Raw genomic sequence first — 51,803 nt, forward strand, 5'->3', positions numbered from 1 at the left:
ACAGGCGCCACCTGTCTGCGCCGGTGTGCGTATACTCATAGAAAACAATGTGTTTGATTTTTTAGAACGGCGCTGAGCTGCGCATCCAGTGTGCGGCAAATAGCCGTGTAATAAGCGGGATAATGTGCAGGCAGCCGGTTGTTATCGTGAAATAAGCCCCTCTGTAAATACAATTCATTTGACATTTAATTTTTTGGTGAGCTGTCCCTTCAAAAGCACAAGTTTGTTTCAATACCTTTAAAGTTCCTTCTATTGTGTTCAAACTGAATCAGATCTACAACACAAAAGATCCCTTATCAACCACAACATCAGCAATCTGACACGGACAGAGACGTCGGATGTGCTTTAACAAGAGGGAATAACTCGATCCTCTTAACGCTCTGTCATAAAATCTCACCGGTGATGCTTTGTAAGCAGCGTCACTTAGAAAACCCTTTTTGTTCGGGTAAGCCAATACAGCGCCTTTTGTTTATCTCAAGATTTAAATGCACGATCAAGTACACAAAGAAATGTAAAACTCTGCCCTAAAATAAATCCAGGATCTCAAGAGATTGCCTTGTTAAGTTAGAAACAAGGCCAGACGCGACGTGACAAGTAAGATGTCACGGCTTGTTTGTCACCTGACAGGAATTGTGTCTCAGTGTCTGTAGAGACTTCGTCTCATGCATCGACTCCTCTGAGAACGCGGCCTTTCGGATGACTCGGATCACAGTTGGGAAAGATCAGAGAGGGAAAGAAAACAATCGGAGAGAATGCTGTGAAGGCACATTCAAATCCCCCAGCCGTGTGGAAATGTTTTTTCAAAAGCTTCTGTCCTTTCCATCTGATAGTCAAATGAGGCGGAGGAAAGCAAAGCAGCCCCTCCCAGACCCCTCTTTCTACCCAGGGATTAGCCAAAGATCACAAAGTAGGTCAAGAAGACACGCTCGAAGAGCACAAGGAAGGCTGGATCACAAACCACCTCTCTACGACAGGCCGAAACATGCCTATCCGCTAGATTTCGATGCACACACAAACACAAGCGCACAGCTGTGGCAACCTAGATTTCAAATTTGAGGAGACACTGAAATGACAGCCAAACTGTTTGATGGCCCTGTATGTAGATTAAATACAAAAGATGTACAGTCTTATAGTCACCGATCACAGGAGAGCATTCAAACTTATTTATTCATGAAACAATGAGCTCAAATCACCCCTCACTTTTAATTAACGCTGAATGTCATTTCAGAAACTGCATTTCTGTGATGTAAATGCACCAGGGACTCAAAAGATTTCAAAATATGGGTTGAAATCATCGCCCACATCTTTCTGACGCATAGCTGAAAGAGGCTAACAGATGCTCAGGTGCACTTTGAACCCCAGAAAATGCTGTAACTGAAATGATCTGTCACTGAGCACTCCGAAAGCTTTCTGTTTGACGTAAAATCCTGCGAGGACTATTTTTAGAAGTACGTCTGGAGTCAGCCTAATCATTTATGAATGTGTCTTTATCTAGGTCATGACTTTGGCTGCTGTGTAATAATCACCTGTTATTTAACGTGAGTTTAAAGGACAACACCACCGTTTTTTTATATTTTACTATGTTCTTACCTGAACTCAGACATATTAATACATACCTCTCTTTTCTCAATGCGTGCATTAAATCTTTGTACAGGGCGTCGTGAATGTGTTAGCATTTAGCTTAGCCCCATTCATTCCTTAGGATCCAAACAGGGATAAATTTAGAAGCCACCAAACACTTCCATGTTTTTCCTATTTAAAGAGTAGTTACACGAGTAATTATGGTGGCACAAAATAAAACGTGGCGAAAACATGGAAGTGTTTGGTGGCTTCTGAATTCATCCCTGTTTGGATCCTAAAGAATGAATGGGGCTAGGCTAAATGCTAACACATTCACGACGCGCTGTACAAAGATTAAGTGCACCCATTGAAAAAAGATAGGTATGAATTAATTCATCTAAATTGAGGTAAGAACATGGTAAAATATTGAAAAACAGTGGTGTTTTCCTTTAAGTCCTGTCAGGTTCTTTGCTACCCTCTTGCTTGTCTCTTTTCTTCAACAACCACTAGATACACAGAGGTTAATGCATAGATGGGGTGGGAGGGTAGAGGTTAATGTCCTTTGACACAATGGTCTACAACCCTTGAGACAGTCGGGCGTCTGAGTTCAAATGCCCTGAGCCCCTGGTGGACCTGTGGACCCGGGGAACAAACCTCTTTCAGAGGTGTAAAAAACAGGTGGAAACAGAATTCAGATTATGATACAGGCAGAATTTTTTTTTTTTATTATCCCAGACTGACACTGGGGCAGTACCCTTTATAAAGGTCCTAATACCGTATGTACCATCTGCAGGTTGGTACAAATATGTACTTCTGAGGTACTAATATGAACCCAGTGACAGCTAGGGACCATTTAGTGAGCATTTTTCTGACAGTGTACAAAACTTTATCAGTCATTTGTATTTAGTTTTATAAAACATCTTTTGTGTTGATTGCATTAACGTGAGTTAATATTGAAATCTCTGATTTTGTTGTCTAGGGAAATTTGAGGATTTGGAAAAGTTTTTAGAAAAAAAAAGATATTTTTCTTACCTTGGGGTTATAGACTCCAGCATTTTTTTCTTTTTCTAAATAACAACAATATTTTCGATTTCAGTTCGGGAAAATTTTTTTTGAAACTATAAAAATGTGAAATTATTTTAGTAAATTATTTTATACTGAAGTGAATGCATCTCCAAAACTTGCCAAAATGTCACTTCAATGATTGTGTTGCTTTTAAGTTGGTTATCAACAGGTTAAACTGCAGTCGTTGCTGCTGATATTAATTTGAATGGCCGTTGTTTAAATTTTCCAAGTATGAGAATCTTAATGGCCAATGTACAGCATGACTGACAAAAACATACAAATGTACTTTTTTGTTTTAAGGTCAAAGGTTGAAGTTCTATGAACCGCGGTTCTGTGAAAAGCTTTAGGGCACGGGTCAGACAGCTCGAGATGGGGAAGGAATGAAGGGCGGATATTGTATCTCTATTCATGTGGCATTTAATGTCAAAGTTCAAAGATGAAAGGTCTGCTAAGTTTAAAGGTCGACTTAGCACGGAGAGATTGCGTTGATCCGGTGTGTGTCTTTAGGATCCAGGATGTAGGATACTGCATTTGATCAAATATGCACAACAATCTTTTTAATGCAGATGCTTTAACCCAAAGTTAGCTACATTTTATTATTATGAATGTGTGGTTCATCCTGGGCTTGAACCCACAACCTTGGATAGTAGGTAATGGCAGAAGAGGCAATAGTATAGACAGTGAGTTACAAATGCTCAGTGCATTTAATGACTTTGTAATCTTATGACAGCCAACAGACACCACACTGACAGCCCTGCAGGTCTCTGTGGAACAAAGAGCTGACGTAAATCATGAGACATTAGTAAAATCATGACAGAAGCAAATCATGTCTGAGGAAATTTAGAGCACAATGGCTGACACCATCTATTTGAAATAGTATAGGCCATTTGCATTTGCAAATATGCATTTGGCAGACGCTTTTACCTAAAGCGACCTACAGCAAATTTTGGCTATACATTATATCAGTATGTGTGTGTGTCCTGGGATCAAACCCATGACACTGTTGACGCAGTGCCCTGAGGTTCAGGAATTTAAAAAATAATCGTCTTTTGTCGTTTTTCAAATCTATAAAAAGCTTATGCCATTACGCACGAGTGCCACACTGTAAAGAAAAAAGTTCTGCCTTAAAACATTTTTTTAATCAACAAGTCATTCAACTATTATTTATCTTGACTAGAGATGAGTTGTTATAACTTACAAAATAAATATGCCAACTTCATTTTAGAAATTGTAGCAACTCATCTCTAGTCAAGATAAATAATAGTACGTTTAAATTACTTGTAATGTAGCAAAGTTATATTTTTTGTTTGTATTATATGTTGTTTGAAATTTTTTTAAAGTTTTTTTTGTGTAAGTTGTTTTTAGGTGCTTTTAAAGGCACTAACAAATAAAAATGTGTTGTTATTATTGTTAATGATATACTAATAATATTACTTTATTAATAATAATAATTAACAATTATTATTCATATAATGTCTTATAGGCACACAAATATGCAACAATATGTTTTTATTATTATTAAGAATAGCAATAATACTTTCTTAATAATAATAATAATTATTATTATTGTTTTTATTATTACTTTCTATATGCATACAAATATGCAACAATATTTACATTATCATTTGTTTCACTGTGCAAAAGGTCAAATGAGTTATGCTCTAAATGTTTATCTGTTTTGCTTATAAAACTGTGTCTTGTTTTCTCAAATAGCTTCAGATAACTCCAGATCATGTCGTGAGAGGTGAGCTGACGCACGTCTCCATGTGCGCGCACACGCACGCAAGGCAGAACGTCTCCTGTAGCTTTAAGCTGCGCGCACTCGAGAGCGAGAGAGGAGGAGTGTGAACATTGCGGAGTTCTCGGGGATTCCGAGAATACACAGTTTGGACTCAGACCCGACCGCTGGTGCTGGAGATCCCGATGAGTGTTTGGACTCTACATCCAGCCGGCTCGATACAAAGCGCACGTTTGCGCCCAGGAAACACCAGCGTTTCCAGAACGCAGTCGCGCGGATAGCGGAACCAGGTACGTGTTTCGAGCCGACGTAATAGCGGTTCAGTTCAGCTTCAGCATCTGGAGAGATTTCGGGTGCGTGACACCACGACACGTTTATATTTTGCTTGTTTTTAGTGAGCATGCGGAAACATTAAAACGCATAAAAAGGCCACGCACACACGGCGCGTTTGTAGCGGCGGTTTAGCGAAAGTTGAACTGTCTTTGGCTTAACGCAACAGTGAAAATGTTCGCCTGAATATTGACACAGACACACTATTGAAACATATAAGCTCCGACGACAAGCAAGTACGCGCTCTGCGTTCCCGCGGTGGTCGCGCTGTCAGTTAGTTTCCATTTTGTTTCCCGTTACAGTGCGATGTTGCCGCTTCATATCTCACTCCTGGTTTATTATTTATAGACGTGCTGGGTTATTTCTGTTTGCATTTTACCCAAAACACATCTACATTGTGTGTATCGTAATGTAATGAAATGTAAAAAAAAAGTATTTTCTTGTTTGTGCAATAATTATGATTTTATATTACGGGAACATAAGGCAGTGGACCTCAACCTTTTTGACTTTAAGACCCTCATTATTTGAAGCCCCCATTTACATTTTCTACTAGAAGGATATAACTAGAAATATATGTTATATGAATAACAAAGTACTAAGAAATATCTTTATTTCTGGTTGTTTTACATTGATATTCACTGATCTGTGTTGACTTTTTTGGGAAGGCTTGGTGTGTTGCTTGAATATAATGTTCGTATTTTATATCATCTTGGGTAACATTAATGTTCATCTGTAACCTTTTGGCAGTCAAAAGCTTTCTATATTTTCTCATTCTGCGTCCAAACTCAAATTATCTTTTGCATATTTATTCCTATACCTGTCTTACATCTGATTCTTTCATTCTGTTTGTTCAACTGAGAGCTCTTAGGATTCATACACACTCATATCACCAAGCCATTACCTGTTAGGTGAGCGTGTGATCAAGCCTTTTCTATTCATGTAGATGCAAAGTGAGGTCATTGACACATATTTTGGACTTTGCATTGTTTATGGTTTTCGTGAAGTTTCTCTGTGGCTTCAGTCAATAAAAATGAGACTGAGGGTTAAAGTTTAAAGGTTGAGAGGCAGAGGCCATAGTCTGGGGTCGATGTTGGTTCAGGTGCTCTCTAAAGTTTTTGTGGTGGAGGAAAAATGAAAGGATTACAAAAAGGGAAAGTGCATCAGTGTGTTAAGAGATCATTGCATGGTAGATTGCGGATGCTTCATATTAGTTGTGTTTATATAAGTCAGCATTTGTTGATATCTCTGTGGATGGAGAACAGAATGTAGGGTAAGTTAGTTAATGAATTCCAGTGCTGATCACTTACTAAGGAGAATTCACACATAATTTTGTCTTGCTAACAGAATTAGTTTTTCAATCTAGTCGTGAATCTGACACAGGGAGGGACACGTATTGAATCACATATAACTTTAATCTTTTTCTTATAACTGTTTTGTCCTTCAGATCAATAGTCCAGACGAAAATTAGAGAAGCATTTTGAGAAACATGAATTGATAAGCAAAAGCAGGTTGAAAGCATTATGTGATCGCATCTTGAGAGTGCCGAGTAATGTTATTACTATAGAAATAAATATTACCACACATTGACCTCATTTCTATTGTGGATGTCAGTAAAATAAACTCAGAGTGAGCTGGCGGTCACTTAAAAATATTTTCCTCTTGAATTTTAACCTCAACACTATTAGCGAGGTCTGTGTTTGCTTAAGGGCTATGAAGTGGTTAAAAGCGTGTCATGTTTAATGTATATCAATAGGTGTTTTAAAAGGTGCATAAATACACGGGAATGTTAAAAGGTTTTTAGGAGACACTTGGTGTGGATCGAAGCACATGGTTTTAGGTCACACAACATAGATTTGCATGGTGTAACATGTCGTAAATCCATAGAAGCCACGGGCACTTTAGGCTCATTAACAAGTCAGTTGACAGCCCAGGGACACGGCATGCTTGGTTTTGTGCGGAGAATAGGTTTTTTGTACATATTGTTGATAATAAATGGCCTGAAGTTAAAAATACAGGGCTCCAGACTGCCCCCAAATGGTGGCATTTTGCCCCTAAAATTTGAGAGTGTGCCACTGAATTTTACATCAGGTCGCACATGTGCAACCAGTAAATTTGAGCTTTTTTTCCAAAAGTGCACAATAAAATGTGACACTGAATTTGAAACACCACATTGTTATTTCTGCATCTATCATCAATATATATTTATTAGTAATACAGTGGAAATTAGTAGAAATGTGAATATTTGGTTAGCATGTTGATTGACGGTGTGTGTCCCTACATTTTTTGGTTGCGCCCCTAAAATTTTCAGTTGGGGGCCACTGTGCTCCCAGTGAAAAAAGTTAGTCTGGAGCCCTGAAATATACAAAATAAGAATTAAACAGCCAATCTGTAGTCTGTAGAGTTTGAACTTCAGGATTCAGACCGGGAAATGAAATAAGGCATATACAGATCCCTCCAACCTTGTACCAATGGCATAGATTACATATATAGCAAAGGATTGATTTTTTTATGATTGATGTACTGTTACCAATGTTGTAGTTTGTTGAATTTGTGGTGAAGGTGAACTCTGGTAAATCATACTTCACGTAAAAAATAGATAGGCTGTGTATTGAACACTTAGCTGTGAAGATATTTCACCAAGGGTCATTTGTAAAAGAGTTCAGTCCTCCAAAATGGACATTTGCTGATACTGAGAAACATGATCTCGGCTACTAAACCACACACACAGGTTAATTTAATATACTTTCTTGAGGGCTAACCTAAAAATGCCAGAAGTATTTTTGTATCAGCCACTTGAGGTGAGTTTTTCCCGGAGGTCAAGGAATCCCGGCAACCGGGTTAAAAGGGATTTTACTACTTCTGGGGTCCGTTATTAATTGTATCTTATTTTAGGCAGATTTATACTTAAACTACGCTTCTCAATCAGTGTATCTGGAGTTGTATGGGTTAGTCGCTCGCCTCTTGAAGCCGAGAGATGAATATGCATAATTCTCAGGCCAAGGCCACAGCAGGCCAAGCTGTCCTTCACACCATCTTAGTGGCCTGTCCTTTTAGAAACCTTCAAAGGACAATGACCCTGCAGCAATACGCTGAGACATACAGAATGATCTGCAGTCAACGCATCAGTACGACATTTACAGAGCAAGCGACAGGAATATTCCCAGCTTCATTATGTCTTGTGTCTAAAAGCTTTCCCTTTATATTTAACATTTACAAGTTGTCAGTTCACTATAGTTAATCCTACTGTATGCTGTAGTATACTACAGTTTTATTATCGTAAACACTCGTGCTGAGTATCGATTCGGATGTTCCAGATCGATTCGATCTCAAATTCACAAACTATCGATTCCGATTCTCTGTTCGGTTTTCGGTTCCGATTCTCGGGCCGATTTTTATACTCGATTCTCGATTCAACTCAGTGAATATAGATTTAATACAAATACTATATTTATAAAAAAGAACAGTGAACATAAGTTTACAAGGTTAGATTAACTAGTTAGATTAACATTGATCTTACGTTCAATGTTCACTGTAATAAATATGGAAAAAAATCGATTTGTGGCCTTTGAGAATTGATTTTGAATCTACAACGTAAAAAAAACGATTAATCAAATTTTTTATTTTTTTTGCCAAGCCCTAGTAAACATTAAAGTTTACTATACAGTATTTACATTACTATAATATTGCAATTTTTACTTATTTTACAAAAATTGATTCTTAGTTAAACTTAGTTTATTTAAAATCTTAAATTGTTGTTTTGTCGCTAAAGTGGCATCATAAAAACTTCCGGGAACATTTACATCTTATATTAGTGAATTCGGGTGAGTTGGAATATAAACTTGTATATCGTGATGGCGATATAATATATGCTGCGATACACTGCACTACTGTAAAGCGAGGCAATATATTTGGATATTTCCCATTTTAGGAATATAATAGGATATCATTTTTGAAAAGCTGTCATTGAGAACATTATTTTAATAAATGTATACACAGAATTACAAAAACAAAATGTTAATCAGCGAGATTGTTAGATGTAAGTCTTTTGTACACTTTAAATGCTGGGTTGTTTTAACCCATGGTTGGGTCACATATGAATAAACCCAACCCTTGGATTAATATATAAACCTAGAATATGTGATCACCACCTATGCTGATTCTGCTTTGTCTCACTTCATGAAGAGGTTAAGGGTCAAGTTCAGCAAAGCATATTTATGTTGTCTTACTGTATGTTGTCGGATGCAGAAACCCCTGACAAGTAATGAAGTCCTGTTAGTTTTGGAGTGCCTCAGACCACTGAATCACTTAAGACTTGCAGGGTTAAAATGAGTGGAGCTGTTGCCTGGCAACAAGGGACACCTCAGCATCCACTAGATGCGTTGCCATCTACCCCTCACTTACAGCCAGCGGTAAAATGTTGCCCCTGATCTCGAAACACTGTTTGATGTCTGGTGGAGCAAGGCATGCTGGGATATTTTGTGTTAGATTTGCTGTTTGGTACTCATGGCATAGCATTTACATAAGAGGACTTTAGTTGAACCTTCTCCTTATGAGAAACAGTTTCACTTCAGTCATGGGTTGATTTTTGTTCAGTGTGTGACCTGATCTCCTTCACTAGTTTGGGAGATGTCCTTCAACAAACCTTTTCGTGTCCTCCTACTTCAGGCTTATGGAGGCAGCACCTGCTTTGCTGGCATTAATGCTACGCTTTGACTTTGAGTGACCCGAAAGCTTTTAAGTAACTCTCTTAAACAAGATTTGGTCATGTGACACCGCGTGAAGGGCTTATGTGTCACCCTTGACTAAAGATGTGAGGGAGCTTTAATCATTCACATTATCAATTAACAGTTTCACAGCTATGTAATATAAATATTGATTTCATAATTGATTTTATGTACCACAGAAATGAAGAATGACGGTTGAAAGGACGCCCGGATTCTTTCGGGTCTAGTGGGAAGAAATTATTGTTAGACATAACTTAGTTTTTATAGCTTGCCTTGAATGTTATATTTTTTCAGCCGTTGGTGGTATATCTTGCTATTTATATATGGATTTTGTTAAAAATAAAAGCTAAAAATGTGGTTAATTAAGTTTTTTATATGGAAATCATATTATCATGATATTTGCATTGTTCAGCCTTTATATAAGCTCACTAAGAAATTAATTGTTTCTTAAATTTATACCTATATCTGTCACTTAAAAAGGTCCTAATATGTACCTTCAATATAAAATTTTTAGGTGCAAAGGTGTACCTTTTGAAAGGATACTGCCCCAGTGATGGCTATGGACCATTTTGACCATTTTTTGGTGCTACTTGACAGAAACAAAAAGTAAAATAAGTTTGCAAGTATCTTTTGATAAAAGCATCTGCTAATTGTAAACTTTTCATTGAGTTGGTAAAAAGTAGTATGTTTATGTCTGCAATGAATTGGTACAACGCTGACCTGTGGTAGATCTTTACATGTACGTGGTGCTCCACTTGTGTAAGCGTGTTTTTATACATCTGATTCGGTCACGGGGGCCCAGACGGATCAGATCTTTTATCTAAGCCACCTGTCTCTCCATTCAGGGCTGCCCTCAGCGGTTATATTAAGGTCTGGCTTGCCCTAAATACACCTAAATAAGTTTAATAAGGTCAATGATCGGTTGTTGCCCTACAGATGTATTTATATATTTATAGAGGTGAATGTAATTATACTATGGGCCTGTTGAATGCTTTATTCTGATTGGTTGAGAAATGTTCCATGGGTATTGATAAATTTTCAATAACCGCACACATAACCTTTAAAATGTCTTAAAAATAGGCACCAGAGCAATATTTTTGGTAACTGTGGTATAAGCGGAATAATTGACTCCGGTCCTTTGAATTATTCGAAAATAATGCACACTCGCGTCGTGCCGCATTACCACCTTTGGTGTGCAATATTTTCTTATAATTCAACGGCTCGTCATCAATTATTCCTTACTTATTACACGGCTCTCTGGAATGCTTGATTCTGATTGGTGAGTTGAGACATTTGCAGGTTCGTTCTTTTCAAATAATAACCGCTCCAAAGTAATAACGCATAGCCGGTACTACTTGTACGATTTAAATCGCTCCGCGCCAATAAAGATTACTGTTTGGCGCCATCTTGTGACAAACACTGGACAACCACAACATTTTGACATTAATTTTAACATGTACGGAAAAAACAAAACATTTAAACAGTGGATAGAAGAACGAACAACGACAAGACACAGAGAGCTTACTGAGACTGAACCTCCGCTCCGCTTCGCGTCGGGTCCTGATCACACTGTCGATGGACACATATCTGTACCTAAATGGTTTAAATTGGTTTATGACAATCTCATGTTAAAGGCACACTCCACTTCTTTTGAAAATATATATGCTTATTTTCCAGCTTGACTAGAGTTAAACATTTGATTCTTACAGTTTTGGAATCCATTCAGCTGATCTCCGGGACTGACGCTAGCACTTTTAGCATAGCTTAGCATAATCCATTGAATCCGATTAGACCATTAGCATCGCACAAAAAAATAACCAAAGAGTTTCAATATTTTTCCTATTTAAAACTTGACTCTTCTGTAGTTACATCGTGTACTAAGACCGACAGAAAATTAAAAGTTGCAAATTTCTAGGCAGATATGGTCAGGACTATAGCCTACTCTCATTCTGGCGTAATAATCAATGACTTTGCTGATGTAACATGGCTGCACAGGCGTAGTGATATTACGCACTGCCCGAAAATAGTCCCCTGCTATTGAAAGTAACCAAGGGGACTATTTTCGGGCAGTGCGTAATATCTTGACCTATCCAATCTACCAATCTTGGCTACCTATATTATTGCATCCTTTATATCTTTGTAGTCTTTATTTTGATCAGATTTATAGAATCCAGCTGTACCGCTTTTCCGAAAACAGCCGAGCAAGCACGCAACACACACATCATTGCGTTATCCCTAGGTAACTTTTGATCAACTATAAGCAGTTTTCCCAAAGGGCCATTTGAAACTGACAAAACTCAGAGCATCCGCGAGTAAATTAGCCCTGAGAGACTTTTGTTGTTGGTGATGTGAGAGGATCAGCTTGTCCTCACGTATGTCTATTTGTGTTGTTTGACAATATGTTCTCACTTTACAGTAATCGTACAGGAGAGAGAGAGAGAGAGAGAGAGAGAGAGAGAGAGAGAGAGAAATCAGCTAGCAACATTGTTGGCAAAACACAAGCATGCTTAAAATCCTCTGTCTGTAGAAATGCAATGATTGAATATAATGATTACTAGGGCTGTGTATCGCCAACAATTCCCCGATAAGATACGTATCCCGATACAAGGGTCCCATTACGATGCGCATCACGATACAACACTATTTTGAATTACATTTTTGTTCAGAATTTAGTAACATTATTATTATTATTTGTTTATTGTACATTGAATAAGCAGTGTTGTAACAGTTGTGTTTTTGCCATTCATTTATTAGCTATTAGAAATATTTAAAATCCCAGAGTTAGTACTTAACTTATGTTTTTTTAAAAGCAGTTTTACAAAGATGGTGCCTTACTCTTGTCTCTCATTATTCTACATCTATGAATATATCTATAAACATGCAGTCAGACTTAATACTATTTAATAGAAATCAGATTATTAATGTGACAGTTATAGTTTGAAGTATCTCTTTTCTAGATGTACACTTTTCACATGCAAATCTTTGTCGTGTTTCTTCTCAAATGCGTTAGTACTGTTTTATAAGAGCATGGCTAATAAAGCCCTTTGCAGTAGTATAGGCTAAGATATCTGCGTTTTCATACTGAACTCATTGACTTTAATGCGCGCGCGAGAGAGAGAGCGCGAGTACACGGCTCACTATGCAGACACGTGCGCCAGCGAGACAGACACGCAAAGTGAAAGTATACCCCGCCACCTTTAACTCTACGTACTCCGCGGGACACATGCGTCCTTTCCATATGGATCACGGATCAACAGCAATTTGTCACGTTACTTTCAAAAGTACATCCGAATCGATACGGAAGGTGCTGTATCGATGCGCGCATCGTCAGGCGCCCATGACGATGTATCGTCGTATCGATATTTTGAACACAGCACTAATGATTACAGCTCTTAATCTATATACAGTAGATGTGTTTCTTTAGCTCAACTGTAGCAATATTTACCCAAAAGTTGTGGGTTCAATTCCAAGGGGAAATGAATGCACTGTTAGTTGCTTTGTATAAAAGCATCTGTCAAAATGTCAAAAAAAGAGAAATGTCCTCAGGATGTATATTTAAAAGTAAGTACTGAATTGTATGTGTAATGTGATATTCAGGAGGGCACAGTTGTGACACGAGTGATGTTTAATTGAGTCGTGTGCTGTGTGCATCCCTGGCATCTGATAAGACCTGTTTGTCTTTAATATAAGGGAAATGTGCATTCAATGTTGAAAGTTAAGGTCTCTCTCTCTGTCCCTCTCTCTCTTTTCTGAGCTGACCGATCAAACTCTGCAGCAATCTTCACACACTATCTCCAGAAAAAAAACAGAAAGACAAAAGTGGGCCACTGTGACCTATTTTTCCTCACAGTTCAGGAAGGTTGTGGTGTTTCTGTCAGATGGGGTGCCTGAGCTGTTGCCAGACGCAGCCATACAGAAGTGGGTCAACCGAAAGGTCTGTCTCTCGTTAACGGATTGTAGAATTGGTAGAAAAAGTAGCAGATGAAGCACAGATTGCACGGCCAGAGCTATTTGTACAGGTCTGGGATCTCTCAGGACCTTTATATTCTTCTTTCACACCGCTGGGACGTAAGCTCAAAAAACAGTAACCGTACAGTAGGAGCAATGGTCCCATTCACACTGCAGCTTAATGTGGAGTCAATCCTAATAGTTCAATTATTTATAAAAAATAATAAGCATATTCTACAACCAAACTCAATTTGCAATAAGAAAAGTCACAGATTAGATCTCTTTAATATCTCAGTAATTTCTCCTAGACATCAATAAGATTAAACGTCTCTTGTATCTCAGATGTTTTTTTGAGTTTCAGAAAAGATCCCATCAATGTCACAAACTGAGCTCAAGTTTGGCATTAAAAGTCAATATTATTGAATATTTTAATATAATTCCAATACATGTCATTCAAGAGTGTATGTGGCCATTAGGTACGTTTACATGCAACCAAATAATCCATTTGTAATCGTATTGATGGCTCAATCGTATTGAAAAGCCATCTTGTAAACACCTTAATCAATACGATTGGGGTCGATCGGATGCAAATTTCGATCATATTGAAGGGGGTGGTGTAGTCTGTGAAGCGATCAGCAGGAGAAAAGTATGCATGTTAACGCGAGAATCGTAGTATTTTCTCAATCGGATGCAAAAATACATTGTGCACATGCGCAGAAGAATTGTGCTTCAGTTCATGTCTTATATTTACCTCTTATTTACGTCTCCCATAATTCTTGTCACTAGGGGTGTAACAATTAACCGTGCAAATGCGCGTTTTCTCAATGAAAGAATTACGGTGAAATCCAGGCACATCCGAACGCCAGGTGGCGCTCCCATGCAGATACTCCCTTTGTGCCACAGAAGAAGTAGAGTTACGAATGCTATTCCACGAAATGTCTACAGGAATATTTATATCACTGTTCTTAAAATTGTTTCAGGTATTTTCATGATAATAAAGAATATTTTAAATTATTTTGTTTAACGAGTGTTGCTTTTTTAAATGCACGTTATAAACGACTCCGACTCGTTATGATTTTAGATTGATAAGGACTTCCTACTGACCATATGCCGTAGTACACGCACAAGCTGTGCATAAAACAAAGAATCGTAGCCTTGCGATTCAGAATCGATTTCAGATTGCATTCTTAATGGGACACACGGTTGAATCGTTACATCCCTACTCGTCACAGAAACATGCAATAGCAAGGCAATGGTACCACGCATTATGGGGTCACGCGCTGTACGTTCTGAAGCATTTATGTGTACTTTCATAATATTAGGCTACATAAAGCAATAAAATAGCGTCGTGCCTTTTGAAAATTGTGTTTTTATTGCCTATATATGAATATATATATATATATATATATATATGAACTCAGCTTTGTACATTTATCCAGAGATAAAGCGGGAACTCAATGAGAGATGCTGTGTGCTGGGAGGCGTTGCCAAGTCCTCTGCTTTTTTTTGTTTAGATTTGGCTACTGTTTAAACTGTCTCCGCGGGTTTGTTTTTTTTCTTGCGGGTTAAAGATGAAAGGATTTCGTTTATTAGTTATTGATATTTGGCTGTGAATAGTCTAGGGATGGGCACGAGTACTCGATTGCTCGAGTATTCTAACGTAGCATTGATGATCGATCATGTGGGTTTATTTATTTATTATAGATATGGCGGCATTTGGATGGCTGGTTAGCATTACACGCGCATCTGATAGTAAAGACTGGGTCTGGATATGCGTGTTTGACGTCGTGTCGAGCTACGCAGATCGGCGTATGACATCAGTTACGTTACCATGCGTGATTCAAAAACAATCGGCGCGGCAGCAACCCGCCGATCCGCGCAATGCGCGGCAGCCCACCGATCCCGTGAAGCAACCCGCCGATCCGCGCAATACACGGCAGCCGCCAATCCCGTGAAGCCGGCCACACCTCACATCACTGAGGCACTATGGTTTAAAAGGATGCTGTGATTTTTTGGAAATACAGTCAGTCAGGTGCAAAATTTACAGTGCCGTCAAAAGTTGAATGGGTTATCATCTCATATTTAAACATCAAATGTCAAGAGATACCAGAGAGCCATACGAGCATTACCATTACATCTTGAACAGGTAAGAGGACGACACGACACAGCTAATCGCTAAAATGATAGCAAAAGACTTAAAGCTGGTTAATGTTATAAAGCTTGTGCTTTGACTGGACGTGTTTAAAAGCGCTGTTTATGATGCACATTCACAAAGAGAGTTAAACTTTCTGTACATAACTTAGTTGAAAACGTAGTTGAAGTCTTGCATTTTATGCAGATAGATGCACGTTGTACATTTATGTTGTATAAACGCCTAATATTATGTAGAGTGCGTCATATAGAAAGCACTTCGGTTTGTGTTTATTAACTTAACCCTTTAAATTAAGTTTTATTTGAGTGTTTTTAATAAAAATATTTTCATTTTCACTATGACGTGTATGCCCCGCCCCTTTGATTGCCCCGCCCCCAGTTAATCGAGTACTCGTTCTTCAGACCTATGGATTAATCGAAATGAAAATATGACCTAAATGCACATCCCTAGAATAGTCATTAGGATGCTTTTGGTCTGGTTTTGATACGCGAAGCTGGCAACCCTGGCTGTGCGCTTGCGCAGTCACAGTCAAACATAGCCACTGAGAGTCCTCTAAGTCAGAGGCGGTTCACATTTCGTGTCTAAAACCATGTGGAAAACACGACCGTCGGTTGGTTCTTGTCACATGACCTGCGGTGCGCTTGCGGCATTCTGAAAAGTTCAAATGTTTTTAACTCGATGCTGTGTGGATGACCTGGAAAAACGGGTCACAACAAACACGTCGCTTCTATTATGAGCGAGCATACTGTCCGCCTACATGTGACCTAACGTATTACGTAATCACGTCGAAAGGTCACACGTTACATATGTGAAACTAATTATATAATTGCATAATACTCAAGGCCATGCTGGAACGTCACACGGCAAGACGAGAAGTTTTGGTTTACAAGTACTTTATTTCTGGCGAAAATTATGATTTTGTGCAATATTTGTTGACGCACACGGCTTAAATCAAGGTTTTATTATAGCACAGGGTAATAAAGATGACATCAGTATCCCGCACTGGTGAAAGCCAGCAGTCATGGGAGAATCACTGCATCATTGTTACGCTTTTGGACTCCGATCCCGGTGGGCGTGGCCTTTCATGACAGATTGTTGTTTTTGTCTAACGTGAAAGGTCAACAGAACCTCCTGTGTACCAAGAGAAACACACAGCCAGATAGGCAGGAGAAAGAGAGAGAAAGGGCAGAAACAAAGCTTGTATATAGAGTAATCACTGTTTATGGCACAGTTTAATATTTGATCTAAGAGACGTCTGCCATACTGAACTACTGTTCTGTGTTTGACAGACAGAGCAACAGACTTTGACCTGATTGGTATTTGAGGTTTTAGACCGAGATTTTACTGGAGTAAATAAAAGTGTGCTGGTGTGTATTAAGCATCTGTCTGAAAATAAAATAATATAGCAGAACTTACGCAGTTATATAAATTATCATTAGTATTTATCATATTGCTTCATACAATGCATGAAACTTCAAATGTGTTATACACTGTAAAAGCACTTTCCTAGTTTGGGTTACATTTATATGCATGCATTTGGTAGACATATATAACCAAAACAGCTTGCCCTTAAACTTCAGACTTCATCTGTATGTGCTCTCCCTTGGAATCGAAACCATGAAACCATAATACTTTACAAGAAAGCTATGGTTTTTGATTAAAGTAGATACTCGTAATAATAACCCACTAGATGATGTTTTGGTACGAATGACCTTTGATCTAATTCAGAGTATCGTGTTGCGTGCGTGTCTCGAACAGGGCCAGGTGGGTGTTCCTTCAGTAATGTGATGAATTCCAGTGAAGGTGAGGAGAGCTCTGACGTCCCAGACTCCTACGTGCTGCCAGAGGAGCCCGAGCCAGATGGTGTCCAGCAGGATCACATATGACATGCGATAACGTTACAGTCAGGAAAGGTCAGTCCACGTGGTGCTGCGATGTCTGCCGTGAAGGACACGATCCGTACGTTCCCATGCATGCCGCATGCGCTCGAGTTGTGTTCCTGCATGCGCCGAGGCAGGTTTAGCGTTCAGACGTGACATCTCTCACCTTTTCCCTCACCTCAGTGCCGATGTACAGAGGACAGTCCAAATATTTGTTTAAAGTCATGGACCTTGTGCAACCAAGGGCACTGCATTTGCAAAATGTGCTTTATGCTCTGCTAAAACGCTGGGCGTAACTTTTTCTCTTTCAAGTGTTGTCCTCGTTCAGAAAGGCAGTGAAGAGGGGATGAAACTTTTTTTAAAAGGACAGTTTAAGCAAAAATGAAGACTTGTCTTTTCTGGAGCCATACAGAAATTTGTGTGAATTTTTTTTCTAAATGTTAAGTGACAGTCGGTGAAAACCAATGTGTTTACACCGGCAGCCAGCGTATGTTTTTAATTGTTTCCAAAGAAAGCACAGCGCTTCTCAAAAACGCAGCTGGCCTAGAGTTATAAAAAGTGTTTAACTTTGGGTGAAACGCTCAGCTCGTCAATGTCACTTCTCACTTGGCCATCCAATCACAAATTAGGGGGGCGGGACAAATATCACAACAAACAACCAGCGCATCGTTCAAGGACTGATAAACAAAGCAGAAGTATCATAGCAACCAAAGCGCTTAGCTGAAAAAAACACCACCGTTGGCGTCCGCCTGCCTTTTCAGTTGCGTTTAAACGCTTTGGTGTGTACGCCCCCTAACTGTGGGTTCACACCAGATGTGAGTTCAAAGATTTGCGCGAGTTGATTACATACAAAGTCAATTCAAAGACGCGTTCAGACGCGTCCTCGTGTGGGGCAATGCGAATGAAGTGATACGGGCAGCGCATTTGTCGCGAAAACACGCGCTATTTGCCTCAAACGCGTCTTTGTCCAAGTTTAAAATATTCAACTCGAGCGAAAAATTTGCATGATACGAAGTTAAATCCCGCGAGTAATCTAGAGCGAGTAACGCAATGCCGCGGATTTGGTGTGTACGTAGCATAACTGTGGGTTCACACCAGATGCGAGTTCAAAGATTTGCGCGAGTTGATTACGTACAAAGTCAATGCAAAGACGCGTTCAGATGCGTTCGCTATTTGCTTCAAACACGTCTTCGCCCAAGTTGAAAATATTCAACTCGAGCGAAAAATTTGCATGATACGAAGCGATCTAGAGCGAGTAACGCGATGCCCCGCGTTTGGTGTGTACATAGCATTAGTCATTAAGTCCCAGCTAAAGTCATTTTTTGTAATACTGCTTAAGTAAGGCCATGTCAAAGATTGAAATTAAAGTGAAATCAATGATTGAGATCAAACTTTTATCATTTTATTAATCAATCATTAATGAGATGTAGGACTTTAGCCTGGATTTCACAAACTAGTGGGATTGAAAATATAATAAAATGACGAATGGCGCATTTGGCACACGCTTTTATCCAAAGCCACTTGTAGTACATTCAAAGTATACATTTCAGTAGTGTGTGTGTGTGTTCCCTGGGAATCAAACCCATGACCTTTGTGCGGCCAACGCAGTGCTCTACCAATTGAGCTGCTAAAACAAGATCTTGTGGCGTCACTGACGACCAAGCCCAATTCTGGAGCAGAATATTACCATCATGTTACATAAATATTGATATCGAGTTACAGTACCACCTTAACACGGGTTGGCCGGCCTAGTGCCTCAGGTGCCGCGAAGAGTCATCTAATCCCCTGAAACGGAGACAAACAATCTGTGGAAGGTTAAAAATACACCAGCGAGAGACATTTTGAAATTCTGGCTGCATCTTTAGTGCTAAGGTTAAAGATCCAGCATTCAGATAAGACTCCCCCGCTGGGTTGGAGATAACAACCATGAGGATTCAAAAGAGCGAGAGAAAGAGACGTTGGGGCGAGATTTGAGATGTCTATCTGACAGCGTGAAGGTTTTTGTCTTGCAGATTCAGTTCAAGGACGCCTGCAGGCAATGCGGCCCTGACTGTGCCTGCAATGTTTCTCAAGGTCACATGCACTCACCCCGTGACTGTTAGCAATGACAGTAAAGGGGGCACTGTAAAATACTTGATCCCCTAAATGCACGGTTGTCTTCCTGTGGCTACAGATGTTGTGGCTTTGTTGAGACACCAGTTGAAGGCCGACATCCATACTTTATCTCTGTAGTGCCACATATGCCCACTGTGTGTTTCGTTTTTGTAAGTAGGAATAAGAAATGAAGGAATTAACGTAACTGATCTGTTGTGGTTGCATACTAACCTGTTGAACTCTGCTGTTATGTCTGTTTCCTCTGTTGCTTTTAACTCAGGCTTCCGTTTTATCTGCAATGATTAACAGTTTACAGTTTAGCACTCTGTTAGGTCTGTTGTCAGACTGTCCCAGTGCTTTGTGGTCTTTGTGGCTTAGTCTACTGTACACAACAGTGATGTAGTAAAAAACTGAAAGTAATTTAAAGTAATAGTTTTCCCCAAAATTCTGTCATCATTTTCTCACTCTCACAAAACTATATACATTTCTTTGTTTTGAGAAACACGAAAAAGAAGTGTGTTACCAAACCAAGGCCCCATTGACTTCTGTACTGTAGAACAAAAGAATACTATGGAAGTGAATGGGGCGTCTGATTTTTTTGGTTACAAACATTTTTCAAAGTATCTTCCTTTGTGTTTGCCAAATTTATACAGGTTTGTTACAACATAAGAGCGATAAAATGACAGAATTTTTATTTTTGGGTGAACTATCCCTTTAATATACATGTGACAACGCTGTCACGAATCTGTGATCCGCACAGATTCGCAAACCCGATAAAAACGCTGTATTACGCGTGCCTGGGTGCTGATGTAAAGAAACACTATGCACATGCGCATATGTCTAGCGATATATCTAGCGATTAATACAAACAATAAAGACAGCAAAAGCATCGGCCAGTTTTTCTTTAGACAGACGATGATAAAGCGGCCAAATTTTGTACATTTTGTTGAATTTAAAAAAAATTCTGTATCTTAAGTCCTGTAAGCCACCATGGTTGTTTTGGTTTTACTCATGCATGCATATAGACTGAATTAGCACATGAGCATGACATCACTGTCATCACAGATTTACATTTATGTAGTTTACTTGCACTTTGAATCCTGTCTTTAAAAGTTTGCATTTTCAGTAGGGCTGGGCAGATACCATTTTTTCATGTCTGATACCGATGTCAATACCACAAACTTAAGTATACCATCTCTATCGAACTTTTAATCAATTAAACTCCAAATAGCACACTTGTTAGCCATAAAAATGTAAAGTAAATGTGTGAAGTAAACCATAACTTAAGTATGATAAACATGAAAAAGTACCTCCGGACAGGTCTCATCTTTTGCTTATGCTAAGCTGCGGTTTCTACTTGCTACGCTTTACAGCATGTTGCTTATGTCATGCTTTTACGGCAAGTTGCTTAGTAACGCCAAGTTGCCATGACAGTTAAGGTCTAATATTCGATCCAGCCATTTTTGCCAATATCGGACCAGTATCGATACCAGTGGTGGACAGTAACGAAGTAAATGTAATTCGTTACTGTACTTAAGTAGTTTTTTCGCGTATCTGTACTTTACTCAAGTACTTTTATTTTGGAAGACTTTTACTTTTACTTTACTACATTTTAAAGTCAAATATCTTACTTTTTACTCCACTACATTTTAAAAAATCGGTCGTTCCTTTTTATTTATCAGTGGATAAAAAACGTAACTGGGCAAACTAAAGCTGCACAAAAAAAATAAGATGCACACGTGATGCGTCAAACCACCAATCAGGGTACAGCATGCGCTTTGTTTTGAACTTGTTTTGGTTGCCGCGCTGTTTCACGTAAGCTACGCGAGTCACGCGAGTGCAGCAGCCAGCCAATGCATCGTTTGGACTGGAGAATGAAACTACATTCAAAAACAACGGAGGAGATAACTGACCCGTCACAACAACAATGGCCTTATTTACGCGAGTTTTTTTAAGTCCTTGAATAAAAGAACGAGTCCTTCGTGTCTTCTCTGCCTGCCTTGAAACTGTGCTATTTCGTTTTAAAAGAATACTCTTTCAATCTAAGGAAACGCGTAGAGGTAAGCCATTTTTATTCTGGTTATATTTTTAAATGAGCAATTTTAACAGTAGCTTGCAGAAAACTGTTAACTGTGTTGCTAAAATATATACGACGTATCATGAATGAACTTTAAGCTATGCAGGCTGAAGCTATTTTTAGCCGTATAGTTAGCTGTTTCGTTCATTGTATTTGAAGCTTAGTGCTCTGTTATTGTGAAATGACAATGAATCACTATCAACACTGTTGTAAAATATAAATGACATTTTGACTAGCCATGCAGTGTATGATGCTTAAACAGGCAGGTGGATTGGAGTGCTCCCTATTAACTGAGATTATGTTATTAATATTTTCAAAAGTTTTGCTTCCAAAATATATAAATACATTTAATTATGTATTACAATATACATATGACATGCTAAACCACATGAAACGTTTCTGAAATTATATTTTGTAAGGCTTGTTTTATTTGTCAAAGAAAGGGAGACTGATTTCTAGATAACGTTATGTATTTAATGTTTTGAAAACTATTGTGAACCTGTGCTTAAGTCAAGTTTTTATTACACTTAAACTGATAAATTATTTAACAAATAAATCTTGAAATGAGACGTACTGCTCTCAAATCCTGTTATATTTTAATAGACATCAGTGTCTGATTTATTAATGTCCTTTTATTAATTGATTGGTTAGCCAAGAGAGTTATTTCACATAATTTGAGTTTTGTGACAAAAATGATACGGCCATAATAAATCACAGAACTTTTGTACTTAAGTACATTTTGAGGCAGATACTTTTGTACTTTTACTCAAGTAAAAATTTTAAGCAAGTACTTCTACTTTTACTTGAGTAATATTTTACCCTGGGTATCTTTACTTTTACTCAAGTACACGATTTGTGTAATTCGTCCACCACTGATCGATACAGAATATCGGATCGGCCCACCCCTAATTTTCAGGACCACAAAAAAATACAGTTTTTGTGTAAAACTAATAGCATAAGCACATAAAAACATTTCTAGTTTTGGTTGAAAACTTGTAAACGCCCCTTAGTATCAAATCCTAAAGTTTAACATCAGTAAGCAGTGCGGTCCCAGCTAGCAAAAAACCGAGACTGAATGACCGCTAAATTTAGACCCAATATAGTCTGGCTACTAGTAACCCACTTCTACCCTAAATAACCTTAAATTTGGTTGCATGCCATTTTTTGCTAAAAACTTGAAGTAGGGGAAAGCAGGGGCGAAAGTAGCATTTTTCAGAAAAACTTAATTTTGAAAAAGAATATTTTAGACAAAGATATATTTTCGCTGTGGTCATGAAAGGTGGGTCAAAAGTAACACAACAAGCATGACTGTGACTTGTTTATATCTAACTTCAAAAACATATTTTATCATTTATCCTTGCAAAAAATAATAAAATTACATTTTCATTTTAAAGTTCAGTTTTATCAAATGTTTCAAAATACAAATATTTTTTTAAAGTTTGAACACTATGAAAAAGAAATTAAATCAAATTAGAATAAAATAAATGTTTAACATAATGCAACAGTATTAGCAGCGGGACAAAAGTGTTACTTTCCTCCCGACAGGAATTCCTGACATTTAAACCTGATTACCTTTTATTTTGAAAAACTCTGAGAAGTGAAACTTCAGGATGTGTTAGAGCACTAAATAACCTATAGATTGATCAGTACTGTAACACATGAAACGAGAAACACAACGCGTTATAAGAAAAAATTACCACATTAGGAATTTACTTATCAATTTACTTATCCGGACCTAGATGTGCAAAACGGTAAGGAAATAATGCAATATTTGTTAGCTCTGTCAAGGGTTGCATGCTAAAGATGCTGTCATAGTTTGGAATGCAAATGTTATCATGGTTTGGAGAAAATCGCTTTGTTACTTTCATCCCGCGTTACTTTCGCCCCGGTTCTCACCTACTCCATTATGTAAGCAAAGTCAACAAGTGTTCAAGGTGTTTGCTTTCATTTATTTTACATGTTCTAAACATATACCCATCGTCTATTCTTGGACTATGATTAGACATCTATTAGACTTTCGCTGACACTTGTTATAGCCAAAATTGCTTGGTGGGTTGAACTGACTAGTGTTGAAAAGGTTCATGGATAAACTTATTTGTTGTTTAAAAAGGCAAAAATCATCCAACATAAGATATACTCGGTATGGTTTTTCTTAAATTTTAGGTGTTTTGATGCCATACACTTGAGAAAAAATAGTTTACAAATAAATTACAATTTTGTCCTTATTTACTCCAGATGTTTACGTCCTGAATAATGATACAGTTGCAATATTAGTTTTTATTGTATAGTTACAATAAAAGCTTTGAAAAGGGTATTTGAAGAGTTAAAATTATGAAGTGCTTTAAGTAAGTACTGTAGCTCCTGTAGATTTTTATGAAGAACAAACTGAAGTCATTATACAGTAATCTAAATCTCCTGTAAACTGTTAACCCCTGCCCCAATCAGAATAATGACCCAATATTCATTATGTTTGCTTTGTTTGTTTAATTCATTTTTATAAGCTGTTTGTTTAATGGATTTAGAACAGTAAGACGGGGGTCAACCTGATGTTTGACTTCCAAAATAACTCAGCCGGATGGTAAGAGGTATCCGTGCTAAACTCATCCTTGAACGCTTATGTACCTTAAGCGTTCATTTTCGCCATTCTGTGACTTTCCGATCGAAATGAGTAACCATGGAGACCAGATGATCAATAACCACCGTCACAGTTCCGGATTCTATCCGTCGTAAATCTTCCACCGACCGGCGTCCAGCTCATTTAATTTTGCTTCCGCAGATTAGTTTCCGTCGTACTCAAAACAGAAGCGTTTTCAGATGATGAATTATACAATCACAGCAGATTTGTCAACAACTTTGGCGCACCCTGACTCGCTGTTGAGGCAAAAGTCATCTTCTAGTTTGCATTGCGGTGCGTTCTCCAAACAAAAAACACACGGCTGAATAGACACTCGGGAGGGTAGCACTGTAAGGTCTGTGGCGTTGGCGGCGGAAGAGCATTAATCTTTAATATTAACGACTCTCTCGGTGGCAGGAGACCCGGCAGCTCTCTCTCTCTTTCTCTCTGTCTCTCTCTCTCCTCTCAGCTCTCATACGTTCCATTGTCATTTAATTAACAGTAAGGAGATTAAGAAGGCCTCAGGGTTGTGAAGATTTGATTTAAACATATAAATGTTAAACTATTGCTGTTACGTTGGCTGATAAAGGTTTTGGAGAAGAACACGAAGGTAGGGATTTTTTTGCCTATAGTCCTCACAGGAACATGTTCTCTATTAGGGTTGGTTATTTAGATCCGTATGTCACATTGCTTAATATCATGCAGCTCAATATTATTTTTGCTTGCTTTACAGTATAAAAATATTGATCCAAAGGTAGATTCAAGGTTGATTTAACGTATATGGGTTATTCTCGCGAAATTAGATTTATGAGGTGTCATGAAACATTTTATCAAAATAAGAAGCATACAGTTACAAACATCCCTTCATGTACTATTTTGCACATGATTTCAAATGACATCATACAAACCAATTTTGTTGTTTTTTCACATTAAAGGGGAAAAATTTCATTACCGCAACGTGTCCATGACTGGATTTGGGTTCTTTGACATGGAAATATTTATAAGTAAAAAATCTAAAAAATAAAAAGCTTCAGTGCATGTTGTACTATAAACATTTACAGTAAAGAAACATGTGGTATTTGGTGATCCTTGGTAAATGTAGAGACAATAATAAGGAATATAAATGTTTCCAAGACCAATTTTCTCATCCTCCGCAACAAATTTCAATTATTGTTTAAGCCCTCAATAAACTAACATGTTCAAAAAAAAAAAATGTTTGGAAGGGACATAATTGACTGTGATAATTGTTTGTCATAGTACCTAGACAACTTTTTAGTTCTCATTACCGAAACATGAGTTTGTGAATGCATATATTTAATGTAATATCATGTTGCGGTAATGATCATTTTTGATCATGATAATCTAAAAAATATAAATAATTCAAATTAAATCCTCTAAAAATAATGGTTATAGTAAGTTCAGACCTTAATCTTATATGTAAAAAAATAAATTGGCTTCAAGGGCTTTTTAAAAAAATCTGATGCTGGACACCTTCTAAATCTGGATTTCGTGAGAATCACCCGTATATGATTGTATCAGCACAGGATATTTTTAGGCTGGATGTTGTTCTGGGTCTCTACTGCGGTATGAACGAGACAAGCCGTTTCGATCAGGTTCCAGTGCCTACAAGCTAGAAAACCAGTGCCTTTCCTACAGTCCAAATGGTTAATGTTTGGCTGTAATTGGCACCCGCAGCTGCTCTCCGGTTTGACAGGAATGAGTTTGGAGCCTCTGCCTTGTGTGACAGCTGCCTAATTGGGCATTCTCCCCTTGTGGCAGGTGCCTCCTACTCCTCCAGCCGGACCGCTGACGAATGGCAAAGGATTACAGATGAGGACACGGTGACCCTCTCTACCTTCCCGCGCTGTTGCCGTTAGTGGTGGGATGGGGTTTGCGGTGGCGTGGTGTAGTTCAGTGCCGCCGGGTTACCAAGAAGAGGAAGCGGGAGGGTGGGGCTCTGCCAGGTGGCAGATAGAAGAGTGTCCCGTGATGGGGTCAGTATGTCAAGGTCGCAGACAGACGCATAACAGTGGCAGCATGTTTTTCCTCTTCATTCATTTAGGGAGTTTTTTTATTTTCGGTTTTATAGCTCCTGGCTGTCTGCTCACCTTAGCTCAGAGAGAGAGAGAGAGATGGAGAGAGAGCAGTGAATGAGTGTGGTGATCTCTCTTTCATCTCTGCTTCCCAGCTGGGTGTGAAACTGCCAAGGTGAGGTTGTGTCCTCTTGTTAGAAGCGATTAATGATACTAATAAGGTAAAAAATGATATAAAATGTGCTACGCAGAAGAGATGAGCTGGCCACGTGGGCACATCGGATTTGAGTTTGGCTTTATTCCAGAAAGACGAAATTTTATTTACGCATAGATGCCCAGTGGTGTACAGTATAGCTGGAAGGTGATATGTTTGCGTGTGTTTATATGGGTGACCTCTTTAGGTTAACCTCAGACGCATCTATTTGTGCATGCCATGTGGTGGCACAGGTGCACACATGGTTTGCGTTTGGTATCATTCTGCCTATAAGCGTTCGAATGCGTTCGTGTTATAAGTGCTGTGCGGCTCTAACCTTGTTTCCCCTGTAGCTGTTTCAGGCAGTACACCGGTGTAATCTGTGTCCTGACGTGCACGCACACACAGCCCGGAGGCCAGAACTGATCAGCCAGGCCTCTTTTTTATTCCCATCAGCTCAGGGAAAGAGTTGAAATGTGTGTTTGAGTGTGAGAACGTGTGAAGGAGAGAGAGATTCATTGGTATTCAGGAGAGGAGTCCTGGCAGTAGAGCAAATTGATTACCACACTTCACCTGTCTGAGCCTCCTGAGAGCTGCAGCGAAGACGCCCGCTCCGTGCCCGAGCTCGAGTAACGCTGGGCCGCTCTCATTAGCCGTCATTAAAAAAGCTTAGCGATGGAAAACTGTTGTTTTATGAAGTTTACACCTTTTCTGTGAAAGCAGCAGGTGTGATGATTGAGGATGGGAGATGTCCTGGGTGCCTTTGTGCTTCATGTGCATACATCTTTCCAGTGTAGGTTTTAGCAGTGGTTAAAGGTGTTTAGTTGGAAGGAGAGTACACTGAAAAGAAGGACTTTCTTACAAAGTATTTTTTCTTGTTTTAAGAAATGTAAGAAATTCTTAAATTAAGCAAAATAACCTAAGATAATAGTCCAAATTTAAGCAAAACAATCTGCCAATGGGATAATAAAAAATCTTGAACTTTTTTCTTAAACACTTAAATTAAGAAAACTACTAGAAAAAATTTCTTACCCCATTGGCAGATTTTTTTGGCTTATTTTAAAGGTGCAGTGTGTAAATTTTAGCGGCATCTAGGTTGCGAATTGCAACCAACAGCTCAGTCCACTGCTCACCCCTCACTTTTGAAATGCATAGAGAAGCTACGGTAGCCGACATCAGGAAAACATCTCATCGTCGGAGACAACTTAGTAAAAAAAGTTTGTCCGTTAAGGGCTTCTGTAGAAACATGGCGGCACAAAATTTTTGTCTTGTTTTCAGTAAAAATGGCAAAAAATTTTAAATTAAGATGCTTTTTTGCTGAGCAAAACGACCCAAGAAACTAAGTCTAGGTTTTAGACCAAAAATATCAAATGTAACTGATTTTGTGCTTGGGGTAAGCAAATTTTCCTGATTTTTTTTCTTGAATTTAGTGTTTAAGAAAAATTTACACATTTTATTTTGCTTAACCCATTGGCAGATTAGACTAGACAAACAACAAGTCAAAAATACTAAGAATTGTTTTTCTTGAATTTTTTTTCTTGAAAATAATTTTTTGCTGTGTGTAAGCAAAAAACTTTTTTCTTAAACACTTCAAGAAAAATTCTAGAAAAATTTTCTTATCCCATTGGCAGATTATTATTTTTTATTTTATTTTTTGCTTGTTTTATGCACAAATTGACTAAAAAGTAATATATGACTTATTTTCTAAGTTAAATTTGCTCATCAATAAAATGCATCTTGATTTAAGATTTTTTTTGATATTTCTACTGAAAACAAGATGAAAATTCGAAGTAAGAAAGTAATTTTTTTGCAGTGTAAGCAAAAAAAATTGAACTTTTTTCTTAAACAATTAATTCAAGAAAATTTCTAGAAAAAATTGCTTACCCCATTGGCAGATTATTATTAGTATTTTGCTTGTTTTATGCACAAATTCACGTAAATGTAATATTTCTGTCTAAAAACTAGACTTATTTTCTAAGGCCATCTTGCTCATCAAGAAAATGCATCTTGATTTAAGAATTTTTAGATATTTGCACCAAAACCAAGAAACTAAGAAAGTAATTTTTGCAGTGTAAGAGCGTAGGGAGGAGCAATGGATTGATGGATTTTGAAGCGACAGTGCTGTGATTAAAGAGTGCGTAAGGAGATATGGAGACGTTGGCAAGGGGAGTCAAGTGTTTCTCAGAGTAGCAGGTGTATGCGTGTGTGTGTGTGTGTATTAGAGCTTCAGTGATAAAAGCACAGAGTGAATGAGATGGGGTAGTCGTACTCGTGTGGCGTTTTATTGGCAAGTTCAGTGAGTATTCATGCCAGCTGGAATGTTGCACCAATGGGAAAAACCCAGGTGCTTTGTCATTTCATTGGTTAAGTGCACTTAATCGATTGAAAACAAATTAATAAAATGCTTTTAAATTTAATTTCTAGTCTTGCATTTAAGTTCATATATAGGAAAGTTTTTGAGTTATGTATTAAACTGAACTGGAGAATTATTATGAACCAAAGACAATAATTACTTGATGGAAGTTTCATTTATTCCTTCAAACAGTGTGCCATAAAAAGTGCATTTATCTTCACCCACATGTCTTATTAAATGAAATAATGCATTTACACATCACAAACGTGTTCATGTACACTGTAAAAAAATTCCGTAGAAATTGCAGCTGGGTTGCCGGTAATTTACCGTAGATTTAAATTTGTGTTTTTAACTGGCAACATTTTGTTCAAAGTTAAATGAACATTAAACATTTACAAGTCTTTGTCTTTATAGAGTAAAACAAAAAAACAGCATCAAGCAAAACATTCTGGGAAACAAAATCTGAAGCAAAAAACTGAAAAAGGTTGATGATGATTTCTGGTTCCCAGAATGCTTTGCATGAGACTGTTATTGTATAGTTTTATTCTGTAAATACAAATACATGTTAATATTAAAAATTGATTGAACTTTGAACAAATTCTTGCCAGTAAATTACATAAATGTAAATCTACGGTAAATTACCGTCAACCCAGCTGCAATAACATTGTAATTTCTACGGAATTTTTTTACAGTGTAGCTCAACTGTTTGAGCATTGCGTTGAGCAGTCGTGACTGCTCTTTCGAGGGGAGCAAATTTAAAATAAGTGTTCGGAGTGTCATGTGTGTTGCTTGCGTTTTCAAAATATGTGCACCATGTGCATCACGTGTTTTGTCGAAATAAGTGCCTGCTGCACGCGCATAAAAACCGCTTATGATTAAAGAGACGCTCACGTTCACAAAATACACGCAAGACACTTAACTTAACAGTGAGATTCTGTGAGTATCTGGAAAACACAAGCATTTCTTTTATCATAAACCCTTTAGACGCATCTGCAGCAGGCACTTATTTTGACAAGACACATGATGCACATAGGTTAATGGACACGCCGAACACATATTTTGAAATTACGAACCACACACATGACGGGCTACATACATGTTGTGATGCACTTCGCATCGTGCGCCCTCGAAAAAAAAGTCATCGGCCACCACTGGTCAGAAGTTTAATTCGAAAGGAATGCAAATACAGACTAAATGTATATTTTAAATGCACAAAAGACATAAATGTCACATATACAAGCTGAACAGCAACTGTGTTTTTACATTAATTGGCCATGTGTCTTAAAATGAGGTTACTTGTGCCCTACATTTTTTTATTAAAATTGTTTTTTTTTTGTAAAAATAAATTTTGTTTGATTTCGAGGGTTTTTTATTCCAGACTCGGTTTTTGAGAATTGGGTGAGATCACCACAGCTGTTTATTTGCTTTACATTTCACTGCATATAAAAAGTTGACAGATGTGAACTTTACAGTCATATCTGCAATGTCAGAAAAAAACTGGTGCCTGATAGCATAAAACTTTTTTTAAAATTCATGTTGGCACCTAAAAAGTTCATATTGGTATCTCCGAGTCCATATTAATACCTCAAAGCACATATTGGTACCAAATCTGTACCTAAATGGTGCATATTAGGACCGTGTACAGCCCCAGTGACAGCTAGGAACCATTTTTGAAAAAAATTTCTGACGGTGTGTTAACCCTATTGGATAACCGATTCTATCCTGCACCCCTGAAAGCGCGATCGCAGCCTGGCCAAACAGCAGATGCCGTCGATAACATTATAGGATGCGGTGCACATCCCCTTCTTATAAATTTCTTTAACCTTGGTTTACCTCTAACACTGGGAAAGCATCTGCCAGGCTGGTGTCAGATATTAGCGATACGTGCACGATACGAGGACCGGGTTGTCACTTTTTATTAACGCCGAGCGCTTTGCATGGACTCCAGCTGTTGCATGGACGATGATGTACTTGACCTTGGCTTGCAGCGCAATTCCTATTTTTAATCACACATTTTAAATGGATTACAGTTCCTTATTATGAGCATCGTTCATTAACCTTTTTTGTAGGGGGGGGGGGGGGCTTTATGCAAAGATTGGGATTTTGCAATTAATTTTGTGACCCAAAATTGGTGGATGGCTTTGGATGTCAAATCCCTGACATTTACATCAAGTCTTGGGCAGGCTTTATTTTTGCGAAGCTCCTCGAGGGAAATTGACTCTCAGCCACTGATGATGGTTTGACCTTCCTGCTCGAGGTGTCTGGGTGAGTAAAGAAAGACACCCGGCCATGATAAAGTGTCCCGCGCGTTGATGCTGCCTTCACCACTGGCTAGTGAAATCACTTAAAATGCTGTTGGGTGTGAATGTTTGACATTGTAAGAGATAATGGATAATCACTTGCCCGCCGCTGGAGGGAGAGAGATTGTATGAGGGAGAAAAGAGAGAGAGAAAGCTATTTTATTCTTGCAGAAATACTCGACAGGGGTCATGTGTAGGATAGGCGGATACGTGGGTAATTTAAATACGTATGCTGCAAGACTTTTGGCACGGGACATAACACCATACTTGACTGTCAATGCGTCTGTAGTTAAAATCTATGGGGTTTTTCTTCATATAATTGTAAGTATATGTGATGCAATGTTATATTATATATTTAAAAAAGGAACAAACCAAAAATTATTCTTCACATCCGTGCGACAAACCTATTATAGCATCTTTATTGATTTTATAGCATCTATATGTAGTCGTTTCTGAACACAAAAACACATCCTTTCATGTACAGCTTAATATGCATAAAGTTTATGAATATTAATCAGGTCATGCAGATGTGGTTTCTAACCTTCAAGGAGTGTCCACCGAAGCAACACTATAAGTATTCATGAAGCATGCCCTCATATTATTAAAATTTGCTTGTTTATCAGCTTTTTTCATCTTTTGTAGCCTGTCCCATAAGTTTTGTTTGTAGGATAGCAGCCTTTTCGTAATCTGGTCCCTTGAGATTTGTGTGAGACGTCATGTGGCCCTATTTTGGCAGATTGTCCTCCTTGTTGTTATATTTGGGTCAGTGAGTCAGGCTGGTCATGTAACTGAGACTGAATGAACTTTCGTCATATAACATAACTTGGTTAAAGGGATAGTTCACCCAAAAATACTGTCATTATTTACTTACCCTCAAGTTGGATAAAGATATTTAGATCAGGGGCACCATTCACTTCCATATTATATATATTTTTTGTACTATGAAAGTCAATGGTGCCCCAGATTTGTACAAAGTAATTTATACAGGTTTAGAACAACACGAGGCTGAGCAAATCATTTTTGGGTGAAGTATCTCTTGAAGGGGCAATAAGTAGGATTTACCCCCATCTAGTGGTGAAATTGTATTTTGCATTCAAACGAACAGTGCTCTCTAGCGCCTCGCCTTTCCAAATGCGTGTTGCAACTACGGTAGCCGTTATGTAATCGCTGATCTCCTTGTCCGTTTCAGCTGGTTTTTGTGTTCTGAATGGAAACGCGTTGGTAGGCTAGTGCTTTTTGTCCCTCTCTGCTATTATAGTTTATCAATACGGCGGAACGATATGGATGCCTCCTTGGACTTACCCGTTCAATGCAAGTAAAGAGGAGAAATTCTAAGCTTACATTTGAGAGGTCATTTGACACCAGTGAGGACATATTTATGAATAAAGACATTGATTTTGATAAATAAACACTTAAAATCCTACTTACAGTCCCTTTAAATGTGTGTGTGACTGTAAATAACAGTGATGGTTCTCACTTGGTATTTTGTTACTGCGTTCATATAGCTCAACCGTCAGAGCATAGCACTACTAATGTCAAGGTCACGGGTTTGAATTTCAATTTTGATAGCATCTGCCAAATGCATAGATGTTTGATATCTTATACAACATTCTGAATATTCTAGGCATGAGTTGAATCGCTGTAACAGCGTTCCTAGCTCAAGGTCAAGCTTCACTCCTCGGCGAACCGCAGTAACACGTTATCATGCCGCTGAAGGGGCACGACGTGGAGGTTAAGATGCTCTCTGACAGCTGAGCGGTGCTTTGGCGTAGCTGGAGCACCCTGTATTAATTAACCTTTTTGGTGGCGGCTCTGACAGTGGGAAGTCAGGAGTGTTTATGGAGGCAGTTCTGACAGAGTTCAGGCCTGTCGAGCGAGCAGCCAGTGGTGCTGTCATGTTATCTGATGCTGTGGGTCTGCCGAGGAGTGATCTGACAGGTGTGCCTTGCACGCCCCTTCACACCTGCCAGCTCCGTCCAGCCACTACGGGCAATCTTTGTCCATTGACACTGTTTTTGAAGGGTGCTGCAATTCTTTCATCCAGGACAAATCCCAAAAAAATGTTTTATTAAAAGGACACCACTTTTTTGAAAATATGCTAATTTTTCAGCTCCCCTAGAGTTAAACATTTGATTTTTACCTTTTTGGAATCCATTCAGCCGATTTCCGGGTCTGGCGGTACCACTTTTAGCATAGCTTAGCATAGTCCATTGATTCTGATTAGACCATTAGCATGGTAGTTACATCATGTACTAAGTAAAAGTTGCGATTTTCTAGGCCGATATGGCTAAGAACTATACTCTGATTCATTTAACTTTCCATCGGTCTTAGTACACGATGTAACTACAGAAGAGTCAAGTTTTAAATAGGAAAAATATCAAAACTCTTTGGTTATTTTTGAGCACGATGCTAATGGTCTAATCAGATTCAATGGATTATGCTAAGCTATGCTAAAAGTGGTACTGCAAGACCCGGAGATCAGCTGAATGGATTCCAAAACTGGGGAGCTGGAAAATGAGCATATTTTCTAAAAAAGTGGGGCGTCCCTTTAATGTTAGCTGTAAAATTAACTGTATAAAAATAAATTACCACAATTTTTGCCATATTTTGGCATATTTACTGTAAATCAGTGGTAGAGCATTGCGTTAGCAGCGCAAAAGGTCATGGGTTCGAACCCAGTGAAGCTCATATAAAGAATGTATACATTGTAATGCACTGAAATTGTAATGTAAGTCACTTTGCAACTTCCTTATAGCTCTACTCGGTCTCCGATGGTCATGTTTTACATATTCTACAACAAAGCATTCAGTTTTTATTTGAGTCTGCAATTTGTTAAGATGCTTAAGGCAAGGAGCAGGCCTTCATCTTACTAACAAAGTCTAGTCAAATATGTTCCTTTTGGATAGCAGGCCTTGCCCATGACTTCATCAGACTTCCATGTACTCTCCTTTTTCCCAAACTGTTCTTAAAGGTTGTAGTTTTGTTATGGGGAGTGATAGACACATCTGTATTTGAGAGTACTATTTCAGTTGGGTGTCAATGCTGTTTGTTTAAAAAAATATATATTTTATTGACGTGAACAATTTTCATAATTTCAAAGCTGTTTTTGCTGCAAATGTCTTGTCGCTATATAACAAAAATTCATTACTTCATTTGTTTTACCAAGACTTTAAATAATAGTGTGGTGTGGGGGTTGTTGTGATGATTCTGTGATGTTGACACCTGTCACTCATATTGTGTTTTCTCGTCTTGTGTTGCAGGTTCCTGTGTGGCCACGTCTGAGATTAGAAGAACAAACCGACAACACTGAGCCTGTGGTTTTCTCCCAGTAGACCTCCTAGAAAATAGAGCGGCACTGGATGTTTATACGGGGCAGAGAAACATCCTTATTACTCTAACAGGGCTCACAACATTCTCGAGCAGTGTGGAATTTGTCAGGCTGTCACTGACTCCAAAGCAGTGCATGTTGACATTATGAATGTTCCTGTATGTAAAACTCTTTGAAAAGGAACACCGTCCAAAGCACTGTTAGAGTTTTCTGCCCTCATCGTTTATGGCACAGATGTTCCTAAGGCATTTTCTGCAATAAAAAAGATACATCAGGGCATCCTACTGTTGAACATGACTCATGGGGTGGAGTCTGGCCCTGAAACTCAACAGGATTCGACTGCTTTAACATATCTGGAAGGTTTGCTAATGCATCCAGTCACAACTGGGCCTGCTGCCATTGCTACACGGAGATCAGAACCTGACCGCAGCAATGAGGAAAATGCCAACCAGGTGACAAGGGTGTGTCTACTCCCCAAACATGGCTCCCCTTCACCAGACAAACCCATTGCAACCTCGCAGCACCTTAGAAAAGCCAGACTGCTTTGCTCAGGAACATGGAGTGAAGCTGAGAGCCCGAAACGAGCAGGCTCTGTAATGGAAGTAAATAGACAGAGAAACGAGCACTGCAAAGGAAGCCTGGATGGCTCTGGACAAGGGGAAAGCACCTTGCTTGCTTCTCTGCTTCAGTCTTTTCGAATGGAGAGTGTTGCTTTGTCACAGCACATTTCTGAAAGCCACAAACATCTCGACATGGAGAACCGTGAAAGCCCTCCTGTTGATAAGGAAACCTACCAGAGTTACGGCACAGCTTCCGGCCACCTCAAAAGCCTCATGAAGAAAAGCAAGCAGCAGAACCATAAAACTGTGCCTTACTGTCGTCAGAGCAATCGGAACCGAAGTTCAGGTTCTCCTCTTTCCTCTCAAAGTTCTGCCCAGCCCGCCGGCCCAGACCCCATGCCCTGCACAGAACGTCTGAAAGCGGTTGCTAATATGGTAAGAACCAGGTTAAGTCCAGCCCCTTCTCCCAAGCCCAGTGTGGCCTGCAGTCAGCTGGCCTTACTGCTTTCCAGTGAGGCTCATCTACAGCAGTACTCTAGAGAGCAGGCCTTAAAAGCACAATTAACCAGTCGATCGGCTAGCGAGAGGCTAGCGGCCATGGCCACTCAGCGAGAGCAGGATAAGAGACCTCCCAGCACAGGGCAGCCACCAGCTGCTTCAGACACGCTAAGCTCCTTAAATATCCAAAATGGAACACTCCCCCCACCAACGTTAAACTCCAACAACAGCAACCCTTCCTCACCCTCCACAAAACCCCTCAAAGAGAGACGGCCCTTCGATAGACACAGTCGACCTCCGCAGAACTGTAGCAGCCTGCTGCTTCTGCTCCTCAACAACCACAACTCCCAGCAGCAGCTCACCAAGAATGGACATCTGGAGGATGACTGCAGTATTCTCTTGAGCAGGGCATCCTCCCTGCAGTCTGACAGTGAGTACTCCAACCAGGAGTACAGCCTCACCAAAGACAGCAGTGATGCTGAGAGCTTCTCCAGCTGTTCCCCCATTGACCTCTCCATGAAAAGAAAAGCCCCTAGCCAAAAGTCTTCTTTAACCTCCTCTTTGGATAAGCTTACAGACTCTCTTATAAACAAATGGAAGCCGGAACCTTTTGTGCCAAAAGCCACAGATCTGGATACCAGCCCAGACATGAAATCCCATGATCAGGTCACTCTAATGCAGTTACTGCTGGACCGCAGAAATAACGAAAAGGGAAACAAAAGTTTTGATAATCCTGGTTTACGACCTGACGCAGTCATCAGTAGCTTGACCGCAGACCCACTTAAACTGATTGGTACACCAGAAAACACCAGGACATGGAGTCCTCTGGACCGGCAGACAGGTGGAGGCCTACCTACATTCTGTTCGGTCTCCCCTTCGTACTCCTACCCCTCGCCCCGTGCCCAGTCCAGTCCTCTAGATCTGTGCAAATCTAACACCCATTCAAGTGAGAAGAAAGTGGGGCCTTCATTTTGTGCCAGTATGCTACTACAGAATCTGGCTCAGAGTGGTACAGGGAACTTATCTCCCTCTCCTCCTCCTTTTCACTCCCACAAGCTGACAAGTAGAAGGCAAAGTCTTGAAAAGGAGCTTGACAAGCCACAGGCTCTTTTGGATCGCCTTGTTGCTCCAGTCAAGCGCAACAGAACTTCCACGCTAGATGGTCCCCCAGCTGCACTCACACCTCAAAAATGTGAGCAGTCACCTTTGGCGTCAAAGCAGATCGAAAATCTTCTCGAGAAGCGCACTGTACTTCAGCTTCTGCTGGGAACAGCCTCCCACAAAGACAGAACCAATGGCCATAGAGTCTCGGAAATAACAGCAGGGAGGCCGGAGAAGCCTCGAGGGGAATCTGCCAACTGCGATAGCTCAAATGGACCTTCACTGGATCTTAAGATCAAAACTGAGCCGTTAGAGGAGAATCTTTCGTCGGATAGCTCTGATGATGGCGCGTACCATCGGAGACAATTACGACAAAACATACCCATTGTCAAAGCACAGGACAAGATCAAATCTGAGCCATGTCCTACAGAAACAGCTGCTAAATTTGGACTACTCAGCGAGCTTTTACAGCAGAATGCTACCTATCATTCAAACCCCCCACGCGCCAAGCTCTTTACGAACTCTGTAAAAGAGGAGTCAAAGGATTTTCACAGCCCTCTTCCTAAAAAAAGAAAACTCTGCATTGAGCTGGCAGAGCACTTGAGTAATGAACTCTGTCAACGGTCTGGAGATACCCCCAGTGACAACTTGGTGTCTAAAACACCTGAACACAACGGCAGTGAAACGATAAGACCAAAGGAGGAAGATTTATTCGGGAGTCCTAGGAGCAAATCTCAACAGTCTAGAGAAAGCCAAGGCTTCAATGTTCTCAAGCAACTCCTACTCTCAGAAAACTCTCTGAAGGAGCTTGCCCAACCCAGAGGAAGTCCTTTCCTTCCTCAGGCCAACTGTGGAACCAGTGGGAACTTAACACAGTCTGGTGATTTGCCATGGTACCCCTATTCCATCAGTACAGGCCGCGGGGTCCCAAATTCATCTTCTGAAAGCACCGGGGGATTGCAGCTCCCTCCCAAAGCCATCAGTAAACCTGAATCCGAGAAGTCATCTATCAGCAGGGAGGAAAGATCCAGTCCAGACTCACCCCCGTTAACCAGGTCTAACCCAATACTGTACTATATGCTCCAGAGGGGAAATGGTCAGCTCAGAACTGAGATTCGGGATCAGGTCAAACCGGCCCACTGTGTCATGAGCGTAAAAATGGAGCCGTGCAGGGACTATGAGCACAGCGTTAGCTCTCCGGCACATAGACAGACTTACAGCCAGAGAGAAGAGAAACTAAACGGCTCGGTGGAGAAATGGTAGATATGAACTACCAAAGACAGAGAGATGCTGGAGAACTGTGTGCATGGTCATTTATTTATGTATGTGAAGTCTGTTTTAATTTTCTTTAACTTGAACTGATTCAGTTTAAAGCATCTTATGTGTTTATTTGATTGATGTCAGAATGAGATAATGATGACGTAATTAATTATATAATTATTACATCTTTAGCTTCTTCTTTAATTGTTTTTAGCATGTGTGAGCTAACTTCTCTGTCCGGCACAATGTAAAATATCCACCATGAGCTTTTTTTCTCCTTCCACACCTGAAACATTCAATGGCGTGTGTTATTGGTGAATCCAGAAATGTTACTGCTAGTTTCACACTATATTTATCTACAGTCAAATCAGGACCCTTTCCATTTTTTGAGGCAAAGAACAGTGTATGGTCTAAGCACAATAGCGTATCGGATTTGGGGCACTGACGTCCAATTATAATCGCGGAAAAAAGTTATTTTCTTATTGCAGAAATAAAAGGAATGGGGTGTTCTCTATCAGGTATCTTTTAATATAAAGCTAGCTAAGGTCAAGAGGGGTTACCAAATGTTTAGGGCTCAAAAGGCAACAACAACATTTACTGGAATGTAGCATAGTCCGATTTTTCAGTGCTTTAATTTCATCTGGAATGAAACTGTAGGTGTATGTGGTAAAAAATGGCATGATGTTATAAAAACAAGCAAAGAAGTGTCATATATTTTAGCCAGTGAAATGTATCTTTTTGTAATTTTGTATCATTCATTGTTTTGTACTTTATCTAAATATTCTGTATGTAGCATTTTGCAGGTTTCGTCGGCAGTAGTTACGTCGGGAAGTTGATAGTTTGTTCACCAAAGCTATGAAGGTTAATTACGAACTATGATATTTATGGATTTTTTTTGTCATTTTTTTTTTGTTTATGTCTTTAATTCAGATAACAGCCCATCACTTACAGTCTTAAAGATTTTATTCCACATTCTTTGTGCGCCACTTTGACAATGATTCAATATTGTATGTAAATATGATGAAAGATGACTATTTTGTATTGTTCCAGACGAAACACTTTTTAATGTCTTGCATTGTACATAAGACACTGTAATATTGTACATAACCAGAGAATGACACTTTTTGTCTGCATGTCTCTATGTCGTGGCTAATGATAATCTCTGTTCACATCTATTACTCTGTTCGAGCCTGTAGCATGTACACGCATGGGGAGTCCCTGTGTATGGGGGAAATGTCAAGTCTTAAAATAGATGTTTTTATCATGAGGAGATGGGTACTTAAACCGTAATCTGTCTGCAAGTGCTGTCCTAGACTGTTGAGCCAGTGCTCAAAGCTGCCAGGACAAATGTGCATAATGTTTTAGTTTTATTTTTGAATGGTTTTACAGTTTTTGTTATAAAGCTAACTGAAGGCAACATTGCTATACGTTTAATTATTCAGAGTCACTCTGCAACTGTGAGTCTAATGCTTTTTTAAGCAACAAAAAACTTTCCTATACTCCTGAGACTTTTGGTTTCCTTCTGTTTTTTGGTGTTCATTTGCACTAATAGCAAAATAAAATGTTGAAATGCACAGTATTGAAGGTTTGCCGTCTCTTCTTTGTTTTAGTTTATTCATAATAGGGCTGTCATACGATTAATTGAGATTAATCAAATGCTTAATAAAAAAATATATATATATATATATATATATATATATATATATATATTCAAGGTTTTTAGTATATTTTTTTATTGCTACGTGGCAAACAAGTTACCAGTAGGTTCAGTAGATTCTCAGAAAACAAATGAGACCCAGCATTCATGATATGCACGCTCTTAAGGCTGTGCAATTGGGCAAGTAGTTGAATTAGTTGAAAGGGGTGTGTTCAAAAAAAATAGCAGTGTGGCATTCAATCACTGAGGTCATCAATTTTGTGAAGAAACAGGTGTGAATCAGGTGGCCCCTATTTAAGGATGAAGCCAACACTTGTTGAACATGCATTTGAAAGCTGAGGAAAATGGGTCGTTCAAGACATTGTTCAGAAGAACAGCGTACTTTGATTAAAAAGTTGATTGGAGAGGGGAAAACCTATAAAGAGGTGCAAAAAATGATAGGCTGTTCAGCTACAATAATCTCCAATGCCTTAAAATGGAGAGCAAAACCAGAGAGACGTGGAAGAAAACTGAAGACAACCATCAAAATGGATAGAAGAATAACCAGAATGGCAAACGCTCAGCCAATGATCACCTCCAGGATGATCAAAGACAGTCTGGAGTTACCTGTAAGTACTGTGACAGTTAGAAGACGTCTGTGTGAAGCTAATCTATTTTCAAGAATCCCCCGCAAAGTCCCTCTGTTAAAAAAAGGCATGTGCAGAAGAGGTTACAATTTGCCAAAGAACACATCAACTGGCCTAAAGAGAAATGGAGGAACATTTTGTGGTCTAATGAGAGTAAAATTGTTCTTTTTGGGTCCAAGGGCCACAGGCAGTTTGTGAGACGACCCCCAAACTCTGAATTCAAGCCACAGTACACAGTGAAGACAGTGAATCATGGAGGTGCAAGCATCATGATATGGGCATGTTTCTCCTACTATGGTGTTGGGCCTATTTATTGCATACCAGGGATCATGGATCAGTTTGCATATGTTAAAATACTTGAAGAGGTCATGTTGCCCTATGCTGAAGAGGACATGCCCTTGAAATGGTTGTTTCAACAAGACAATGACCCAAAACACACTAGTAAACGGGCAAAGTCTTGGTTCCAAACCAACAAAATTAATGTTATGCAGTGGCCAGCCCAATCTCCAGACCTTAATCCAATTGAGAACTTGTGGGGTGATATCAAAAATGCTGTTTCTGAAGCAAAACCAAGAAATGTGAATGAATTGTGGAATGTTGTTAAAGAATCATGGAGTGGAATAACAGCTGAGAGGTGCCACAAGTTGGTTGACTCCATGCCACACAGATGTCAAGCAGTTTTAAAAAACTGTGGTCATACAACTAAATATTAGTTTAGTGATTCACAGGATTGCTAAATCCCAGAAAAAAAAATGTTTGTACAAAATAGTTTTGAGTTTGTACAGTCAAAGGTAGACACTGCTATTTTTTTGATCACACCCCTTTCAACTAATACCCCAATTGCACAGCCTTAAGAGCGTGCATATCATGAATTGCTGGGTCTTGTTTGTTTTCTGAGAATCTACTGAACCTACTGGTAACTTGTTTGCCACGTAGCAATAAAAAATATACTAAAAACCTTGATTATTCGGGTTAGTCACATTGTACTGCTATTATTTTGAACAAGACTGTATATATATATATATATATATATATATATATATATATATATATATATATTATATATACATTTAAATGTATGCGTGTGTGTGTGCTTGTGCGTGTGTGTGTGTGTGTGTGTATGTGTGTGTGTGTGTGTGTGTGTGTGTGTGTGTGTGTATATACACATATGCACGCACATATGCAAGTGTGCATGCATGCATTAAATTTATACATGCATTGTGTGTGTGTGTGTGTGTGTGTGTGTGTGTGTGTGTGTGTGTGTGTGTGTGTGTGTGTGTGTGTGTGTGTATATGTGTGTGTATATAGACGGGTTGCACGGCGACGTCACTAACTGGTTGCGCGCGCAACCGAGGGGCAGAAAGAAGAGACGTGCATTGTGTTGTATGCTAGTAGCGGTGTCTGTAAGTCAAAATGCCAAGGAATTTTTGCGTGGAAAATAGTACCAACAGAGTCAGTGCTGGGTGCCTGATGTTAACATACCAGTAGATGCGACTATTACGTTACTAGCATTATAATTATAAAATTATAATTCATACATGTATCACAGTAACACTGCAAAAATAAAGACAGAAAAACAGATACAACTAAAATCAAGTCTTATTTATGTACAAACATTAAAGAACGCTTCAATAATTAAGGTTGTTGCAGTAGCAGATCAGCTCACCAATCGGTCTTTCTGCCCCTTGGTTGCGCGCGCACCCTGCAATGTTTGTAAACATGCAACCCCTCTATATATACACACACAAACAAACATTATAATTACACACAGGACACAAATTAGATTAAATCCCCCCCCCCAGTTTGAGATCTTTCAGTAGTTTGGATGTCTGTATTTTTACTAAAAGCACTAAAGTAACACTATAGGCATATTGGCTTTATTGGAGCCGAAGGCAAATCTCGTTTCTTTTTGGGTGCATTTTAGATGGACAAAAAACAATTGCTTGTTATGCATGTATCCATTCTGAATATAAGGGCTGCGTGAAATAAAGTTAATTGCAATAATTTGCTAAATGATTATGAAAATCCATTTAAATTCTAATAAAAAACTGTATAAACCATATGTTTTAAATTCTTTCTGAGAAAACAAAGCAACAAACTGTCTCGCCAGTTTCAGTGCTATATGCATGGATCTAAAACATAACTTTTTACTTTTAAAATCATTCAGTTGATTGATTCACATTTGCATTATTACTGTAATTATGATATATCTTTCACTGAATTCTGTGAATTTACTTATTTTAATTTACTCAGTGGTAGAGCATGCGTTAACATCGCAAAATGCCATGGGTTGGAACCCAGAGAATGCACAACTGTATACCTTATAATGCACTATAAGTCACTTTGTAAGAAAGTGTCTAAATGTAATACACAGAACTAACCTGGCCTATTATGAATGAAAGAAAAATCTAAATTATTACATAAATCTTTATACACTTTCAGAAATAAGGGTACAAATGCTTTCACTGGAACTGTACCCTTTTAAAACAAACTACACCTTTGTACCTAAAGAGTGCATATGTACTCCAAAGGGATACACAGGGGTGCTGTAAAGGAGGGGGGTAAAAAATGACAATTCTCGGGGCCCACGAGTAAGAGGGGGCCCAGAGAAGTCCCCAAAATTCTGGTGCTTAAAAATTTTTTTTATAGTAAAACACTGCAAAAAATGACTTTCTTACTTAGTTTTTTTTTTTTTTGTCTTGTTTTCAGTAGAAATATCTAAAAATTCTTAAATTAAGATGCCTTTTCTTGATGAGCAAAATGACCTAAGTAAATAAGTCTAGTTTTAAGACAAATTAATATACAATTTAAGTAAAATTGTCCTTAAAACAATCAAAATTATCTGCCAATGGGGTGAGAAAAGAATTGTCTTTTTTCTTAAACACTTAATTCCAGTAAAATTTTCTCACCCCATTGGTAGTCAAAATACCATAAAAGCACATGATTTTATGTAAATTAATATGAAAAAAGTCTCAGCTGTGTTGGGGGCCCTGTCAAGATTCTTTTCATGGAGCCCAAAATCCTTAGCAGCGCCCCTGGGGATACATATTGGCACCTCAAAGAAGATACATATGTGTCCCTGGACGGGTATATTTATAGTACCCTCGAAAAATAATAGTGGTCAAAATTATAAATTTTTTTAATGGCAAAAATAATTAGGATATTAAATAAAATGTATATACATATGTCCTTAGCAAACACATATTACCAATGATAAATACATACAATTTAAAAAAACAATATATATATATAATTTTATGTATTTATCATTGGTAATATGTGTTTGCTAAGGACTTCGTTTGGACAACTTTAAAAGCGGTTTTCTTCTTTTAAAATAGTTGTATATTGGCCAAATATTGTCCTATCCTAACAAACGTACTTATTCAGAATTCAGATGATGATGTATAAATCTTAATTTCAAAAAATTTACCCTTATGACTGGTTTTATGGTACATGGTCACATATCTGTACCAGGTCCATAGGGCCTTTTAAAAGGGTACCGTCCCCTTCTGACAGTGTACATTTATTTTTATGCATGCATTATATGCATCTGGGTGACCTTTAGTAAGCATATCAATAAAAACTTGATTTGGTCAAGTTTAATTTTTTTTAGCTCAGCCTTTCTTGCCTCATCCACTGGAACATCACAGATGCACGACTGTAACACTTCACTGCCAGCATTCGTCTAATTTTAACACCCCCTCTAAAGTCACCTCTGCACCTTTTCAATTCCAACCGTGAGATTGTGATATATTAAAAGACTTCACAAACTGGTATTTGCATTTCTGCCAGTTCCCAACAATGGCAGGAAAGACATGGTAAGGAGGATTTGGAAAACACCGTCTTATAATTATGGGAAAACAGGTTGTTGGCTTCCATTTTGAAACATGGATCGTCCAGCCATTGTGAAAGAAATGCATTGATCTCAATTCTGCGCTTCCTGTTGGCCACTTAAAACAAATATATATCATAATAAACATTTCATCTTGGTATCGAGCCAAATGTATTGCATTGCGTGTTTAATATGACACATAAAATCCCTATTCTCAGTTTACAGTATTTTATAAACATATTCATTTGTATTGGCGTCTTTGAACTACAATAAAAATGTATTAACATCTGTCCACGAAGGACCTTCTGCCATGCAAGTGTAAAATACCCTCGGGTAAGATTTAACTTAATAATTATAATTGAACTTCATTCCATTTGCTGGTTTTCCCCACCTCTATAATCCTTTAGGTTTCTTTCCTTCAACTTCAAATAACCTTTTCTCCATGTGAACTTCACCATCCCGAGATTCTTATCATGCTTGAACTATCAGTAACCCCCGATTTCCCTTTGGCTTCACAACAGAGGAGAGGCCAAATGCACAAGTCACACGTCTAAACCGGGGTCAGCGTTTCAAACCGCACAAACGGCCACTTGTCTGTCTTACATCCTCAGGACTTTGCTGATGGAGGGGGAGTTTGGATGCTGCCCAGAAAGCTCCTTACTATTTAACTACGGCCAACGGTACAAAGGAAATGTTTTGGTCTTCCAGGAAGACAAAATAGTGAGGTCAGCAAGGTTCAACAGGTTGAGAAGGAGAGATGGAGTTGCTGCGTGAGTTTCCTACGGTAAAGCGAGGTGTCCTGGGTCAATGTTTAACTTAACATCACGATTTCACAGCTGCGGGTTTTAAAACATTCATTCACAGGTGCTTAACCGGGCTTATCTCGTGTAATGACTGAGGATCTTGAAGTAAATGTTTTCTGTTCGGTTACCACGAAATAAACAAGTGCTTCGTGTAGGGCGATATTGACCAAAATGAATGGGATGAATGGTGATATGCAATAAATAGTATAGGTGGAAAACATCTTTTATATGAGATGTCACAATACAACATGCAAGCTTGTTGGAAAGCTTACATCTGACATCTTCTGTTTCAAAGAAAGAGGGTCATACTGTATGTCAGACCATATATTGCCGATATCACCATAAGTCATTTTACCTCCCAACTTCATGTAAATGTTAGCATCATGCTTAAATGAAAATTTGGTTAATAAAACATTTATATTTTTGCATTTGGCAGACGGTTTTATCCAAAGCTACTGATTTCCATCAGCATGTGTGTTTCTTTGGAATCGAACCCAAAACCTTCTGCACCCCTAACGTAACGTATTTTACCATAGTTATGAGAACTTTAGACACTTCGTTGTGGGTTGTTAACTGTAATAACGCATGGGCTCAAGTGGCGTATTATTTTAAACACCGCTGTGCGTTGAAGGCATCCTTTGTATTGCCTTCAATGCGGCTGATCTTCACAAAGACAACTCTTGAGCTTCTCTGAGACTTTGTTAATATCTCAAGAGCTGTGACCTTTGTATATCTTTGACATCTCCAGTTCACTGACTGTGGTTGATGTGCAGTTGCCCTGCAGCTGTGACCCCCCCCCCCCCTTAATTTTCCCATCAGCCCCCAGTGGCGACAGCTGGCAGAAGAACTTCTCCTTTCATTCATCTATGATCACTGATCCCTGTTGTTGATCACGAGCAACTGGTGGTGTGTTGACCTCATGCCACGGCACATAAAATAGCTTAAACTTGATTCACAGTTAACATATTGGACTTAACATTTCATGGTCTATTATGGGACAATAACTGGAACAAATGTGCGCCTCTGACCTCTGATAATGTAAGATTTTGTTAATGGTAGGAGGAAACCTACTTAAACACCTACTTATATAAAGAAAGTTTCCTAAAAGCTTCTTTGTTGGGCTGTATGGTTGCATAAAGAACCTATATCTTATCTAAGGTGCTATGGGGACTTCAGAGTGGTGCCATTGAAGAACCATTTTTGGGTCCCCCAAAAAATATTTAGTCAAATAATCTTTTCTTTCTAACCTTTATGGTTTAAATAACCTACAGAAAATCTTTTGTGAAAGAAAAAGGTTCTTCAGATGTTAAAGGTTCTTAAAGGAAAACACCACAGTTTTTCAATATTTTACTATGTTGTTACCTCAACTTAAACTAATTAATACATACCTATCTTTATTCAATGCGTGCACTTCATCTTTGTATAGCGCGTGGTGAATGTGTTAGCATTTAGCCTAGCCCCATTCATTCCTTAGGATCCAAACAAGGGTGAATTTAAAAGCCACCGAACACTTCCATGATTTCCCTATTTAAAGACTGTTACATGAGTAGTTACACGAGTAAGTATGGTGCCACAAAATAAAACGTGGGGATTTTTCAAGCGGATAAAAAATGAGAACTATATTGTATGGCGCAGTAATATTGACAGAAGTTTGAGTGAGACGGGGAGTAGTCACACTAAATAAAATAAAGGCTGGATTTAGTTAAAGATATAGTGCATCATTTTTGCATCCATTTTTTTAAGTAAGTTTCACACGGTATTTTAAGCAACTTACAGTATGCAATTGCTTAAAGGCACACCACGGAACTTTTTGGCCACTAGGGGATGCTAGACATGTATTTTTCACATCTAGCGCCCCTAGAGGCCACTTACGTCGCAGCACTGTCGCAAAGGAAAAAAGACAACTCTTTAGGTCACAAAGTGTGCCTTCCAGCATGTCATGTGTCATATGGTGGACCAACGACCACCGGCGGAACCCGCTTAATCTCCTTATCCGCTTCAATGTATATATAAATATATATATATATATCTCCCAAGGGTTTTTCCCTCCTAGGACTTTTTTACTTCCCCGGCTAAAAAGTCTGGGTTTTTTCTCCTATGGGGTTTTTCAACCCGGGGAGGCAGCCTTCTTGGGCTTAACTTAGCACCCTCTCCTATACGTTACATTAGTAATACGCTCGCTTATAATGTTGATTCATAGCCGCAGCAAATTTACCTGCTTTGCTATCGTGTATTATGTTGTGCTATCTGTCGATTTTCTGTGCTTTTCTTTGCTTCTACTAATGTAAAGCTGCTTTGAAACAATTACTTATTGTGAAAAGCGCTATCTAAATCAAATTGAATTGAATTGAATATAATATAATTTCATGGGTTTTATTTTTTCCAAACGCCAAAAGATCACGTAGCTCATGTTTACAGTTGTAACGGTGGTCGCTTGGTTAAAGTTTATATATAAAAAAAATATTGCCTTAAAGGGGAATCGAACCCAGCTCTCCCGTGTCCTAGGTCCATGATGCCACCACGGCGCCACAATGTCACGTGATACAAGTTTTTTTCTAAACTTTCCAAAATTCACATAAAAAAATAGTGTTTGGGCGCCAGACAGGACTTATATATGCAAGCAATATAACATTACTTACTAGTACAAAAGCATGAGGGAGGAGGGGTTTCTGCATCAGTCAGAAACCCCTCCTCCTCCTTTAGTTCACGCCAGCGACGGAACGCTGGCCCAATATAATTGATCCTCGTCCTTCTTTTTATTCTGTCACTCTCCCCTTTTCTCTTTCTGGTCTCCTCCGACAAAACCTTGGGTTTCTTTTCTTAGTTGCTGCTTCGGCCATGACAAAAACATCAGGTAAATAAATAATTGCGCTCTCACGTCCAAATTTGAGGAAGTGGAGGAAGTTGTGTATGCAGTAAAGCAGATTTTTGTAGTTTTTGTTTTGTGCTCGGGTTACTACCCGAAACCCCAAGTTTAAAAGTACGAGTAAAAACGATACAGACCCCTCAGGCTATGGTGGACATGTCATTCAACCTATTTTAAGTCGATGTACAATCACAAGGGTCTTGAAAAACTACAAAGTGTCACTTTATAATTTCAAGTATACTTGATACACTATATTTTTATGTAAATCCAGTGTATTATTTTCTACAGTGCAGGAGTGATGATGTTACTGCGCGCCGAGGTCTAAGTGCTCTTCCACCATACAATTTAGTTCCGCTCAAAAAATCCCCACGTTTTATTTTGTGCCACCATACTTACTCGTGTAACAGTCTTTAAATAGGGAAAACATGGAAGTGTTTGGTGGCTTCTAAATTCATCCCTGTTTGGATCCTAAGGAATGAATGGGGCTAGGCTAAATGCTAACACATTCACAACGCGCTGTACAAAGATTAAGTGCACACATTGAAAAAAGATAGGTATGTATTAACTCATCTAAACTGAGGTAAGAACATAGTAAAATATTAAAAAACAGTGGTGTTTTCCTTTAATGGAACCATTCGGTTACTTCTATGGAATTCTGTAGCACCTTTACATTTGAGGGTATATAAAGAATTAATTATGAACAATAGTAAATTGATATAGAATGGTATGTTTGTATTATATAATATAACTGCATATGTTAAAGAAATGCTTAATTTTTCTTTGAATATGCTACACATGGCCAACTCAAAGTCAGCTTTGTGGGTCATGGACTTTCGGCGCAAACATTTCCACAAATCTCTCTTAAATGTGAAAGGTGCTTAAGTGTCAAGCAATCTCACTGAGGCCAGACTAAGATTAGAACTATTGGTTCTGAGGTCAAAGGTTAAAGGCAGACCTCTCATACCCTACCAATTGTACCGAATGCTGCTAGACATTCATTTCCACTCCCGAAGTTAAGGGAAATTTCCCAGACTGACCCAGGAAACCTTTGCACTACACTTCAGATGAATGTTAGGAGTGCTGGGAAATGATACGGTGGGGAGTGAGGTCACATTTATTAAGATGCCCTGGATTTTCCTGGAATCTAAAGATTTGCATGTGCATGTGTAATGCGTCCGATACAGAGGTTGACCTTTTGGTGTAAATTTCTCTCATTTTTGTCTTTCTGCCTGTTGGTATGTATTTATATCTAAAGATTTGTATGTCTAATGTGTCTGATACAGGGGTTGTCCTCTTTTTCTGTAAATATCTCTCATGTTGATCTGTCTGTCTGTCTGTATAAATATAGTATTATGGTGTAACATGAACATAAATGTCATTATATGTGGCTGTCTCTGGTGGGGCAGAATGGCTTTATGATTTGCGTGACCTCTGACCTGAAAATGTAAAACATTGCTTTCTTATGTAACCTGAGTGGGTTGTGCTTGTTTACTGTGCAGGAAATAGCATTTATATTCCCTAGATTATTACCGTAGATATCACTCATGAGAGAAAGATCAAACTCCATATTTACACAGAAAGAAACTGGAGCAGGTCTACAAAACAACGCATTCAGTGTCACAGTGTTAGTAACATGAGTCCTATAGTAAAACACTGATGACGCAGATACTGCTCTTTAGGTTGTGTTTCATGGTTTGAGTCACCAATTCAGTGGCAACTAAAAAGTTTAAAGATCAATATAGTGTTGTATAAACAACTATATATATATATATATATATATATATATATATATATATATATATATATATATATATATATATATATATATATATATATATATATATATATATATATATACAGGGACGTGCACAGACATTTTGAGGGGCAGGGGCTCAAGTGAAATAAAGGGCACTTCTCATAATTATGTATATTTTTTTCTTTTTTTTTTAACAAAAGTATATATATTAACGCAATTCTGAGTTCCTTTTTAAAAAAAATATTTAAAAAGTTAATTAATTTTATCTTCCTCAAACTCACGCAATTGTTTAATTTTCAAAAGATGTCTACAAAATAATCAGTTCACACAGACACCATGGTCTCCTTAGTAGTCTAGGTTTATAGAGCAGCAAAGAAAGCCATTACACAATGTGCATGTTTTGAAAACTTTAAATTACACATTAATTACAAATGTGTTAAAATGCTAAAAACAAAGTTGTGACTGCTGAGTTAGCGCTACATGCCAATAAATGCTATAACATATGCTAGCGTTCAGCTGATTAGTTGTTAGTTGTTACTCAAAATGTATTTTTGTCTGATAAGGGCTCAAAATATAAGGTCTGTTTACTTATGTGAGCTTCTGGCATGAGCCTCAGAGCAGAGCAATCAGAGCAGAGCTCAACAGTTTTATTCATGACCCTTTCAAATAGAGCAAACAAAATAGACCAGTTAATTAAAATGTCAAATTCTAGGGTTGTAAATAGACATGTAAAAACGTTTCTGGATAATTTTTGCACTTAATAAAGCAACATACCTTCTATGTAATTGTCAAAGAACAATTTACTTATTATGACAACACATCCTTTGGCACCTTTGATCTTAGGTTTCATATTTATGAGGGTTACACATGTCAGAAACAACAAATATAGATTAGGCCTATTTTATTAGTATTTTATATTTTACTTTTTTGTGATGTCAGTGAAAATTCAGACTGGGCAAGTAAAATACTGAACCATCAGATTTCTTCCCAATCTACTCCAGCACTCCAGTATAACACATTATACTTATTTAACAGACATTACAAAAAACGCAAACAAAAAAGCTTACTACTGCAGTTAGCAATTATATTATTGTTTGTGCTTTATTATTTTCTGAGCAGTCTGTTTAAACTATACACTATACGGATACAAGTTTGCAACTCTTCAGGTTAATATGGGATTGCCATGGAAAACAATGTCCCTGAATCGTTATGTGTAACAACGTGTCCCACATTTTGTGCATTAAACTGTTAATATAAGAATGCTTTCTTCCTCACACACTTACCGGTAGCTGCCTGCATAATCATGCACACGATCGCGTCTCGTTTAGGCTGAGCTTTGGCGCTTGAAGCCCGAATGATGCAGCACGAGTGTAGACAGACCAATCATAAAGCGCAGTAAGTTAGAGAGGCGGGACTAAGGAAAGGTAAAGCCAATCATATTAGCGATGTGAATTTTGGAGGCGGGACTCATCTGTTAACCGTTTGTGTGCCACAAATAGCGCTATTTTTCTTTATATAAGAGTTTAAATCTCATTTAAATGATTCCTGAATAAATTCATGTTAAATTAAATAAGCAACAAGTAAAAAACACAAGAAACAGACAGACATCAGTTGTTATATGAATAAAGATCATATTATTATTTTTTTTTTAAAGGCACCCCAGAAAAAAAGGGCACTTTCTCTCCAGGAATAAAAAGGGCAGGTGCTCAAGCCCCCTTTGATGTCTATGTGTGCACGTGCCTGTATATATATATATATAAATATATATATAATATCTGTTTTTAACAAAGTAAAAGAAAACAGTACAAACATTCTGACCTTCTTTGGTGACTTTCTGGTGTCCTTTTGGCCTTGTACACTGCAGATTAAGTTAGACTGGGTCAGAGCTTATGCAACCTTCTTGAACTGAAAATATATCACGAGCGCCACCTGCTGGCAGGATTTAAGATTCTCATTTCTGACTGCTTATTGGAGGAAAAATACTGTTAATCTCTGAGATTTTGTCTCTTCATCTGTTATTAGCCACAGGAAATATATATATATATATATATATATATATATATATATATATATATATATATATATATATATATATATATATATATATATATATATATATATCAAGAGACAGAAATGTGCATTTGCAAAAATGTTTATTTACATTTTAAAATACATATAAAAATATTACAAATTTATAACTTGTAACTTTTTTTCTTTCATTTTTATTGTAATTTAAGGGTCAGTCTCCTGGACAGGTAGACCTAGACTAAAATAAATATAATAGCTGTCCAAACTGAAAACAACTTGCACTGACATATCTTAAAATACGAGTGCGCTTTGTTTTGCCTCAAAATGCATGTCAGTAATGTTTTTAGTAAGGCATGTTTGCTAAAACTAGTTAAATTTTAGTTAAATTAAGGCCTAGTCCTGGTTTAAGATAATCACTGTCCGGGAA

General features: G+C 38.4%; 1 protein-coding gene across 3 annotated transcripts; it reads left to right on the forward strand.

The window, feature by feature from the left end:
* The first annotated feature begins 4,357 nt into the window (after positions 1 to 4,357).
* nrip1b (nuclear receptor interacting protein 1b) lies at positions 4,358 to 39,387 on the forward strand. 3 transcript variants are annotated; one of them, XM_065260828.2, is made up of 3 exons: positions 4,358 to 4,653; positions 17,276 to 17,430; positions 34,322 to 39,387. In XM_065260828.2, the coding sequence occupies exon 3, from the start codon at positions 34,683 to 34,685 to the stop codon at positions 37,809 to 37,811; it is 3,129 nt and encodes a 1,042-aa protein (XP_065116900.1). In that variant the 5' UTR covers positions 4,358 to 4,653; positions 17,276 to 17,430; positions 34,322 to 34,682; the 3' UTR covers positions 37,812 to 39,387. The 3 variants fall into 3 exon arrangements, with proteins under 3 accessions (XP_065116900.1, XP_065116891.1, XP_073672109.1); XM_065260819.2 differs by lacking the exon at positions 17,276 to 17,430; XM_073816008.1 differs by lacking the exons at positions 4,358 to 4,653; positions 17,276 to 17,430 and adding an exon at positions 26,061 to 26,176.
* Positions 39,388 to 51,803: the final 12,416 nt, after the last annotated feature.

The sequence above is a fragment of the Paramisgurnus dabryanus genome, chromosome 10 (assembly GCF_030506205.2).
Source record: "Paramisgurnus dabryanus chromosome 10, PD_genome_1.1, whole genome shotgun sequence".
NCBI lineage: Eukaryota > Metazoa > Chordata > Actinopteri > Cypriniformes > Cobitidae > Paramisgurnus > Paramisgurnus dabryanus.

Bases quoted from the DNA above. Each gene is read 5' to 3' on its own strand.
- nrip1b (XM_065260828.2), top strand. From the start codon at position 34,683: ATGACTCATGGGGTGGAGTCTGGCCCTGAAACTCAACAGGATTCGACT.